This window comes from Phoenix dactylifera, chromosome 16 (genome assembly GCF_009389715.1).
Source record: "Phoenix dactylifera cultivar Barhee BC4 chromosome 16, palm_55x_up_171113_PBpolish2nd_filt_p, whole genome shotgun sequence".
NCBI lineage: Eukaryota > Viridiplantae > Streptophyta > Magnoliopsida > Arecales > Arecaceae > Phoenix > Phoenix dactylifera.
Window position 1 is genome coordinate 2,267,783 of NC_052407.1, and position 63,696 is coordinate 2,331,478.

General features: G+C 37.2%; 2 protein-coding genes and 1 pseudogene across 4 annotated transcripts; 2 read left to right on the forward strand and 1 right to left on the reverse strand.

The window, feature by feature from the left end:
• Positions 1-1,103: 1,103 nt before the first annotated feature.
• Positions 1,104-7,507, forward strand: LOC103710168 (probable ubiquitin-conjugating enzyme E2 16). The gene is made up of 6 exons (XM_008795787.4): positions 1,104-1,216; positions 1,362-1,465; positions 1,578-1,680; positions 1,761-1,824; positions 6,995-7,083; positions 7,165-7,507. The coding sequence occupies exons 1-6, from the start codon at positions 1,187-1,189 to the stop codon at positions 7,258-7,260; spliced, it is 486 nt and encodes a 161-aa protein (XP_008794009.1). The 5' UTR covers positions 1,104-1,186; the 3' UTR covers positions 7,261-7,507.
• A 108-nt stretch (positions 7,508-7,615) lies between these two features.
• Positions 7,616-10,764, forward strand: LOC120104122 (annotated as a pseudogene).
• A 2,464-nt stretch (positions 10,765-13,228) lies between these two features.
• Positions 13,229-54,076, reverse strand: LOC103710169 (protein SABRE). 3 transcript variants are annotated; one of them, XM_008795789.4, is made up of 23 exons: positions 53,623-54,076; positions 48,298-48,409; positions 45,504-45,764; positions 42,558-42,823; positions 41,645-41,867; positions 40,258-40,431; positions 40,087-40,164; positions 35,235-35,486; positions 29,813-31,930; positions 26,195-28,103; positions 25,746-25,846; positions 24,413-24,769; positions 24,145-24,263; positions 21,998-22,253; positions 21,384-21,608; positions 19,962-20,101; positions 17,878-17,950; positions 16,419-16,520; positions 16,119-16,307; positions 15,400-15,750; positions 15,142-15,309; positions 14,374-14,758; positions 13,229-13,814 (listed from the first exon to the last, which is right to left on the reverse strand). In XM_008795789.4, exons 1-23 carry the CDS (start codon positions 53,691-53,693, stop codon positions 13,711-13,713), a joined length of 8,034 nt encoding a protein of 2,677 aa, XP_008794011.2. In that variant the 5' UTR covers positions 53,694-54,076; the 3' UTR covers positions 13,229-13,710. The 3 variants fall into 3 exon arrangements, with proteins under 3 accessions (XP_008794011.2, XP_008794010.2, XP_008794012.2); XM_008795788.4 differs by having other exon boundaries at positions 25,746-25,849; XM_008795790.3 differs by lacking the exons at positions 45,504-45,764; positions 48,298-48,409; positions 53,623-54,076 and having other exon boundaries at positions 25,746-25,849; positions 40,258-40,426; positions 42,558-42,697.
• Positions 54,077-63,696: the final 9,620 nt, after the last annotated feature.

Sequence of the window (63,696 nt, forward strand, 5' to 3'; positions counted from 1 at the left end):
GTAGTATTTTTGTTGGCAAAGGTGCTATACATGTTTGGGTTGATTTTTGCTATTTCATGAAAATGATCCTAGTACTGAAGAGCAACATTTTCCCCTAGAAAACCTTGATTAGTACCACCATTGCCAATCATAAATATAATTATTGTCTGACAAGTAGTTCCAACAAGATAAAAGGGAGAAATACAAATAGACCATTAAAAGTTGACAAAAAGTGTCTGCTACAGGACTATGTGATTTGGATAGAGAGCATTTTTATTTTTGATTACATCAATAGGCAATCTTATTAGCATAGACTTTACTTTTTTAATTTGACATGTATGTCACTAAACTTCATAAGGAAAACTTTTTTTTTTTTTAATGTAAAATCAACATAAGTCATGTTCATACAATGATATACATCAATCTCACATGCATTCTTCAACAAAAACATACATCTGACATATTAGACTGCTAAAAATTGAGAAAAAGTTTCCACTATAGGATTGAATAAAATCCACATAGAGCATTTTTCACTTTTAATTACACCAATGGGTGATTCTATTGGCACCATGCTTCAACACATTTTTTGTTTGACACATACTTTGCGTAAATTTTCATGCATGAAAAATCTTTTCAATCCCTCTCGTGTTCATATGCATCAACTTCACATGCACTTTCTCTCTAAAAAGAACATGAATCAACCAAATGCTAGACCCACTAAACTTTGATAAAAAGTTTCCACGTAGGACCGAGTGATTTGCGGTAGGTATTTTTTACTTTTTGATTGCACATAGTCTTACAAGCTTAATGTGTATTGCATTGGACCATGCAACAAAAACTCCTCTTTTTATCTGTGTATTTGACTTAATCTTTTGCTCACATGCATCAACTCCTATTAGTGGTTGAAACTTATCAAACAATCAATAAACTATTAACTAGATTAAAAATAAAGTAAAATTTCTCTTTCCGTCCATTATAAAGTGAAGTATTTTTTTTTCAACAAATCAACTGGTCGATAATTTCAAAATTGTTTAGGTGCTTATTGCAAAAAAAAAAAAAAAAACTCTATGAAAGGAAAGGGCAAATTCGTCCATGAAAAAGCATCACTCCACCAGGAACTGAAAACTATATTAGAAGCCAAAGGCCGACCCTTTCTTCTCGCCTCCGTCCCATCTCCTATCCCTCCGTGGCTGCTCGCCTCCAGAGAATGACCAGCTCCTCCGCCGCCTCGCGCAAGGTCTTCCCCTTTCCCGTTTTCCCTTTCCTTCCAATCTCCTCTCGATCTTTCCTTCTTCCCGTGCTCCAATTCCCCTTTTTTCTTCTCCTTCTTCCGGCCTTCCCGTGTCTCCAAGAATTTCCTAATATTGTCCGGTTCATCGCAGGGTCTCAGCAAGATCGCGTGTAGCAGGCTTCAGAAAGAGCTTGTGGAATGGGAAGTCAACCCCCCAACCGGCTTCAAGCACAAGGTCTCCGATAATCTCCAAAGGTTGGGGCTAGGGTTTTGTCTCTCTCTTTCCGCTTCTTTCGATCCGATTATTGGTTCTTTTTTGTGATTTTTTCCGTGTATTTACTTGATTATCTGTTCTTTTGATTGGAAGATGGATTATCGAAGTGGTCGGGGCACCGGGGACGCTCTATGAGAGCGAGAAGTACCAGCTTCAGGTCGATTTCCCCGAGCATTACCCAATGGAAGCTCCGCAGGTGATGAATTCTTGATTTTTTCCATGAAGTTTGAATCTTGGGTTTGGGAGGAGAGTTCTGATTTATAGGATTTTGATCAGGTCATTTTTCTACACCCTGCACCTCTTCATCCGCACGTTTACAGCAACGGGCATATCTGTTTAGGTAATTTTATTTTCTTAAAAAGGATAAAGGGATTTTGATCTATTCAACATTCAAAATTAGAATTCTTGTATCTTATATTGTCAGAAAGTTCCTCGCTTGATTAAACACTTTTCAGCTTTATTCATTCCGATGTCATGGTTTTAGTTTGATTTTAATCATATATATATATGCATAAGAAGGAAGTTATCTTGATATTGGTGTCGCTGCCATAGATATTTGAGGACATGAAAACATTGCTGCGTTGAGAATCATGACATGTGATGGGCGTCTGTGCATACGTCTTTTCTGTTAGATTATTTGTTTGTATTGCATTCCTTTGTGTATTTTGAATGCTTTTAAGGGCTCAGATAGGGAATATCAGGTCAAAGTATGAGTTTTGTTAATTTAATGATAACAAAAATTGTTTGTTTTCCTTTTTGTGTACCTACCTTAATTTTATTACTGAAATTATTTGACAACAGGCGTGGATATGACAGTTTGGATTGCAATAAGTATTAGTTCTTTGATATGGATTCAGTAGAAAAGGTGCCAACAAGAAATAAGATTTCAGCATATAAATTACTAAAAAAATCTGTTTTGGTTTAGGTAGACTAGCCGGTTGATTGTGATATCAAGAGCATTCAGAGTACTTCTCTGTAAAAAAATCTGTTTTGTTTTACAAATTCCACCAACTATTTTGGAATTAAGCCGTCGTACTTTATGTAATGCCAGACCATGGATACATTGTGGCTACTATCTGGCTGAGTGGGTGGCACGTCAAAGCCTGCATACTACAGCTTATTATGATTTTCATGCAATGAACACAAGTGTTAAGTGACAGTTGCTCTCTGATGATCAACGTGATTGTATTCTTGGAAGCTTAACCTTGAATTGACACATACATAAGCATGCATGCATATGTTTATATGTATGTGCATGACAGTGTTGTCGTGAAGTGTGTGGCAAAATTGTTGAACTTATGAAATTTTTTTAGCCAAAAGTGTGCCCCAAAGTCAGAGTACAAAGATTTGATATTGCAATGGTCAAGGAAAAGTTGCATATTTTTACAAATCCACATTGTTTTTAATATCAGAACCAATATAATCCTCGATATGAACCACAATATTTCTGGAATGGTTTGATCCATTTTTCTATGCTGATAAGATAGTGACTTGAAACGAGGGGACCTAAGAAGTTTAGTTCTTTCTGTGGGGTTTTCTTACCTGGGAACTTTGTGCTTAGATTAAGAAGCTTGAAAGCAATCTACCTAGAATGATATGAAACCTATTCTTGGAACCTTGTCTTTGGAAAGATTGTTGTGATTAAGTTTCTGAGAGAGTAATAGATTTTAACTATGACTTCTTGTAGACAAGACGATGGAATGTGTCTTCTATTGTGTTTTACTCATGAAACTTTTCTTTTGGTCTTGTATACTTGAAATGGTACAAGATAAGTTTTGATGCAACATATTCCCATTTGTCATATGATGGGAACAAGAAAAAGCCAAATGAAAAGATTTTTGAAAGAAAAAATTTTGGAAGAAACAGTATATTCAGTATTTGATTTCATGTGAAGGGGCCATGTTGTCAATTAGAACTTGTTTCTTTTAAGGCCTTTTCCACATTCTTACTTTTCATCCATATTCTCACTTGAGTCTTCCTTTACCTTTGTCCTTATGCTAGGGATTTTGGAGCATGCTTTGTTATTGCTCTTCCTCTCCATTTAATTCTGACATTGCAATTGGTGCAGAAAAGAAAAGAGACCGGTAGAATTATTGGGTTGTTGAAGTGGGAGCACACTTTTGGAGTGTTTTTTACCTACTAAACACATCTGAGGCTAAGGGAAAAGTTGAGACATTTAACAAGCAGTAATACAGACTATAGTTAAAAGGCTTAATTTGATGCTTGGCTTGCCTTGCACCTCCTCTCTTAGGAGATGCATTGAGAATCATAGGTGGGGCTATGCAAAGTAAGAACATGCATCCCATAGAAAACTTATTTGGAAATATGCATCTTGTGCCTTATTTTTGCCTTTTAAGGGAGGCATCTATTACTTGGTTTTCTTATCATTGCTATTGCTGATTAAGGGAGTGTGTTTTGTTTATTATTGGATGATGTTGTCAGTAAACTTAAATGCAACACCTGGTATGGCCAGATAGGCACTGCAGAATGCTATTGAACCAAGGCATGCTATCTGCTTAATGTTTGTATGTGGCTGCAGTATGAACGATATATCCATGCTAGCCAAAGTTTGAGAAAATTATAATGTCCAGTCCCCATACTTACGTTCGCTCATTTTTCTTTTTCACATGGTTTCTCATAATTTCTAAATTTTTCTATAGAAAAAATTTCAAAAAAGCATCATGCTTAAACCTTATGTCTTGTGCTTCCACCTTTTATAGGGATGGGAAAAATACCAATGGTAGCCAAAAGTATATGGGAACATATAAATTCAATTAGAAGGATTTTAGCTTATATCCCGTCATTGCATGTACATCATGCATCAAATGCTCATAAATGGATGGTGCTAGGTTAAAATACATCCATGGTGGTCCATATATATGGGGAACCATATCGTGATCATGATATAGTATCTATACATCTTTGCACAGAGGCCAAACTTCAAGGTCTAGCTGGATAGAATATTTCTGAACTACATATCATCAGAAAATATCTGTTAAACAATGCCCGTTCTATGTCCGCTCAATGCATTGCAGATGTTTTAAAGTAACCCAAAAACCTCGTAACAAAAGGTTACAAAACTAACATATATCCTTCTGATTGATCAGATGGCTGACTTCCTGTACTTCGCACTGTAGTTGTGTCCGTGGATGGTCCAATTAGAAAGCTACATCATTTGCAATAAGGGTTGCTTAATTTTAAAACTTTCTTTTTGTTTATGTTCCTTACCTGGCATTAAAATGCTGGTATGTGAGACATTGTCTTTTTCCGGACCATGTCTTGGCGGTTGCTTTGAAAAGAATGGGCATTTATCTTATTGTTTCCTATGACGATTTCTGCTGATCATGCTTTTATGATTCTCTTAACAATGCGATGATAAGATAGAGGGGCACAGGAAGACTTTGGTAGATGTGAGCATTGCAATACTGAGGAGGCTTATTAAGAGGAAGAATGTGGATTTGTAGTTTTGTATGCGAACTGGTATGGAGACGTAACACGTGAAGGCTGGTCTCAAATAGAAATGCCTATGCTTATGCATTGAAGAAAGAAATGGTTGGTTATTAATAATGATTGCAAGAAGCATTGCCGTTAACCCCAAAAAATGAGTAATAAATAGAAATGTAAGAAGAGATAAATAAGAAAATCCCAAGGCCAACACTCATTAATGGGTTCAACTTTTGAGCAACATAGATAATCCAAGCACCAAGGACAAGTGTTGTAGGGATGCAGCAAGGTTGATTTTTGATAGAACTAAAAGGAATGGAGTGCATGAGAGGAAGTTAGAGAATTAATTGATGGATAACTATGGATATTTGGAAAAGATTTGATTGGGCCCGACCAAGATGCCTTGATTTGTATCATGGTCAAGAAGGAAGATGGTAAAACTCCCTGAAAAAAGGATACGTATTTTACAAGCCTGTCTTGGTAGAAGATGTAGCCCCTCATAAGAAGACTGTTTCAATGATTCCTGAAGTAATTCTACACTGTTGATAGAAGGATTATTGTTTATCGATGGATCTCATAATGCGTCCGCTCCAAGGCTATTTTCAAAGTTTATGAGTAAAGTTTCTCATCCATAAATTCACTTTTATTTTGGTAGCTAGTTACTCTCTGACAGATGGCTGTTCACAATGGTTCCTGCATATGTAACTCTTGTGTTGGGTATAAATTTATTACTTTATATCTTATATATTATGTCTAAGTTGATATTCTTCTTATTACTCATAGTTTTCTGATACTAATCAAACTTTCTAGTTTCCCTAGTGTTGCATATACTACCATTTGTTGTTGTCCATATAGTCTATATCCGCGCTGCATACCTGGTGTAGTAAAACTAAAAAAGAGTTATTAGCTGATGTGGAGTCAACATTTTCAATAGTGAAACAAGCTATGTTACTTGGACACTCACGTTCTACCCCAAAAATTCATGTCGGGTACATACCGATCCGGATACGTGGCAAACACTTGGACACTTGAGAAGTTCTATAGTTGCCTCTTTTAAAGATTGGTAGGGAGCCGAACTTTTCTAGCAATGAGTTTAACCTTCCATTTTTGAGTATTCTTTCTTTCTAGTAATTGGTCAAGGATGTAGGTTTTGGATTAACTTTGGAAAATGTTATTTCTTTTTTATATTCTTAAGTTGATCGAAAAGTTTGAATGAGAAATATATTTATAGAAAGACCTTGAAACAATATCTTCTTAATTTTTAATTTTAATGTTTAAACAAAGAATATTAAATACAATTCAATTAAAATTATAATTTATCCTCCATATTCGTGTATCTTTTTTTCCTTCTTGCCGAATTAGACACTTGGATTCGCATCCGAATGTGATTCTCGTATCTGTGTCTGTGCAATATTGAAAACAAGTTGGTTAACTTTTCTTCTTGATAACAGCTGTACAATATAAAACTTGAAGATAACTAGATCTATTCAAAATATAAATTATGCAGGAACTATGCATCAAGCATTTAACTAGAATTTAAAGACATACATTGTGCTAACTTAAAAATCAAAGTTTCCTATGTAGTGGTATGCTGCAAAGAGATGTTCTCGATTCATCTTGTTAGATCAATTTTATAATTGCCTGAGACTTGGTACGATTGAAGCCCTTGCTCCTCCCAATGTAATGGACATGACCACATTAATTCTAGCATGTGTGAATGGAACTATATTTGTTCTGGATGACTTGAAGGACGATCATGTAGTATCTACTGTATTGCTGGATCAGCCAGCCTTAAATGTTTCAATGTTGTAGGTGGAATACAGAATTATGAGAAGAAATAGTATTTAATATGTGTCCAACCTTCTATTTTTCTCCTGTTTTGCTTTAGGCAAGAATGCGATTTGATACTGCAGATAATGATGTTTCATCTCAATGTGGTGACTTTGGCTTTGGGGGAGCTTTAGAAGTGCCTAGTATGAAGTTAAATGCAATGTTCTAGAATTGAGGGCATGCTTAAGATTACTTTTTTCGAAGTTGTGCCTCACATTTTATTGTTGGCTCTGCAGATATATTATATGATTCCTGGTCACCAGCAATGACCGTTAGTTCTGTCTGTATTAGCATTTTATCCATGTTGTCAAGCTCAACTGCAAAGGTTTCTGTGCCTTTCTCCTCATTAGTGCCATCGCTCATGCTATGTATCGTGGTCATTATGAGAATCTTTTTGTGGTTGCAGCAACGCCCTGCTGATAATGACCGCTATGTGAAGAACTGCAGGAATGGTAGGTCTCCGAAGGAGACAAGATGGTGGTTCCATGATGACAAAGTTTGATTCTGATGGTGGTGCTTCTGTGGTAGAGTAGTTACCACCGATCCAATTCCCATGTAACACAGGAGTGTTAGGTGATTCAAATCAATGAACTACTGCAAGTTTGCATGCTTAAATATTTGTGAAGCAATGAATGGCTGTATGAACTTGAAAATATATTAAGGACCTATAAGGCCACAAAGAACTCGGTCGGAGAGAAACTCCTCAGCCTTGTCAATGAAAAGCTTGTGAAGCTCAGTTTAATCTCCAACTGTGATAATTTCCTCTGCTTCTTTCTTTTTCCAAAAAGAATTAATTATAACCTTTTATTCTGAAAACCAGTTCATGGAGGTTTCTACCAGCCCGAAAAGGTGCTTGCGTGGCTAGCATTTGTGATCTCATGTGTGGGACCTGCCATCAAGTTAGAAAAATCCAGGAGACAGGTGATACAGTTACTCTAAGAGTTGCCAGTGCACCAGCGACATTTGATTACTAAATGCGCAGCCTGCTAAAACCGCGAATCCATAGTATGGATGTGATGATTTTTCGATCTGTATCCTGTCATAGGTTTGAATCTGAATCTTTTTGAGGCGCTCTGGGAATAATGGCTGGAGAGGCAGGATTATGTGGCAACTGACGAACACTGTCATGGAGAAAAGTGGAATTTTAGTTTCTTAAAACTTGAGGTGCCTGGATCTGTGGCGGTCAGAATCTTGGTTGAAGCTTTTCAGAGATCCTACTCTCACTTTAACTGGAAAGCACTAATTTTTTGTTTTTTTTCTCAACACCTCTCCTTTGGTTGTGATTTTTTTGAGATGTTGATTTTTGATAATTCAAGGAAGCTATTTAGCTGCCTATAATTTTTTTCTAAATAGATCATTATGAAATCCTATTTTTTATAAACTGGTTTTTTTATGAAAAATAAAATAAGATTTATAATTTTAGCAAAACAATTATCTAAGACAGATTTATTCTAAGTTTTTCATGAATCTGTTGTCGTAAAATTTGTCAACAATACGGTTCAAAAGAATCTTGAGACGCCTGCCGGTTGAATTGATAAAATCTCTAATGCGAGTACGGAAGAACTTAGGATGGATCCCAACCTTAGCATCGATTGTTAAATTTTACAAATAAGATATAGGAGAGTCTAATTTTAAAAGCCATGCCGATAGGGAGGGCAAGAAGATGGAGAAGGAGATGGCGGCGGAGGGCAAGGTTCGGCACTGGGGAGCGAACGGCAACGGCATATGGATGCACGTGGTGGAGCAGGGCAGCCCCGCCGGCGCTCCTCCTCCACGGCTTCTCGGAGGGGCGCCACCAGATGGCCGACCTTGCGCGCCCGCGGCTTCCGCTCCCTGGCCCTCGACCTCCGCGGCTGCGGCGACTCCGACGCTCCCCCCAAACCCCACTCCCACGCCATCTTACACCTCGTCGGCGATATCATCGCCCTCCTCGACCACCTGCAGCTACCTAAGAACCACACTAGTCCCCTCCGCCCTCTCTCTCTCTCTGGAATTCGAGACTCGAATGATGTTTATTCGAATGCACGGCAGGTGTTTGTGGTGGGGCGTAGGTGGCGTGGCATCTCTGCCTCTTCCGGCCGGACCGAGTGAGGGCCCTCGTCAGCTTGGGCGTCCCATTCTACCCCCGGTCACCGGCTATCAGACCCAGCGACGCCTTTAGAAACTACGGTGAAGGCTTCTATGTTATTCAGTTCCTGGTGCTTCTGGCTTGCCATCATCTCTCATCCTTCAATTCTCTGCTCTTCTTTCTTTTCTTTCTTTCCTTCCTTCCTGTATTAGACTAAATCAGAATGATTGAAATACTGAGTATTCCACCATCTTTAGCAAACTCGTCCTTGTAAAACAAAATCACTTTTCCATGGTGCAGTGTTTTATTCTCTCTTTCTTTTTATTTTTCGTTGGTGCTGTACGTGTGTATGATTCAGGTTTAGATTCCAAATTCAATTTTTTTAATCTATAATGGATTCTGGCACAAAGACTGGGCCGATGTTAAGAAGCCACATGCATAATTTCAAAGCGAAATTGTTTTATTTTCGTTTATCTTGATTTATAAGTGTTGAAGATAGCTCACAAGGTCAGATTCAGGTTTTACATAGGAATTTGTTACTCCTATGGAGGAAAATTGCTGCAGTTTGGTTTAATTTTTGAAGTTTGATTGGAAGTGAAGGAACCTGGACAGTTATGAAGAAGTTTTGTCAATTACATTGCAAGATCTTCTTATTGCTCCTTCGGGAATGGAAATCATAGATTCTCTGGATACCCAATCTTCAGTGCCTCCATGGATTAATGAAGAAGAACTAAAATATTTTGGCGGCAAGTTTGAAAAATCTGGCTTCATTGGACCCTTGAACTATTATTGCGTGATGGATATGTAAGTTTTCTTGCTTGCTTTCAAATTCTTAAAACCATTGCACAATGATTTAGCGTGGCTATGTTTTATGCTTTTGAATTCCTATTCTCTCATTTTTTTGTCACTTAACTAGATTGGGGTTAGTAAAGGATTACATAGTTCTAATTGATGTGGATGAGAAATTGCAATGTTAAGTAATTATTAACTCCACTTATACAGTGTTCCCCAACATGGATCTTAAATGTATGCCTAGAATATGAAGCAAAAACATACATATTCATTATCAGTTAACCAATTTTGAAGTTAGTTCATGGCGTTGCAATTTCAGCTTTCTTATATGATGTTGTTACAGTTTGCTCGAGTTGATGTTAGTTGTAAATTGTGGGAAGTATGTATTGAGAAGATGCAATCAACAGTCCATTTAGATGATTTAATTTCATTACTAACAATTATCAATATGTGCAGAAGAAAATGACAAAACCACCTTAGCTTCAATAATTGTAAACTATGCCACCCTTCTGAAATATTTTAGCTTCATTATAGTTTTCTCATTGGTGATGCTTATTATACTTTTATTACATTATTCTGTGCTGTTTCTTTTCCTTTATTCTCTCTCTCTCTCTCTCTCTCTCTCTCTCTCTCTCTCTCTCACACACACACACAAACACAGTTGATTTTGTTGAATACAGGAATTGTAATCTACTTGCACCTAGGCGAGGATGAAGAATTTTTGTTCCAACAAAACTTATAATTGGTGACACTGACATCAGATTTCAATCCTTTGGAACGAAGGACTATATCACAGGAGGAAATTTTAAATGTTATGTTCCAAACCTTGAAGTTGCTGTCATTGATGGGCATCATTTTATCCAACAAGAGAAAGCTGAAGATATGACTGCAGAAATATTGTCCTACTTTTGTAATCTGGTTAAAGAGTCAGCATGGTAGCATTGCTAGTTACTGTATTTTGTAATTTAGAAGAAAAAATCGCGGGGCCCTTGTAGTTTCGGTCAACCATTCAACTACGTGATTGTGGTAATATTGTTGTTATTATTTATATTATCATGATTCTATAAACCTGACATAAAATTCCTTGGATATTTCGTTGATATTCTTTTACATGAGAATGAAATATTGATTTTACATTCAATTCCAGCAACCAGCTCCTGTTTGGAAATTTAGAGTGAAGAGTCAAGTAGTTCAGTTATAGTATAAACTATAAACAGTCATGTGAGTAAGTTGCAGGTGTGTAATGTAACAGTGGCAGTTCTGAAATTTTGTTAGGATGTTAAATGGATGAAACCTTAAGCCATTAATATTGCAAGGAGAGATTGTCATGTACCAAGCTTGGAAACTTTTATGAGAAAGAATGAAGAAGGTACAAGGTTGCCTAAACATGATTAGTACCACTAAAAGTTATTTTTCATTTCACTTACAAATTACAACTCCATTAACTTGAAGTTTAATATCATTTGTTTAGGTAGTATCAAATATGCATCCATGTGTGTATGTTGGGGGGTGGGGGTGGGGATAGATTATTCTCTTAAGAGGAGAGGCTATCTATTTCTTTCGAGTCCAAAATCAATAATGAAATATCTCCACGAAAGATTCATACTATCGATCATGATCTATATTACTAAAAATATTTTAAAAGTAATTATTATTATATTTTAGTGGTTTATAATCTATATATCATGTAGACACAAAATAAACAATTTCTATTTCTATTATACTAGTTTGTTAAAATATATGACAAATTGTTTAAATTAAGAATTTATCTTATTGATCATGTTTTACACATATTCAAATATATCTTGATTAAAAATAATAGAAATATTTAGATCATAGCAAAACATGGTCTCACATCATTTTTAACTATTTAATTTTATATCACTTGATATATGTCTTAGAGACTGTCAAAAGACAATTTTTATTTGTAAGCATTTTTTGTGGTATGGATCGTTAACTTGGATGCCTTGTTATTGATTTTGGATTCAAGAGGAGTAAATACTTCTCCTTTCGAGTGGAGCAAAGTACATATGTATAGAGAAAGGCTAGGATATAAACTTGTTTGGCCTTGGATTCTTCTTAATGAAAATCAATGATACATCTTTCATGGTAAAATAAATGATGTGTAAAATATCTAAAAAATAAAAATCAAAGTCTCTTGCCTATGCATTAATTGAGTACAAAATCAACAATAATAATATAGCTAATAAGCTAAAGTATGCTATACACTGTAATTTACAAATTTAAATCATTGATCTTGATCTAAATACTTTAAAATATATTCAAACCAAATTTTAATTAATTTAAATGCTTCTACATTATAGATCAAATAAAGATGTGGATCATATTATTAGGATTGTTCATTTTACATTGGTTTGATACATGGGTAAAAGATCTCGAAACTACGTAATTTTTTTATTTTTAGGTATTTTGTGTACCATAGATCAAGGTATTGATTTTCATTTTGAAAGATCCGTATTCCACTATAATGTATTTGAAGCAAAATGCACTCGAGTGCATCCTAATCTCTAAATATATACATACATGTATGTGTAAATACGCATGCAAACACCTATAGCATGTGGAACCGAGCATGTAAAAAGAGGAATTTGTGCCTGTTATGGAATTTAATAGTTTAAGTTGTAAAATGAAAATTAAAACTATTAGATATAATTTAGAAGACTTAACACACACACACACACACACACACACATCAAGCATCAAGCTAGCTGAGTCAACATATTGTACAGTGCCATTAGAAATAAACATTTAGGAGCATCCGATGCATAAACGAGATGTTTTCAAATATATAATTTTTTATGTAACTATTTTAGTTAAGCATTTGGCTAATCTGTAATATCTGAGTGCAGTGAGTTGCTGCAAGAATTGGTAGGCTGGCTGCCTCATACAATGCTTGCCCAAGATGTATCACCTAATTGAAAACAGCAATACGTTTTGGTAATACCCTATGATCTGTGTCGTACTTTAGGTTTATACATATAAAATGTCTGATTGATCGCCAAAAATAATTAAAATTCTTGCCCAACATGGCCCATACCATGCCAAACCATACTCAAATTGCATCTGGCCTGCCACCTGCCCTGGATCGTGTTAAAACAACTGTAAACAGTGAAAAATGAGCTGAACTTTGCTCACTTCCATCTAAACATGCTATAATGTCCCTCTTATAAGACTGAAGAGGGGCCATAACCTATGCCATTCATTCCTGCATTAGATCTTGGGAGCCCTGCCTGATTTGAACATGGCACTTCACACCACAGGCTGGGGGGCCACTGAGGTTACTGAACTGTTGATGTGGAGAAACGACTTCAAATTCAAGTAAAAAGTGAAAAGTGACGAACAAGTTCACTGTGAACTTTTATCTGTGATGCCTGGAGACCACCATGCAAGGTATCAACCTGGAGTTCGATTCACCTCTAGTTATATACTAGTCCATGACCTCAACAGGTACAGCAAAAAGAATCACCAAAATAAGTACTTGCATCCAGCCTCCTGTAAAGAAGCCAGTAAATAATACTGACAAATAAATTTCTTCGTAGGGCTAAGCATGTTCAGTTCCAAAAGATTGACCAAGTTGGATGACTTGGGATATTTTTGAGAAAACATGAATTTGAAGACCTAAATTTATTAATTACTCGATGCAAATGTACTTACAAAAATAGGAACCCGTTTAATCTTGTATATCCATCTTAACAAGAGGGGTTCAAATGTGCTTGGAATGCATGAATCTACATAGATACAAACAAATGCTACTCCATACATGTGATATATACATACAAGATGAAGCTTGCCGAATCTGCATCTGGTCTTCGGCGAAGCAGAAATACCGATCCTCATTACTACATGCAGATCACTTCCGTGGCTTTTTGCACAGGAAGCCTGTATGGTTATTCGAGTGCTGGGTGACATCTTGCTTCTACCATCAATCACTGATGCCAGCTTAAAATAATGACAACCATGTTAACCTTGTCAGCCTTGCAGCCCCTGGGCTCTTAGCTAGTGGTGAAGCAACACCCCGCAAACTGTTTGTGCCCGATGGACAAGAGGCCCAGTTAGCAACGGAGCCTCTCTCTAATCATGGAAATCCTCATAAGAAGATGGACCAGAGGAATCACTTTGAAACGGTGTGGACTCTCTTGGAGTTGATGGAAATGAATCTCGTTGCAGCGTCAACCCTGAACAGGAAAAAGGAGAGCACGATAAAGAGGGAAAAATATGTAACATAAGATGGCACAGCATTTAATGTGTCTCCCTGATAAAAACAGCACATGTTACAAGTAAGGTTGATGAACATAATGGCAGCAGATTAGTCATTAAAATTGTCACTGATGCCAACTAAACCAAACATTGCATAACCAGACAAGTGTCAGATTGATGAGTTGTTTAGTATGACAAGTCTGTTGGATACAGTTCTATTTGTTTTCGGTTATGATACAAACAGGTGCAAAGACGAACTACTTAAGGGAGAAACCAAGCTTATGCTTCAGTAAAATGATGATGAAGTTTTTTTTTTAAGGTAACAAGCACATAATACTCCCTCCTTGTCAACAATTATTTAAAAAGGGTACCAAGATAATGCTTAAAAAATAGTACTTTTTTGGTTGAATATCAAGCACATAATATTCCCCTCGTTAAAATTATTTTTTTGAAAAAAATTCTAGCACACCTTTATTATATCGTAAACAATCATTTCTGGAATCAAAATAATTTCAGTAATCTTGAGATTAAAATCACCTGAACTCTTATGCCCTCTTGGGCGAAACTTCTTAGCGTGCCGTATAAGCTTCTTAGCTTTTGTTATAGTCAGTTGTCGGGCAAAGGGTGAGAACTCAACATCACTGTCACTCGACTCACCATGGAATTCACTGTCTGCATCACCTCTCATAGTTCGCAGTACAAATGCCTTGGCTCTGCGGCGCTGCGAATTGAAAAGTCCCCTAATTGATGTGACAAATCCATCACCAGCCCCATCGCGAGGCCGCCTAAGCAAAGATATAGGAAACTGATCAGATTTTCCAGGTTGACCTCCATCGCTATCACTGAAGTTAAGATCACTTTCAGGAACAGCACTCCCGTTGGCCTCCCTTTGGCTTAGGGCTTTATCCTTGAATTTCTTACCCTGCATTGTGGAAATAAAATTAAAAGATCAATTCAGTTTCCTAAACCACGTCAACTTTGCGGATATTGATCATCTGTAAATGAAAGCTAAATATTTCGATATCCTCAGGGGGTTTGAGAGCACTAGTTTGATCACAAGATCAAGCGAGAGTTATCTGCAGCTAAACATGAACAGGATATGAAGGTATATTTTTGTTTGGAAATGAACTGAATATGTTACTCTGTAGAACAGCCTCACTTCCAAAAGAAGGCTCATATAGTAACTCAGCTGTTAACTGACACTTACGTACAAAAGTAGAATATTATTTAGTATATCAGTAATGCTTTGGGATGCATGTTACAGGTATGAAATGTAATATACCATGCATTATAGGTGGTACTTGCCTGCATGCCAGTTACTGACTTCAAAACTCCCCAGATGATATGCTTCTTAACTCGTGAGAAAAGCCTCCTCCATGTGCCAGTAAAATCAACACGGTGAAAAGAATCCATTAGCAACCTCAGATCATTGACTGCAAATCTTGATCCTTCATAAGTAAGAAGCAACTCAACCTATGATAACAATACCACATGATGAAGAGGGTCAATTCACACAATCCTGTACTATAAACAATAACAGGCCATATACTGAAATGCACTAACCTGGCTAATTTTGATATTATGGAATTCCATCATCTTGCGAGTCCTAGCTCTTTTCTCATCCTGAGATTTCCCTACTTTCTTTTCTTCATGAGACAAGCGGCCGGATCTTACCGACTTGGATTCTTTTGGTTTATTTTTGGATGTCTCGTTAACTGCATGTTGGTTTTCTGGTGTTGGATTAAGGGGGCCACTTTTTGAAGCAGTATTTGAAGAATGGGCTTGCAACACGAGTTCATTGGCTGCTGACTCGCCCACATTTTCTTCCCAAGTTCTGTCAGATGAAGATGTTCGCCATAGCTCCGGATTTGAACCACATACAATATTTGCTTTTAGGCTTTGCAACTTGGATACCTGCACAAGATCCCCTTTTTAAGGAACATGATAGCATCATGTGATTTACACTCAGAATTTTCTTGAGATTTTTTTCCCAATATAGATCTTAAAACACACTGCATGCACAAAAAGGTCCTTTAATACAGTAGAATGACAGCAAGAAGCTCAATTTTTAGATTAGTGATAGGTAAGTCTATTCATGGGAAAAAAAGGTATTTCTAGATTACAGAAAACAGTGAACTGACAGAGAGTTCAGCAAATTTGAACCGAGTTGTCCCTTTGTTTTTCTTTGCAATAAACATACAAAAACACAACCCATGCTTAGAGTTTAGTGTTTGAGAAAAAACAACTGATCTTCTAAAGTATCAAGACTCTTAGTAACTTACTTGGGAAGCATCACCATGATTAGAAGCTTGGTTGATGCTAGCATTAGTTGAAGCTGCTGTAGTTGCGCTTGATCTTCCAGGAACCTCAGATTCTCTGGTAGATTGGCTGCTTGAAGCAGCTGCTTCAGGGCCAGCAAAATTTTTCCTTAGCCGTCTTGATCCAGCAGTGGTCGAAACTTTCCAAACCTCCTATTTTTTTTTTTTTGATTTTCAGGATGAGAGTAAAAAGTTAAAAGCACAAAATGAAGTATAAGTAAGATGAGCAAATCAAGACATCAATTATCAAAACATTCATCCAACCTGCCGTCTTTGTGAATCTTGTTCTTCTTCTGGGAAAAAATAATCCCACATCATTCTGTACATAGTTTCAGTCAAATATATCTTCAAGGGATAGATCTCCACCTACAATGATTGGGAAAAGAATAAAAACATTGCACAAGACACATCACTCAACATACTCCACTGAAATGAAAAACTTTTCTATATGAAACATGTGGAAAGCCATACTGATATTTAATGATAACTACAAACACAAAACCTTCATGAAGAAAGCAAATAAATAATAATATGATGCTCAAACTTTCTTTGCATCAAGCATTTCTACTTAAAGGAAAAAAAAGAAGTAAAGAACATATACATCGTGAACAAAAAGAAGCAGAATACACAACTGAAGCAGCTGGATGGATCAAAATGATAGAACAAAAGGCTTTTACATTTAGCTGAAAGCTCTAGATAGAGCTAAAGTAAGTCCATTTTAAACTAATATATGCAGGATCTGGATAAGATTTTTTATGATTATAAAAGTAGTTTGCCAGCGTAATTTCATGACTATTTGTGTTTGCAGTATCTTGTCGCATGCATTTCTGATATGCGAGAAACATTCTCCTCCAAAAACTGATCCACAGTTACAAAATACTCCATTTTATCCTGATTTTATGACTTATAAATATTCTCTTATTTTAGCCTTTTCAGTTTTGTTAATTTCAGAGCAAAACTTATCAATTCATTTTAATCCATCTCATTGACCGGAGTAGCAACAAAAAATATTCTCAAAACCTTGATAAGTCAATAAAAGAATAATATTACATTGATGAATATTCCCAAATCCTCGTATATCTTATAATCAAAAAAATAACAAAAGTATGCTGATAAAATTATAGTTGACTGATATTTATGTATTTGATGACGTTGTGCTGTGGAATTGTAGAATTGTTTACACAACAGTGTGGTCAATAAAAAGAGACCGGGAGTTGTCCAGTATACATCAACATAATAAGTATCTACATTCAACTAATTCACATGATGTTATACACAAGTATATGGGCATATGCATTGCACATTGTTTAAGAGATTAAATCATGAGAATGGATACAAATAATTCAGGTCATTTCGGGCCTTGAAGAGATGAGAATTAGGAGAGAGTAGCAGGTTGATGGGATCCTCAGTAAGAGAGTGAGATAGAAAGGAACTAGATGAGAGATAGAAGATAGAAAAGAGAGAACAAACAGATGTAATTACACGAGAAACTATTGATATACATGTACCATATTATCAATGCAAAACTTATTTGTACAATAAAGTTTACTGACAATAATTCTTTTTCTCTGAACAAAAACTTATAGTCAGGATATCTTACTCATATTTTATGTCACATATTACAATGATGTTCTATACCACCTAAATTATAGCAATATATAATATTTTGCAGGAATTAAACAATAGCAACAGAATACAGTTGAAAATAGAAGACCAAGGTGACCTGGAAAAGCTCAAGAGGTGAATTTCCATCCTTTGGAGCACCCTGTTTGGCATCAACACGAAGCATTACATTTCTGCAGCCATAGGTTAGCAATGCAGAGCTCAGTCAACAATGTAAGAGGCTGTACATTATTAAAAAAATGCAAGAAAATAGATAACTACCAATTACTAGTAAAAGAGACTCAAAATCAAATTGAAGAAATTAAACCATCACGTAACTATAACTGCACTTGTTAAGCTGTACTACTTATGAAATACAAAAGGAAAACATCTCAATAATATTTGTTGAAATGCAGCCAGCTGCGGAAAAATGACGATATAAAGCTATATATTGTGCTTCTGGTCAGCCCAGAAACAAGCATATCCTAGTGTATTAGCCACGTATTCACATGTAAAAGCATGAGGAGATACAATGACAACTAAGATACAGAATGAAACACTTAAAGTGATGCTTTTATGAGGTTATCATTGTCAAAGCATATTAGAGAAAAATGCTTTTACTTTTAGTCAATTTAATCAACCATTGATCTCATACAATCTATGTTCCTCATGTTGACCAAAACATACAATCACCAAAACAAAAACTTGGGAACATTGTATATGACCCCTTATAATTTTGTAATTTATCAATAAACCCCCATATTTTACTTTGTTCCAAAAAATCCTGATGATTAGATTACCTATTTATCTCCCTTCCCCCCTTCATGCAGTCGACATATCCTAACCTTTATCGGAATGCATCTAATTGCAGCAGTTGTATCTTGAAAAACATTGCCCCTGGTCAACTCTTTTCTATTGTCTTCTTTGACAATATGTGTTCATAGGTGTTCTTCAGAAGACAGCAGAAACAGATAGAAAACAAATGGGTTTGACAAGGAAGCAAAGGCTTGCTATTTTTTAGCCTGATCCACCTCGGCACACAAGATATTTTTTAGCCTAAATTTGTATACAAGAAAATGGTATATATTGACAAAAATTAAAATTATAAATAATAAAAAAGATGGGAGAGAAACCCTGAGACTCCCCCTCCCATCTGAAGGATGCCGCGTCCCTTTCCTCCGCCTCCACCTCTCACTCCCATCAACGCACCCTAGGACCAGCTGACACACCCGCTCTCATCCTCCTCCCTCCAGCGCACATGCGGACCAGTTATGGTTGCCGATCTGCCTCCTCTCTCTCTTACCAACATGCCTCAGGACCAGCTATTGCTCCCAACCTGCCTCATCCTCCTCACCCTCCCCCCTGGAGCACCACTAGCACACCACATCCTCTCCGTCCCCACCACCAATAGTTGTTGCCAATCTCCCCCTCCCCCACTCCTAGCCAACATGGGATGGACATGCCCTAGATTGGGCTGAGTCAGGCCAAGCCCAGGCCTATATCTTAAAATAGTGGACAAAGTTCAGGCTTTAAGTTTTAAGCCCAAGATCAGGGTCGGGTTGGGCTACGGCCTAGTTTTGAGCCATCGATATTATGTTTAGGCCCGACCTAAACTCGGCCTCGCCCATCGATTCTGAAGTCTAGTGGTATCCATGCTTATGACAGCCATTGTTTGACACTTCAATGAAAAAGAACAGATAATAGCACCAAAAGAAAGGACTTGCCCACACAAAAAAAGATCACTGTCCAACAATATTTTTTCCTAAATTATATCTCAATTTGAACTTAAAAATATTATTATATTACATTAAGACTTTAATAGTTAATTAATAGCCATCATAAGTGTCAATATGATGCTGGTATAAGTTTATAACGATTATAAAGTATATACACACCAGCAGTTATAACATATGTTCATTACCAACAAAAAAAATTATAACAGCCATTACAATGTGGCAATAGTTTTATTTAAAGCCATGCTTGTAGGTTGTCAATTTGAATCTTTGTATATCAAGCAATACATGATTGTACAGATAGATGTTAAATAATGCAGCCAATATAAAAAAAATTTAACTCAAACAAATCAGCTGCAAGATACCATGCAGGCGAATGCAGAAACTCGCATATAATATTTCAAGGTATAATATGTACAAATGGCATGAGATATCAACTATGCAGGAGCTAAAGGTATTCTAGCTGTCGTACTTTCCCCATTCAGGAGGTGCATTCCAGGCAGATAACAGCATATCCGACTTGGCATTAGGCAGACAATTTCTCACGACAAAGGACTTTGTTGTGAACTGAGAAACACCAATATCTTTGTAGTCTCGGTCAAAATCACATATCTGTCAGAACAATTGTCAGGATAATTATTTTTGAAAAACAAAAGGTTCTTACGAAACCATCCACAAAAAATAATTCACTGTGTGAAGTGTGAACAGAACAGAAGAAATGTAGAATCATGAGAAGAAGGTATCATAAGCTCTGCACAATGAGATAGATGACCTTTATAATGCAGTCAAGAATGATGATAAACCGGATTGCACAAGGTTAGAAAGATTTAGCTGACTATAGACAGCAAAGTAATTCACATCGACTGAAGGACAAAAGTTGTAAGGAAAAAAACCTGTATACATGAGACAGGTAAGAATTATTTACTTTAGAATTTAGATAGTGTTCAAGCCCATAAAAATCAGGACAACAAGAAGGATTTCTACATCCAAAGGAGGAGTCAAGTTCCAAGTTTTGCCTCATAACCAAAGTCATGTTCCCCAACAAAATAGATTGTTTCACAATGGACTTCCATCTACATTGATTTAATCAGCACAGTAGAAGAGACAACTTGGATTAAATCAACAAGTTGAAACCAAAAGCATGTCTGGAGCAAAAAAGTCTTTTTTATAAGAGTATTAAGCAATAAAATAAAATTTGTATTCAGGAAGACAGAAGATATTTTTCCAATAGAATTTTCTCTAGAGCATGAGTGGAAAGGAGGAAACAATGACTAACCTCGCTTTTAGCTCTCATACCAGTCTATAGATTTAAGATCTCATACATAACATACGAAAATGTGAATGATCCCAGAAAACATAAGATCTAGCAAGTCACAGAAAACAGTATCATTTATTAAAATCAAGTGAAACACATCAACCTGATACCAGAGGAAATATATCATTTAATCAATCTAAACATATAACCTTTGACAGGAAGGATTGACCCATTAAATTTGGTAGCTTTAAGAATCTATTAGACAATACATTTCTACTCAGGGACGACATCCTTGGTCAACCTAAGCCCTTTTTCACAGATTACATCTTCATGCTCAGGTCTATCTCTCTTTAAGTTTTAAAACAAACATGAATTTCTTTTGGCATGCCATTAAATAGATACTGGTAAACTCTCAAAATTAAACTGCAAATAACAAAAACAACACAAAGATGACCTCTAAAATACTTTCTGATTTTAGAGGGTTATTTTGTGAAAAAAATTATTCAATGACTAATCCTTAAGTACCATTACTTTTCCATTAATAAAGAAATGATGACAGAAAAAGAAAGTCCATAGTATGTACAAGTAGTGCAATCCTTTTCAAACGAGGCTCCCTGTTAGAATTTTGCATGCACGTACCATGTCACTTATCTCAGCTTCAGCAAAAGATTTTCCATCTGCAAGCATATTCCAAACCACCTTGTTGATTCTCATAGAAATTCGCATGGCATAAGAAGGGCTTCTGTTCTTTTCTTTCTCCATCAGATGCAGCTGTGCAGCTTTTTGCAAAGCCATTCTTAATGCAGAAGATGCAGCCTTTCTAGACTTTTGTATGTTAACTAACTCTTTCTTCAGTCCTTGCACCTAAGCATGATAGACAAATTGTAAGTTGCAACGACATTTCAATGTCAAAAGTAGTAAGAGAAATAGATACTTGTTTAAAGTTCAAATTCTATAATTATGTGGACGGAATATCATTGATCCTGTCAATATTTTGAAAGTTTGAATAAAGGAGGATGTATTATTAACAAAGAAGATGATAGGTAGAGCAAGGTCCGTCGAACCACTCCTGAGTAATAAAGATTACCAAAGAATGAGTTTGATCTAATAATAATTGCCAATTATATGAATGAACACATGCCAATTCTTAAACATAAATTCTCTGATTGCTAGAAAAATTTATTCCAAAAGAATAATCAGATTTATCTGAATATAATATGAATTTCCAATACTTTGTATAGTTTCAATCCTACCAGGACTGGTTTTCCACTAGTAATCATCCATAAATCACCATCCTTCTCTGGAAATTGACAGAGGTCTGCAGGAACATCACTAGCTTCTGATAGGGTCCTTATGTCATCAAGCAGTAACTTCCTCTCCCTTTCTTTCTGTTCGAGGTTGATCTTTGCAAGTTCTACCTCTTCAACACCATCAGGAACCACCTCATCAGCCTCTTCTTCAATATCCTCATCATCTTCGGATGGATACAAAAGGCTACTTTTACGAGGCCTAGAAAAATGGAAGTAACACAAAAGACATCAACCAGTAATTCAGTAAGAGATTTCCTATGATCTTAGCTTCTGCTACTGAAAACAATATTAACATTTATTATATATTAACTAGCACAATATTCTTACTATCAACCTAAGTAATATCTGACTGAGAAATAATTTAATGGATACAAGCAATGACAAACAAATTCCTTGTTTGGAGCTTGGGTAACTATTGGAAAACAAGTCAAATTAAAAATATTAACTTGCTAAGCCATTAACACCTCAAGCTGAAAAATCATCAATCATCTCGATGGGGCAGCATTGTAGATAATATCAGCAACAAATATAGGCACTCCAAACTAAAGTAAAAGGACTAATCTGTAATTTCTTCCATGGCCCCTAGAATATTAGCATGGATCATACGGAATCTATCTCAGTATTCAAACAACTAGTCACAGTTCCTAGAGCTCCTTGCAAGGCTTGTTGAAAAACTTGTTGTCAGACCTGATTAACTGCTCTTAGTCATTGAAAATGAAACCCAATAGGGTCCATACTATCAATACAAAATATAGCCAAAATCTTAATAAAAGATATAACACATACTCCAATAATTGTCAAAGAATAAATTGATAGAATTTATAGCCCAAGGTCCTATAAGATAATGAAAGTTCCAACTTCAAAGCATATTATCTTTTGTAATTGCAAACAAGAGCAATGAGATCTGAAACATTCAAGTCAAGGAAAAAAAAGCATATGAAAATAAAGCATCATTACAATATAAAAGAGCAGGAAGCATACTGAGGATCAGTCATCTGAAACAGTTAATCACATAATTGTAAATTAACTAATATTGGTAGGTACCACCTATCGAGAGCCAGGCTGTTATGATACTAGGAAAAGCACATGGCAATATCATTAGAATTGATAAAAAATCTTTAGGACAAGTAGGTTAGACTCATCCGATCAAGACCAATTTGCACAGGTAGCTGTTGAAAATTGATTGGCTTTGTACATGTAAGTCTACTAAAGTTCTTTGGCTTAAAACTGTTCAGATGTCTTCTCCACATGTCTTCATTAGTTTGTTTCATCTCAAAGCCCTCAAAATGGAATGCAGTTGTTTTCTTTAGGTCATCCAACCAGGGCCTCAGAAGCAGCAATAGCTAAATATGCTGACCATTCTGGACTATGCCCTATGCTCTCACTGCCTTCCTGGCTACCAATCTCATGAATACTTGACTTTTTAAACCGAGCAACATAAAACTCATCTCATAACCATATTCAATCCAATTCTTGCTCTTGGGTTCTAGGAATAGGACAATCATGCCAAAAAAACTTTGGAGTTTGCTGAAAATTTTCATTGTTTCTTTCACCAAATCATGCACATTAAAAACTAAAAAGGATATGCTCATACCACCACTAGGTCAGCATTTCAATTTGCTACATTTAGTACAGAGGAAAACTTCTTTCTTAATTGGATCTATATACAAGCTATCCTGACAATTTTTAACCATCCAACCAGGGTTTCAAATACCGGTGCAGGACCTTGCACCTTTTTTTTTTTTTGCCAGAATGGCACAGTACTGGGTACCAACACAAGATACAGGACATCCTGTACTGAAACATTGTCTATTGGTGACTGAAACCTGCTGGAATGATACAGTACCGTTCATACTGTCCCATTCAGCCAATATTTGAAACCTTGTGTCCAGCATTCAGTTTTGAATACAAATTTAGTGATCAACATGATCAGCTATTATTCCATCTTTTACAAGAAAGTATAGCCAAACATATCGTTTAAAGAAAACTATAAAAAAAAACAGGTTTTGAACCTAAGAACAATAGAGAAAAAAAGAGACTAATATGAAATACTATAGAGTTTGCAATATGATGCAAAAGTAAAGTCTCACTTGGGAAGCCTGGCAAAGAGAAGATTGCTCAGTACATCCAGCATGACCTGAAACTGGCGTGAAGTCATTGTTGCAGTAATATTAGGAGAATTGAAAGAGAGCTCTTTTAGTGGTTTCACCTGGATGTCCATAATAAGCAGTCAAAACAGAGTCGCATAGTACATACTTAAGACCCACTAATATTATTTTATATATTATATATAAATGATGTACACACATGCACACACTGAATTTCAGAGAGGACATTCTCAACAAGTTTACATCCTACCTTCAGACCTACAGTTCCACCTTTGTGCCTTGTGTAGCGGAAGTACATTTGACAAGGCATAAACACCCTTTCGAGTAAAGCACCAGTACGTTTTACTTTCGGTGAACTCCTAAGAATCTTAGGGAGCCACTGGAGTCCAGCACCTGGGTCAACATCAGTTGGTGCAACATGAGCTTGAACATGCTCCAGCATCACAGAGAATTCCGCTCGTTTCCATGTCATTTCAGGTTCTGACTCAGGAATCTGCATATTGCTGGTACCTAGCGCTTGCTCAATCATCTCATATCCAACATGAAGAACTGAGTGGAATGAACGAGCTAAGACACGGCCACTGGCTGCAGCAAGCAGAAATCTACCCTGTGTACATATACATACAAGGTCAGCTTCTACACAATAATGGTGAACAGCATTTAACATAATTTTACCTTGATAAACAGTGGATAAAGTAAATACGAAACCATTCATTACTCAAGGCAGACTCATCTAGACTATGAATACATGCTGGTGATGTTACATACCAACGATCCATCAGATCTTTCCAGAATCTAAACAATGTCCACTTATGTGAATTTGTGATGCACAACTGTTTTCCAGACCTAGTGGTGGACAACATTTAACATAATTTTACCTTGACCAACAGTGGATAAAGTACATATGAAACCATTCATTGCTCACAAGGCAGACTTATCTGGATATATTTCTACAAATACATGCTGGTGATGTTACAAACTAACAATCCATTGGAGCTTTTTCATGATTTAAACAATCTTCACTTATGTGTGCGTGATGCACAACATTGTCTCAGACCTAGCGCTGAGGTATTGTACCAGCAAACGACATACATCACTTAGAAGGTTGCATTGCCACCTTGCAACAAATAACTACCGGAAAAATTCCGAATAGTCTGGTGTTTTGATAAGAGTTGACCAAACATTTTGAGAGCAACTGAAATTTCCTACAACACAATTATAATTCAGTATTCTGCAGACAGCTTCATGGAATTGCACATCATACAACAACTATATCTCAGTGCTCATAGCAAGTCAGATGCACCTTGACTTCGAGGTGCTAGGATGCATATTGCTCAGGGATACACAGTATAGTAGGATTGAAGATCTTGATTTGTTGTGTTCAGAGTGTCAAGTAAAAGCAAGAGCTCCTGGCAGTTAAAGACCAAGAATATATGCTAAAAAAAATTAAGCAAAAGGAAAGTTTAATACCAATAATATTAAATGATTACTCCACATTCCAAGCTTTGATGATTCAAATCCTAAAGATGAAAAAGAACAAATATTGCTCAGTACATGGAATGCAAGGAACATAGTTCACTTACATTAGCTTCTTCTGAATGCAGATTGAATTGAGGTTGAATAACATTCACCATGAAGTGGCGTGTCCCCTCTTCCTCTGAATCATCAAGGTATCCATGCTTCACTGCTAGATGAGCACTGGGACTTAATATATAAATACTAAATATATCTATGAAAGAAGCACAAGCTTACATGGAAGCAAATTGTTAAAGCAAAGCAACGCTGACAATTAAAAGACTCCTCATTTGTGTTGTTAAGCTCTAAAGCTAGAGGTGGCACCAAATAATCCATATCAAAAGAAGAATAATTTTCCCATATCCTACAATGAAGGGAAATGTGCAATACGTCCCGATTAAAACCAAGAGAAATAATAAAGCAAAGCCAAAACTATAAAATTTTAGTTTTCCCTAATTTTAAAGTAAAACCCCACACAGCAAACAATATGAGAAAGATGCTTTCTTAATGAACTCACCAACTATATCAGAGGACGAGCATTCCATTTTAGTTGAAGGAGATGGAGATGAAACTGAACCCACAGTCTCAACTTGTCGAGAAGGAGAATTGACGCTATGGGATGTAGGAGACACAAGGTTATCATCACGAGGCATTTTAGACCCATCATGTATCTGCTGTTCCTCAATCATCTTTCTTTGTGCATACTGCCTAGATGGAGAAGGTTTTGGAAGTTCAAATGCTTTGGATATTCCACCAACCCAGGACCAAACAGCATCTCTGTTTTCTATTGTCCACAAGAGCTTAAGGCCATAAACAAATACACGTTGGCAATTATCAGCTATTACAACATTGAATCCATCATCATCACTAGGATCAGAGCGTGTATGGTCACTTTCGCTACCATTCTCGAACTCAGACCTCACATATGTCATCTCAAGATTCTTTCTACCAGATTCTTGCCATGCCAATAGCCTTGCAGGATCAGCCTTTGGAGCTTGCCTTCGTATTGTGAAATAATCAGAATACAAAAGAAATCCATCATCTCGATTTTTCTCTGTACAATTACTAAAATTATTGTATTTCATACTGCCGACTTTACCCGACAGCACAGTTTGTGAACCTCTCTTTGTTGTTGGAATATCCTGAACTGCAGATGAGTTATTATCCCTATTCAAATATGCTTTCAGCATGTGGAGGTCAAGACCCTGGTAAACAAGATCAAGGTGATCGCGCTTGCAATCAAATGTATACCGCTGCTTACCACGACTATAACAGAGTTCGTACTTCAATTTTGACATTTTAAATGTTAGACCACTAGCAGGATCATCATCTCCTAAAGGCATATGTTCAATGCAAGTAGGTGTAGCATCAACACGAAGAAAAAACTCGGTCATAACTTTGTCCAAGGACAAGTTGCCAGATCTTGCAGCTCTTGGAATTCCAAAGCGTGGCCATTTAGAGAACGTTCTCAGTTTATGAGGAGGATTATAATTTATGTTCCACCATTTGAATATCCATGCAAGGTCATGAGCTCCCAGGTTCATTGTTGGGGAGTCGGTGTTCTCCAACTTTTGTGAAGTATCATAAAAGGCGCCATCTAGTAGCATACTGTCTCCAAAACCCGAAGATGTAGCATGCTTGTCACGTGGCAGCAGAGAAGGTCTGAGAGAAAAATTCCATCTTAGAGAGAGAGAAGTTGAACGAAACGGATCATAAACTTTCTTTCGAGGCTCCCCTTCAGAAGGAAGTGCATGCAAATAATGATTTAGGGGATTACCAGAATCACATTGCCAGTCCATGACCACTTCAAGAGAGAAAGCAGGGGAATATAGAAATGGTCTAGAGATACCACATGGAAGTTTTAAACTGGAGTTTTTTGTCAAACTCTCTAGACTGCTTAGATAAATCTTAAATTCCTTTGCAGAAACAACAACACGACCATCTGTTTGCTGGATATCCATGTAATTAGAAATGATTTGAAGTCTGTCTAGCTTCTCATAAGGATTAATTGTCGCATGCAGGTTCCATTTGGTCTCATTGAAATACAAGACAATCTTCCCATGGATATAGTACCTCATGTCATCCCACCATGGCAAGCTGCGCTCCTTTTTAGATGGTTGACTCTGTGAAATATTGACATTTACAGCCTGTGAAGTGCCCACAACATTTTGACCCTTCAAATCAGAATTCTGAATCCTAGTGCTAAGATTAGCCCGGCGCAGGGCTACTGTGAATGCATAACTTACATCTGCAAAAGCTGGCTCATATCCAACTCCAAAAGAAACTTCCCCTTTATGAAAATATATAGGTAAGTCAGAGTACATTTTCATTGGTGGAGTTGTACCACTAGCTGAACGCAGCATCCGTACTCTCCTCCATCTCCCAATGTATACATCCTGATGTATTTGGGGTTGGAAACATGTTGCCTGCAACCAAAGATGGGTTTCGTGAGAAGACAGACATAATGCCAAGACAGTGTGAAAAAGCAAAGAAAATGGCCATGTTTGTCTAGATTCAGAATCAAAGGAAATGATATACAGCATGAATAACGATTGTCTTCTGCAACCTTCATGAAAAAATTAACATGATATATAAACAGTTTTTTTTAAAAAAAATGTCACGTCTTATATCACATGTTTGGTGTTAGTAGACTTTTTTCCTGGAGGGAGGCAGTGCACGAGGCTCCTGCAATTGAGGGGTTTGGGGAGGGTCAGAAGCACACAGCCTTACCCTTGTGTGTGTGTGGAGAGGTTGTTTTCACGTTTCAAACTTATGACTTCTAGATCAAAATGGAGCAACTTTACCATCGCGCCAAGGTTCACCCTCTCAATATAGTCAAATTGAACATATCAATTATAATCTGAATATCAACCTTTTAACAGCCTAGTCATATGTGAAAGAGGCTGGTAAACAGTGATAACCTTTTTCAAATAAATAAAATAACACATCCCAGCATGTAGAAGCATAAGTTATGAAGCACCATTCTATTCATGGAGGGTGGCCTAGTGCACCAGGATCCCGCCATTACAGGGTCCAAGGAGGGTTAGATGCACGCCGCCTTTCTTAGTGTGGTGAGGCTATTTTTGTATTTCAAACCCATGACCTCTAAGTCACAATGGAGCAACCTTACCTTGCCCCAAGGCTCACCCTCATGAAGCACCATTGTAATGTAAATGTGAAAAGTTGAGCAATTTGATTCTGAATTTTTATGGAAGCAAACCATTATTTTGGCCTGGCATTACAAGGAATAAATTCATAATGTACACTATAAATCTGTGTAAGAATATATCCAATAAACAAAATTACTTTTGATCTAACAGTGATTACGTAGTTAATATATCAAAAATTACATATGGCTATGCATGCTTCTCTAGGCATCAACCGTGCAGGGTATAAAGACTTCATCAATGTAAACTAGATGAACTCAAGTACATGAGATGCATCATGCAAGTAAAACAGAAAGCAGGAAAATCAATTAGGATATTGGATGTCAGCTTCAGTCACACTGCTTATGACAAAATAGAGCACAAAATTGACAATTTCTGCTTTTAATAGAATTATCTGATTCACACTCCCTATCATATCATAAATTTCCATATTTGGACTTTTCCTTTTGACAATGGAACACCTCCTAATAACTCTCAACTCTCAAATTTTAATTTTTTTAACAATTAAAGTATATAACCATGAATTTCAAATTAAACATCCAATGTTGCCTTTGATGGACTAACCTAGTATAAAAGATTCGCTAACTTGCCTGGAAAAAAAACCCCACTCATTCACAAATAATTCTCTAACAATTTTATAATTTAACTAACAATAATCATAAAAAGATTCTTTATTCAGCTAGCTAACAAGGAACATATAATACATCGAGAAAAAAACGAAAGGAAGAATGACATTAGTTTGAGTTAAAATATATTTAGTCTTTTATGGTGGTACCAATTAAATTCTCCAACCTTGAAGAAACTAGATAGGGTCCCTCATTGCTGGATGGAAGGTATTCAACTATGATCGGTCATGTATAAGATACTTTTGAAGATTACTACCACAAAACAAACCAACGAAGCAGAAAACATGATGAATTAAATATAAGATGGCATGACAAACCAAAACAAGGAACATTGAACCTGACCTGTTGAGCAAGCACAATACGACCTTGACATTTCCCAGCAGTTGCAGAAAACAATGGAAAAGTGTAATTTCTTAGTTGGAGAACTAAAGAACCTGTATGTAAATGAATATCTCTTCCATACAACCGGGAGAATGGTATATCATTTTCTAAGCAGACAGGATCAAGTTTCTTTATAAATTCAACCATTCCAGAAGAACCTCCTTCAATTTTGGTTAAACTTACATCCAGATCTGTTGCACAGAGTGAGAGAAGGGAAGCTCTATGAGTACTGGGTTTGAAACCAGATTGAAAACCTCTTGAACATGCACCTGATCCTTCTGCAATTACCATTTTTTGACATGCCTGATAATAAGAACGAAATGTCTGCTTATGAATTTCTTCTTGCAATCTCTGAACAGCTAATTTATCATGCACATCAATCTCGATTCCATTATAATGAGTCTTCCTTTCTGAGCACAAGTTATTTGGATCAGCACTTCCTGAAATCATACTGCCAGCAGAGATACTCTCATCAAGTAACTTCAATCGAACAGCTAATTCACAAACTTCATTCTTCATCAAATGGTAATGTTCATCAAGCCAGCCCTGTATGGGCTCTTCCTCAATATCTGCTGTCAGTTTACGTATGACAAATCTAACAGATCCAAATTTTGTTGTTCTGGGCTTTGTTTTTTTCGAGTTTTCCTTCCTAGAAGGAAATATTAGACTGGTTTTAGCAGCAGTAATAAGCTTCAAGCCCCGCAACATGTCCTCAACAGCATCCTCTATGGCACGTAAGTGCAACCTGTAAGGCATGCAGATATGTATGTCAAGCCCTCGAATAACCCAATCTCTTGTTATTGCAGAGTGTGCCCTTGCATCAAGAATGCTACTTGTTGAAACAGGAATACAGGAAATCTGCATGCGGCTACTTTTAAAAACCCTGGCTTCATTAAAACTAAGCATAAGCCCTTCAAGTAGTACACCTATCCTGGCATTCTCAGAAAAGATAGACTGCACATTGATCACTGTTTCAACACCGTCTGCAAGTTCACCAGACACTCTTAACATTTCCACATCAACAGCAAAAATTGACTCCCTTTTTCCATATGGCATCTCAGGTCGCACTTGGTCCAACCTGGTAACATTTTCCTCTGGTTCCATATCTTTCATATCATGGGATTGTACCCTTATTTCATTGCCATAACCTTGGAGCTTCTTATTATGTATCAAAAACCTCAAGCGGGTAAAAAATTCATGTAGTGCCAAATGTGCATCAGGCTCCCATCTGACAGATATATCAGTTGCGCTGAATAGAGAACACACAGCAATATCAGTAAGCCCACCAGTACGGCGCACAAATTTCGCGTTCTGCATATCAACAAGAGTCACTTTAGCACCAGGTTTGTGCTCTTCAGAGTATTCCTGGTAGACCGATCTTGCCCTCTCAACTTCCATCTGTGTTGACTTCTTTTCCCTGTTCACACACAAACTAAGATGGAAGATGTCAAGAGATGTTGAAAATTTCAGATTCTTGCAATCACCAGGAAGGGTTGAAATAATGCTTGCTCTGCGTGGTGTGCCATCAGCGGAGACACTAATTATAACTTCCCCACCTTGTGAACCAAAATTCACACGCTTCGGATCTGCAATAACTGTATCTTGGATGCTCATATCACCACAATAACTTACAGAACATTTTTCAAGATTTAGTTTCAAAATTTGTGTCCCTTTTGCCGACTTCTTGCTTATGTGCCCCACCCTGTTCTCTGAAGCTCTTTTAACAGAAGATAAACTTTTAAATAGTGATTTGAAAGACATCAAGGTAGATATAAAAGACTCAACATGCTGAAAGCCAAAGTGTACTGCCATACCACTTATATCAACAGAAAATACCAATGCCCACCTAATGGGATCATGCTTTTCTTGCAATTCCATCTCCCTGTGTCCCCAATCTAGACTTAACCGTGCAATGTGCATTAAGGAACCTGAATTAGTTTCTACACCGAATAAATTTTCCTTCATGCACTCCTGGTATTCATCTTCCATCTGCAAATGTAGTTCACCAAGTTCTGTATGCACTTGAATCCCCCTGCTAGCTATATTATTTGCAAACAAATGGGACGACTGTGAGCACCCCTGCATCATGACGGGATGTAATAATGTGATACCCCAAATAAAAATATCGAAGGAAAAAACAGAAGCATCAACAATCATTTTTTTCCTGTGCTTTCCTGGATTTGGGAAAAGGATGGCTTTTGCAAAAGATCCTATATGTTTTCTTTCACAATTATCTATAAGTTTCATGAGTAAATTGATATTGCAAGCAAAGGATCCCAATGTTTAAAAATGATGGAAAAAATAAACAGTATATATGACATGGGATATATAAATCTAATAAAATAAGTAGCTAGTTTTTCCCACTTCCCAAGAGCATTAGGCTAGATTGCATGAAGATGTATAGTGTGCTATCCATTCTATGGATATTGTAGAAAGAGAAGATCAAAACTCAATCTTTGGTATCTCACATGGAAATTATCGCTGCGGCATATATAGCAACAGTATAAATATCATAGGCATCATTCCTGCTTCTTACCATTCCAATAAGAGAAAACTGCTACATAGTTTGCTGATGGTACTCATCAAATAGTTTAGAAAGGTATCAAAAGATAATTATTTATTTGTGATGTTATCGAGATGTCCAACATTGTACTTGTCGTATTGCAGTTGCTTCTATAGAGAGTGCTCCTTTGTGAACATTTGAGCAGTCACGTCCACTCAACCTTATAGAGGATAGATAGATACACTATGATTTGCGATATGTGGTTGCACATCTCTCTTAAAAACAGTATCTAGAGATAAGGATTGAAGTAATGTGTGTTGTGCCTATGCTGGTCACAAGCAAGCAGGACACATACTGTGACATTTTGTATCGTGCCATGCTGATCACATGCCAAGATTTGTGGCAACCAAATATATCTATACCAGCTAGTATTAGACCATCTCAGTCTGATGGACCAGTACAAGCCAATATGGCTGACGGGTAAGTGTCAGTCATGCTCATCAGAGCACCAGCATGCAGCACTTAAAACCTCGCATACCTTGATTATGCCACTACCTTATCAGCAAAGTACGTACCATACAATATAAACCAGCACAGTATGGTATGTCAATCCATGCCAGAAAGTAGCAAAGGTTCTGTGCACAATAAAGAACTATATTATGAGGATACTTTCAAAATGATCCGACAATTATTCTAAATTTAAATATTTACTAATTGCATAGCTTTAAAACCAGTGGTCAGAGTTTTACCCAATTCAGAGACCAGACTTTATCTACCAAAGCATCATCATATTTATAGTCATCAACAATTCAACATTGGACAAATTGATGTCATGTCTTGTCAGCTCCAAAAAGATGACAGAATTCAAATGGCAAAATTGTCACAGCTTAAGCTCCCATTAGAAGGTATATTTTTTAAGCAATTATTCTACGAATTTATGTACGTAGTCCATAACGTTTGGCTAAAGGTTGTTCATGTGAAGAATGCTGCCACCTGTAATCCAAGGTTTCCAAAATTGATAAGGAATATGGAGACATAATAAAGTCCTCTCTAGCTAAAATATTCGTCAAATTTATAGACCATGATCACCAATTGAAAATTGCGACGTGATAATCCACCTTATTGTTAAGAAAGACAGGACTCAAAATGACGATATGTCCAATTTACTTTGACCAAGAATAGAACTAGAAATGGGAGACAAAGTAACTGCTAAATCTAAGCCTAATGTAACAGGTCAGCATCCATTCAGTACATTAGCACACTAAACAAGACCCATCTTGACTTTTAAATAGGATAGATTCTTGGCGAAATGTACAACCAAGTCTTGGTCGAGATGGGTCGAGATGACCCTACAACTAGGCCTGTCTGACCACTTGCACTTTGAGTCTTGTGTGATAGTTCACAATTTGTTCTTAGTGTCTATTCAAATGAAAATTGAAGTGATAATAAAAATAAAACAAGGTTAAAATCATGCTGAAAATTTACAAGGGAAAAATAAAAGCTTTGAAATATATGTCTACAAATGACCCAAGTAATGGCTCATGCTAGTCTGTGCTGGGTAAGTACCTGGTTGTCACCTGTGTTCTCACTAGGTATTGGGCATGCAACCTTAATCAACCCCCAGCAACATTCATCCTCATTTGATATGGCCCAATACCACTCATCACTGAGTCAAAGGTCCTTCTTTTTTGTTCTCGCATTGCATAACACTTTCATATGAAAAAATAGGGTACGCCTGTGCCAGCAGGACTTAAATTTATGATGCCAGCACAAGTACAAATCTAGGTTTGAGAGTGGAGATTGCATAATTATATGGAGTAGGTCAGAGGACCTATGAAGCATCAAGCATTTGTATAAGCTAAAGGTTTATTTGTAAGTTAGGTTTACCAACTATATATTCAAAGATGTATGAGATTATGAAAAAGGTGGTGTATAACAAAAAAAAGATGATATGATCTGGAAGTGAGAGTCCGCCAAAAATCACTTTGACATGTAAGCAATGATTCGAAACCCAGAGGGCTAGCAGGCAACCCACCCATCCCAACATGTTCCTTTGAGAAATTGGGACCTAGGTTGGGGTGGGACCTCGATGCTTGCCAACGTGGGATGCCCTGCCCACTCCATATTCGTCCAACCTGGGAAACACCGAAATTGGGGGAGAAACACCCACAATCCCCTTGCTGCCGCCCATCATACCTTTGGTTTTAAAAAAAATAAAAACAAAGGTGGGACCAGGCCCCACTATATCCTATCCATCATGGCTGCTTTTGATGAGTCACAAGCATCGGCCTAGCCTTAAACCAAGAGAAAAAGAGGAGAGAAAGAGAGGAAGGGAGAGTTGGCGATAACCCAGGCCTTCTTCAACTCTTCTGGTGTCTACGAGAGACAAGGATGAGATCTCCTGCAGGATGTCAATAAGCCATGAACACTCCTCCGACGGTCTACCTTAACCCTTTCTTCTAGCTTGTGCCCCAATCCCACTCCCTCCAGTGTCCTCTTATAGATCTTGGCATGCCTACAGGTGGATGTGGTCCAACTAAAGGACGACATGTGGACCGAGACATGCCATTGTTGTGAGAGTTGGACATTGCAGGACGCGGCGCATCCCATTCCATGGAAATCCTAGGACGGCCCTTTTCCACAGTCTATGAATCATTCGATCTAAAAAGGTAAGGGAGAAAATATACAAAACTATGAGGAAATAGTTAAAGTTACTCAGATGTTTTAAAAAAAAAACATTGATGTCTCTCAATAAAATTGGCAAACATGTAATGCATATATCCACATTCTGTTACCATATTCTTGCTAATAACTTAATAAAATGAACGACCATCCAACAAGAAAAAACTTAGAATTCTGATTTGTGATCAGATAACTTACATGGTATAACGGCAGCCCATTAAGGTCGTAAAGCACAATAGTCATCTCTGGTGCTGAGACAGTACATGTCCACATGATGGCTTTCACATCGCTTGGTTGAGACCTTTCTTTCCGAGAATTTTCTTTACCAAGCGTCATTCTTTTCTTTTTAGACAAGTGAAGGTGTAACCATGGCTTTAGTCTGCTCATGATGAGGTTGCACTGGGTACCACCAAGCTTGACATCAACTTCAGCTCTAATAGGTAGAAGCGGCTGAGAGCAAAAGGTAGATCCATTAAGTATTTATTAATACTTTATAGTGAATTAAGTTTGTAGTGCAACACCACCCAGTCAAATGCATGCACAGACACTCAAACACAAAAATACTATATATTGTATCTCCAAAAAAAAAAGCAAGTTAAGTCTATCAGTATACTTTTTTTCACTGTAATTGCCTTTAGCTTTTAAATAAAAACTTTATTCATGGGATTAGAGATTTAGTCAACGAAAAATATTATGATGGTGCATTAATGTAAACATCAGAAAATTATGTCCAGCAGCGTAACTACCTTTGCCATTTCTCTTTCTAAACTTGATCGCTATGTTATTTATTCAGAGTTCAGATAAATATCAAATCTTGTTTTTCCTAACATGCATTTGCACATGATCATATACCAGTGGATACAACTAGTAGATACATATACACATCCATATGCATGTATGTGGTGTATAAGATAATGTATTGTAGTTTAATATAATAGCTGAGAAATGTTTTAGATTATAATTCTATTGTTAGCATATGAAACTAAAAGAACGAACAAGAGTGAAAGAACCACAAATTTCATAACTTCGCAAAAACATCATATTCATAGCACCAAGATGTTTATAGAAAAAAATAAAAAAAAGCATGTGATTTTTTGTATTACCAAACTAGAGTGCTTCAGTATAATCCAGAGAAAAAGAGCAAATTTACTTGGAAAAAATTCAAATATTGTTTAGACAAAAAATCATCAAATGAGAACTATTAGAAAGATCTAAGAAAATTGAAAAAATAAGTGCAGAAAGGATAAAGCAGAGAATAAAATAGTTGGAACTCATCCATCCCGATTACTTATAAAATGGTGCATATTTCCTGTCTTGTTAACTTAATAATAGGCAGAACTGTGTTCAGGGATACCATGATATCCTTCAAGTTGTTAGAGACATGATGTAACACTGGTGTACATCGCACTAAGACAGAAAACCTAATCTGAAACAAATATAATAAGAAGATGATGAAAGAATTAGAAACCATTCATAACTACAGACATGTGGTCTCATTTTGTACAACACATGCAATATGTGCACAAATTAATTGAAAAACAATGTCATACTTTCTGCTTTTCAAACTCCAGTTTGAACTCAGACCACGAATTTTGACAATTCATGAAAGTTTTGAGAAGTATGATGTTTTGAAATTGACGGTAATCTGAAATGTGATGAATGCCACACAACATTACTACACTATCAAGGCAACAATCTAAATGTAGTGCATAAATCACATGTAACAATTTGTCAGAAGATCACAAGGGATAGACCTAGATAGATCATATCAGCGGTCCATCTCAGTACCATAGCAGAATACCCTGCCCTTTGCTGCTTCATATTAAAGTCAGCACCTAGAATAAAAGTACTTCAAAGTAAAAGTACTATAGAGTTAGACTTTTGTTTAATATCATCATAAAAGTACTTCAAAACCAATGTGAAAGTGAAAAGGCAAAGTAAAATAATACAGCAACACGGATAAAAGATGGTGTGATTGCCTGATGATCATCAAAAGGGATGACAGAATGAGCAAGAAAAGTCAGATTGGGTTAAAAGAGGTCGCAACAAAGAAGAAAACTAACCTTATTTATGTTTATTTGGTATCAGGGGTCTCCATGCCTAAAAAACATTTATCAGATGAGTAATATAGAAAATAGAGATGAAAGGCAAGTTCCCTCTCCTTTACCTTCAACTTCCACCATCAGACAAATGAATTGGCATAAATGTAGCTAAAGCTAACTGTGATACAAGAATTTAAGAACATGATGGTTCCATGGAAAGGTGAAATTACTATCTCGCAGATGAATGTTGACTTTGATTTATGCGGTCCTTTCACAAATTCCAAGTATCATTTTATAATCTTCATTACACCATCATGGGATGAAGGTCTGAACTCTGAAGCAATGAGGAATCTGAGTTGAAGCACACACCTGGTGAAGTGGGAAGTTCTATGCAGATTAAAAGCAGATTGAGGCTTAGATCTGGGTTTCATCAAAAGGCTAATCAAACTTCTGTCTAAACATTTGTGGTTCCGGATAAAAGAGGATGGTCAGCTGAGAGCACATCATTCATTTGTAGAATAATGGTTCTAAGAAGAATAGGATATCCACCTACTCCTTGACTAGGCCTTGGAGCAACCGTCAAGATAAACTTATTAGAATCACTTTCAACATTTAACGCATTTCCAAAGAAAACTTCATAGCAGAAATTGAAATCCATGCTTGTCATATGAAGTTCATATGATAGAAGAGACCTGACATCAAGGTACGCCGAACCGGTACCGGTCGGTGTACCATTGGGGACCGGTACCATACCGGCAAACCATAGAAGGGGAAAAAAAACAAAGTGCGCGTCCGCGTTAAAGCCACAGAGTGGCATTAAATGGCCCACGCAGGCTACCCTGCATGGGCTCGCTGCCCCGCTTGAGAAACCATGCGCGGGCGCGGTTCCCTGCGCGTGGAATCGCGCGCGAGCACGAGCTGGGCGCGCGATTCCCCGTTCGTGCCCGCATGAGTGCTCTTTTTTTTTTCCCTTCTCTTCTTCCTTCTTCCCAAATGTTCTCTCCTCCTTTCTTCCCGTCTCTCCTCTCTTCTCCTCTCTTTACCCCTTCTCCCGCGAGCAAAGGGGGTGATCCTCGTCGGGGTGCTCGAGAGGGGGTCGGCCTGAGGCCCGGTGTGAACCGGTACTCTTCTTCTTCCACTTCTTTCTTCCTCTTCTTTCCTTTTCTTCGTCTTCTTCTTCCCTACCCGTGCGAACCATTTTCAAAGGTTGTACCGTACCGGTCCCGGGAGGTATCGGTACGGTACGGGCTGAACCGGCCTGTATCTTCTTTCCTCTTCTTCCTCTTCTTCTTTCCTACCCGTGCGAACCGTTTTCAAAGGCTATACCATACCGGTCCCGGGTGGTACCAGTACGGTACAGGCTGAACCAGCCCGTACACCCAAATTTGTAAGCAGAGGAGTCAGTTATAGATCCAATCAGAAGCAGGTTAGGCCAACAATCTGTCAACATGAATCTAACCATTTAATTGAACAAATAAACCAACCTAACCACAATGGGATGAATCAAGTTAAACGGATTAAACTGGATAAGAATTGCCACCCCTAGCCCTGCCATGGCATAAACATATAAGGGAAGGAGCTCTAAAAAGGTTATTCCAATATTAATAGGAGAGGGAGGCTATGTTAACTCGATTCCTTCCTATATATAACTTATCTAACCCAAAAGTTAGTTTGTAGTTAAACTTCAGCAAACAACAAGATTTGGCAAATAGAAGTGCCGCATGCCCCATAAGTGTAACTACAACCCTGGAGAGAAAGAGTTCCACACTTGATATTTCCTACATGAGCTTTCTACTTTTTCTTGGAAATCATTCATTTATCATACTGAATCAATTATCATTCCTTGGGATGACATTGATGATGCATACACAATATGAAGCATGGCTGTTAGGATGTGAGGTCGGATAACGTAATCAAGGGTAAGTCCACAAATAGAGAACTATGCGAGAATCTTTATATTAAAATTTTAATATAAAAATATATTTATTCATGAAAATCTATGTACTTATTTTACCATAAATTTAATTCTTAATCAAGTCCCACTAAAAAAAGAAATAAATTCCTATGATGGATTCTTTTGGGAACCACCTACCTCCACTTACCCAACAACATAATGTACTCAATCTATTGTTCTTTTAACATTGTGGCGAGCCATCAAGTAGCCAAGACTGAAAAATACTCGATTAGTCATTTCTTTCAACCCAAGAACCAAATGCAACATATGCATAAAGACTTTACACCCATGGTATACTGAACCGGCCCATACCAGCTGGTTCAGCACATACTGTACCGGTACCAAAGCCAACCGATATGGTTCAACCATGGAAAACGGTTTCAGTACAAGGTGGTACCCGTGCGAACCGGACCGGTTCGCACCGGTATGTGCGGGGCAGCACGCCCGTGCGTAGGGAAGAAGAACAGGAAGAAAGAGAAAGATAGAACAGGAAGAAAAAGAGAAAGAGGAGAAGAAGAAGAGAAGAAGAAGACTTACCGGTACCGAGCCTCGTCGAGGTGATCCTTGTCGGGGTGCTGCTCACCCTTCCTTGCTCGCGGGAGAAGGGGGGAAAGAGAGGAGAAGAGAGGAGAAGGATCGAAAAAAAAGGAAGAAGAGAAGGATAAGAAAAAAGTAAAAAAGAAAACAAATAGAAAAAGACGTGTCCCGCGCGGGGAAACGCGTCCCGTGCACGCAGCCTCGCCCATAAAAACATGGGGAAATGCCGGAAAATTGGGTAAAACACCAAAAAATGCGGGAAAACGCTTTCCGCGCATGCTCCTGCGGCGAACCGGGTCGACTCGGTCCGGGTCGCCACCGGTACCGGTTCGGCATACCTTGTTTACACCTTAGACCCTTTTTCTCTGGTGAATTTTCAGTCCTGATCATTTAATCTAATAGTTCATACTTGGCCAAATAGATACCAATATTTTATTTTTTAAAAAAAAAGAGCGGTTAAACAAAGTGAATAATAATAAGACTAGATCAAGATCTTAAAACTAAATCAAGAGCTTACCTCCATTGGGATATCTACTGAAGCGACAGCAGCAACTTTCAGAATTTCCAAGATAGAAGTTGTGTCTTCTCGGAGTAACTGCAAAGGTGACATAAATGTCAGTGGAAACACCTATAGCTTCAAGATGAAAGAGATGCATAAAAAGAAAGTCTTGTCAAACCAGTAAGGTACATGAATTTCACTTAAGTCCATCTGAACATCAAAATGTGATGTAGTCTCCCCAGAGTCCTCATATGATATTGATTTGCTACTACCAAGATGGATGCCCATAATATTGTTCTCAACAATAAGGTCTTCACCCCGGTGCATGAACTTCAGATCAAGTTTTGGCATACTGAAGCTAACCTTCCAACGAACAAATATATTTTGTTAATTGATATTCATAAATTATTTCATTACTAATTACCAATACAAAGAGCCAGATTGAGAGTCAATGTAACACCAAAACATCATCGAGTACAATTTATACACATTTAAATTTAATAATGCATTTTGTAAACAAAACAAGCCATATATAAAAGGATAAACTCAATACACTAAAAAGTTGTCCCAGTTGCTTATTGGTTAGTCAATAATTTAGACAGGCTAGTCTAACTTCTGAAAGCAGCATTTGCCTTTTAAGAAAACAAATTCATCCAATTAGACACTACAGTTATCGCCAAAAGTCATATCTTATTGTACATGAGTTCTGCTTCATGGTTTTCCTACGAGCATAAATTCCCATCTAAAACTAGGTAGACCATAGACGCATATTCCGCATGCAAGAATCAGCTAACCAATTGGAAGGACTAAATCACCGATGAGACGGGTAGTTACAATAAAAAAAATGAAGCACAGAACACCATGAACTTCCATTCTGTATTTGCAAATATTAAGCATTTTCATATTCACCCAATATGTGCATCCTTAACTAAAATTTCACCATCAACTGATTTGCAATAAAATGGAAATTAAGGTGCCCAATGCGATAATCCTCACATACAACCAAGGAAAACCAAATTATACCTCATAATGACAAATTTTGTGCTTGCATTGGATCTAAGTAACCTTTATATAAAAAGGAAGGTCAGTATAGAAGATTATTAAACGTAAATGGATCCTGCTTGATCATCCAAAGTCTAAATGTTACTCATTGCATTTTGTAAAACCTTGCCTTAGGTTCACATCGGATTAAGTACATTGATTGTCGTCCATTAACTCAATAAAAAGAGCAAGCAATATGCTTTCATTACAGCATAATTTTACCATATTGCTAATCATGTTGCTAAATGTAGTTGTCACCTTTATAAGTTATACCACTTCCACATAAGATACAATGAGCTTTGACTAAATGGAATATCAATGAGCAGAAAAGTTAACTGGAGTTCCAAAAATTTTCTAAACTGGTTTCTTTTGTGCATCGAATAGAAAGACAATTATTTTAAAAAACCTTAAAAAAAGTCATAAAGAGAAGAAATTAACAGAAAAAGCATGGATGAAGCAAATGAAATTTCAGCATTAGTTACATCACAGGTGCACGGTAGGAATGAAAAGATGTCCCGCTTTAATGATTACAAACCTTTTCTGGAAACAGAAAAATATGCTTCTTTATCGATAGGAAAGAGGGTTTGTTTTCCTGAGGTTTTTTAGTAGCTGTAACTGGCAGAGTAGCCCCTCCAATCGCATTATTGTCACTACCGATGTCCTTCTTAGTATTAGCATTGAGAAAAAGATCTTCATTCAGGCAAACCATGACATCTCCACATATCATATCCAGATTAATGATTTTGACACCTTTTTCCCTGCGGCAAACATGTAGAGTAGCCGTTAATTTCACAAGAAACATAATCACGGAATTCCAAGAGGAATTGTCAAGCATTACACCTCGTAAACAAAAAAAAAAGAAATAGAAATGAGTGGCATCTCAAGCTAATTGATAATTCTTGAAAATATTGCATAATTATTCTACAATCTATGTCATTATCTGGCAAAATATGTATATTTCAAACCAATGCAGTCAATACAATATTTAGTGCATATAAGCTGGTGATGTATTGAGCCTCATATAAAGTATTTTCCTTTGTCGGTCAAATGCTTTACAAAACAAAAGACCAGGTCAGTCATTTTAATTAAGATTGTGATACAAGCTAAATATTAAATTAGCATCCTTTTAAGGTGGTTGACTGTGAATGCTGGCAACTATGGGCATCCGCTTTCCCAAACTGATTTCAGACCCACCCAAGAAAAAAAGAAACAAACAAACAAACAAAAGTCACTTCAGCATTTTTTGGGAACTGAAGACTTAATTTGACAGTTTTGGTCTCCAAATTCTACTGAACCAAATACAAGGAAGTGGCGACCCAACTTCTGCCACAACCTAATTCTCCTCCAACTTTTGCAAACCAAACATCCCCTCAAGTGCAATATTGATTCACGATCTCAAGCAATTTGAACTTCAATGTCATCAATCTTTTGTTAAGGCAAAAGCTCACCAATCATGACCAAGATCACACACAACTGATAAATCCTCGCTGACGAAAGGCACAGAGTTCTTTTCCATAATAGCTGGATAAGCTTGTCCAGTATGCAAGCTGTCCCTTTGATTGCCATTAAGCATCTGATCAAAACTGAACCGTGAATCCCCTAACTGAACAAGAAAAGGTTTAAGGTGCGACTTCACTCTGAGAATTTGATTGCATCCAGCAATTTTGGATATGTCCACCCTCAGATCTTTCACTTCGACAACAGATTTTGGTACCTACACATATGGCAAAACAATGACATGAAGCAGCATAAAGCATGAGATTTTGATAGAAAAAAATTTAAGGCCGCTGATAATAGCTCAACCAATAAGCAAGTTTATATTCAAGAGAGGATAAGTTCCTTTGATTTCTTCCAGCTTCAAACACCAAATTGTGAAAATGACTTGCAGCATCCCTAGTATGAAGGTCATCCACTTTCTTAAACAAGTCAAGACCAGTTATCATTTCAAGGCAAAAATGAAGCTAGCAACACATCAATTATCATGAGTCAAACATAATTGAACAGTTTAGCAAGCCAATATAGATTATGTGTTAAAGAAAGTGGAAAGTAAATTTTGAGGAAAATCAACAGTACATTCATGTTGTATATAGCACACTAGTAAAACTGGATGGCATCATCCATCAACAGTCACAAGCTTAAACATTAAACACGAGAAAAGACTAGGTAAGTAACTTTGAGAACTTAAAGTTAGAACTTAGAATAAACCAGTAAGAGTTTTTGATACTTCCTCTTAGAGATCTTTTTTGTTTTTCAAAAATAAAGCAAGCTTTAGAAGAGCCAACTTCACGAATAAGCACACCAATGGAGTCATGCTGCTGGAGTTCTATATTTCTGAAAATTACAGACTTTCCCTTATGCGTTTGGTAAGGCAGAATGCTGGAATATTTCTAAAAATTCTTATATATAATTTTCCTTTATTTCATTAAGATTTGGGAAAATACAAATTGAAAGGAATAGTATTAACAAATGGAATGGCATAGATAAAAATTCTTGTATTAACACTCAGATGCCTTTGTTTTGAGGGATGCAGCTCATGGCATTTATTTGGCACCATAAAATAGTGTGAGTTATCAGAAGTCCCTTCACAATTTTACAATTAAAAAAACTCAAAAAAAAAATATGTTTAATGAATAATACATCTGTTATGAACAGTCTACGCAATATTTCTCCATATCAATATTATAAGTGTATATATATTTTTCCATGATATGTCTTTTCAGCTTCGTACAACTTAATCATGTAATTTGCTATTTGACCATTCTTAAAATCTGGTGGTATGAAAGAGAATAGAAGAAAGAGAACTCTGGCCAGAAGTTGTATAAGCTTAAACCTCCCAAGTTAAAGGAACATTAGGTACTTCTATTGTTATCTTTAATTGACATGACATATAACTAATAAGACAGTTTTGCATATAACTAGGTTATTTGCTTTCAGATTCCATGACGATATAGATTATAGACCTTAATGAATTTCTTACGAGTACATAACATGGACATTGTTACATGCAAGAGGGCTTTCGAATGTTTGAAATATCACCAGGAGAATATTGTTCAGTTTTGGAGTAAATATACAATATTTTTTTGATATAAAATATGCAAGAAGAGACCATTTTTCAATATACATTTATATGGACATGAAGACATGCATACATATATGCATATATACACATATGTACATGCATATATATACATATCTAGAGAGAGAGAGAGAGGCTAGGATGCACTCAAGTCATTTGGCTCTAAATGCTTCCTGGTGGAAATCAATGATGCACATCTCAAAATAAAAATCGATACCATTGATCATGACATGTGGTGTATAAAATACCTGGAGACTAAAAATCATTTATTTTAGAGATATCTTGCCTATCCATCAAGCACAAACGATAACAATACAGCTAGTGAGCTAGAGTAATATTATGCACTATCTAATTTCACATTTAAATAGTTCATCTTGATGTAAATACTCAAACATATATATAGTTAATTTGAATGCTTCTGCCTTCTAGACTATAGATCAAATGAAGGCATGGCATCATACTATTAAAACTGTTCCTTTTCATGGATTCGATGCATGGGTAAAAGATTACAAAACTGTCTGATTTTTTTGTTCCTATGCAATTTGTGTACCATAGATAATATTCAATGGTGTCGATTTCCATTTTGAAAGGTCCATCATCGATTTCCATTTCCACTAGGAAGCATTTAGGGTCAAATATACTCAAGCGCATCCTAGCCTAATATATACATATACATAGAGAGATAGTGAGAGAGAGAGAGAGAGACAGAGTAAAGAAAGAGATAGAGTAGTATTCAGTCAAGTAGATTTCTAGTCAAATCCGGTTGTGTCATAATCGGACGAAGGGGATCGAACATCGATGATCCAAGCCATTAGATGTAATCTACTACCTCTAAACTATTTATACATCAAAAATCATGTGATTTGGAGATCCCGCGCCTACACATCAAGTGGTTGAAATTAGACAACTAATACGAAATAATACATGTATTTCGTCTACTTGATGCATATGCTAGAAGTATCCACATCACATGATTTTTTATGCATAAGCAATTTTGAGGTAGTAGATCACATTCAACGGCTTGGATCATTGATATTGTACCCCATCATCCAATCATGATCTAACCAGATCTGAGTGGAAATCCACTTGACCAGATCCTAGCCTACCAATACACAAACACACATTATCATAGATGCTGATGTTAATCTGCAATTCTTTTACACCTTTATAGTTAGTTCCTACCATGGAAACTTAATTTTATTTAGGCAACTCTGTCATGCATGTTATTGTAGCATGTAAATTGATACCGAGCAGCCAATCCAATCTCACATAACATATTAACAATAAATTAGACATTGTTCTGCCAGCAAGTAGATACCTTCACAACTAAATCTGTGACAGAAACTGATATTAGTCTTGCCACATTAGTTAAGACCATCCACTTCCCCTTTCCTGCAGAACGAGATTTCTTTGACTTACTTGTCTTGTTGCTTTGCTTAGAAGATCGTATTACAACTTCGATGTCACAAATCAACAATTGTAACTTTGGATCCCTAGAGATAAAACTAAACCCCAACTTGACCAGTGACTTGCGCAGGCTGAGTTTGATTTCGCCAATAGATATAGATTCAATAGCACCCTGAGAAACACACAAAAAAACACTGTCAAAATTTGCATATGAACAAGCTAGAGATAGAGAAAAATTACAAAAGGAAAAAAGTAAAAGACAAGAAGATAAGAAATAACACAAGTCATAACACTCAAATGGCTGTTAATACTAATGCACAAAATTATTCTCTAAATGGATGTCATGTAGACAATTATTCATAGCGATGTTAGTACAGGATCTCAACTGTTACCACCTAAAAGCGATTTCTACAGCTCTTCACCTTGGCCAAAATTCCTAGTCCTCTGTTCATAAGTCATGTCAACATTGGTTCGTCGCCCAAACTTGATTGGACAATATTAATAAATAGCCTAACCAACAAGCATTGTCCCATCTACTTCAAGTTATAAACAATAAAAACATACATTTGTCCCTCTCGGCCAACCTTACATATATGCAAGCCAAACAGCAAGCAGTCAGGACAGAAATGGCATCAAACCATGATTTGGACAATTTTACGCATTATGACTTTTTCATGCGTACCTTGATTGTGAGTATAAAAGATTTTGTACAAAACAAAAGATTAGATCTAGACTAAAATAACAGTTGTTTATGGTAATGTGAGGATCCATGCGGGCGTATGTTTAGTTCCACATCAGCTATGTACTGGATAGCTCTTGGATACTTAGACAGGGCCAAAAAACCCAAATAATACCTTCCGGCTACCTTTTTTAGGTAAAATTCTAGATTGTGATAAATGGTATCAGAGCAGATCCAGCCCATAGCCTATGTGGATTTAGGAATACTACAACACTAGCCTATTAGAGCTGACCACAGGCCGATCGTCGTACTTGTGACTAGATTTGAATGGATTTGAATCCTTAGCCTAGCGCTTAAATTGGGGGGGGGGGGGGGGTATGCAAGGATACGTGCGGGCGTATTTAGTCTCACATCAGCTATGCGCTGAATAGATCTTGGGTACTTATACAGGGACAAGGAACCCAAATAATACCTTCAAGCTAACTTTTTTGGGTGAAGTCCTGGGTTGTGATAGGTAAAGACATAAAGAATACACCATTGCATAGGATGCATGGGTAATGATTTTCTGGTTTAAATCTTGAATGTGACAGTACGAGAAATCACATTAGTAAAATAAAAGCATTCCCTACATGACCAGCACGTATTGTGACATGGGAGTGATAAGCATGATACAAGGGTACCTGCTGCAGCACCATGCCCACATCTTGCTGGCAGCGTACATACTATATGGCAGGGACTAGTACATACTTTAATCCACAATGCAACTTAAACAGGTGTGTGATCAAATGGTCATAAGAATTGAGATTGTATTTTTTTTAGTTGAACCATTTATGCTTTCTTGGTTCATATTATACAAAAGGATAGGGAAACATATAAGGTGAAAGCCAGTTCTTTACATGAATATTGATGACATAGTAGATGAACTCAACTATGTTCTGTGGATTAAAATGTTAAATAGCAAATAAGCATAAAAAGGTGGGTGTAATAGATGGGATGACGAAGTACATATGCAGTAAAATCACAATATGATTGAGCTGGTAATAAGTCCTTACACTAAGCTTAGGAGTATAATAATAAATGAAGTGCAAGAAAACAGTCTGAGATAGCTTGGCTTGAGCAATATAGGAAAAGTCTAAATTGCCAAAGAATCACTGGTATCAAGGATCGCCAAACCGGTACCGATAAGCGTACCAGTCGATCACCGGACCGGTACGGTACCAGTTCAGGCCGATACGAACCGGTACGGTACCAGTTGAGGCCGATACGAACCGGTACCACTGGTTCGGCCTGGTTCACGCATCCAAAAGCCCAAAAAAATTTGGAACCGGTATCCGGTTCGGTACGGGCTGAACCGACCGGTACGGGCCAGTTCAGCATTCCGTGCCCGGTATAGCTCAAGAAGGTCAGAGAAGAGGGAAAGACTAATGAAAACTTGGATGGTAGTAAGGATAGAGGAGGGCTTTGGAAACACATTTCCAAGGATTTTGGATTTGCCATGGATGAGAAATAATTGAAAAATAAGATCTGTGGTGCAAACAAAACATCCAAGTTATATATTTATGGAGAGTCTTCAATGCAAAGACAATGTGATCAGAATGTTACAGCACCAAAGTACGTACTCCCCGCTTTTGCTACCAAGGGACAATTCCAGTGTTCTAATTTATGATGTTTAAGTAAATTCTGTATGAATTGTACTTAGAATTGAAAGGCTATGACAATGTAAATGAAATAGGATGGAGACAATCTGATAATTTATATAGTTTCAGCCAACTTTGAGATGTGATCACGCTCACTGTATCGATAGATCTCATGCTTAGTTGCTAACCCTGCCCCACAACTTCAACTTTCCAGCCACAAAATGCCGAACCCTTCATAAAATGACAGAAGTAAAGATTTAAAGAAGCAATTAAAGGCAAGAAATTTAGAATCACCAAACCCTAAAACATATAAAAAGAGATGAAACACAGTAACATCATATGTAATGTTGCCTAAACCATAAATTGGGGTGTCTGGTACAATAGAAAACCTTTTTGAACTTTACAGCTACATCTCTTAAGCAATTGCATCCAGCGACCCGAAATCCAACAGATGCTCCCATTGTCCGGCTCAAAAACCAAGCCAACAACCTGGAAGAAATTCTGCCAACAAGATACACCATAAGAATTAGTTTGAATTAGCTGATGACAAAGACACGTAAGCAACAATAATCAACAATCAGAAACAATCTTGCCAAACATAGGAATTGATGACTACAGTGATAGTATATGGCTCTGATTGGGTAGATAACTGAGAGGAAAACAGATTTCGTCACAAAGGATTCATCGAGCATATGCCATGGTAGCCCTTCCCTATCAGAATAGATAGGAAGATGTAAAAGTGGATAACAGGATACTGTTACATGCCTGTACACTATGACGACAGTTGACATAATCATAAAACATTCATAAAAATTTTGACTCTATGCTCATCTGAACTTGTTGCAACCAAAAACAAGTGAATCTAAGATCAAGACATCATACCTACATACACATGTATGAGGATTTGGTGGAAAAACATAATCATTGTTAGAGGACTACAGAGAGTTTTTGTTTAAAAAATAAGCACAAAGAGATACAGTATTGATCTCACCCATCAATTACTGCACTCTGCAATATAGGCTTCATAGGGCCATAAAGCTTTCGTATCAAAAAGATGGAACAGATCAACTCATTTATATGAAACTTAAATAATTAAGGAGAGAACCAGCAAATCTGAAGAATGTTCGGTCTAGCAGGATTTGCGCTTTGGATCAAGTCCAGAGTCCTTGGGAGAAATAATGTAGCCAACCATTCTAAAGATCTCAGCAATAGTAAAGGATTTTTCAGGAAAAAGATAAAGAATATGACATTCTTTTAATAAAATACCGAATAGTACAACAATAGCCAGTCTTCTTTTAAAAGCCTCAATGGGTTCTGTCACCTTTCTATGTTCTATCCAACAAAAAGGAAAGAATCCATGCTATGGCCAGATAATGAGGAAACCTGCACAGCGGCGGAGGTGGGGCTTGTATAGGTTCAGTACAGGTGCATTCAAAAGGTAGAGGGAGGAAGTGGGAAGCCTTGCCTGCCCCTAAAAATCTACACTGCAGCATGTGTATTGGGGGAAGGGGGCTGCATGTCCAATTGGTGCTGGCATGTTACATCAGTGGGGACCTTATTGCTTCTTTTCTTTCTTTTCTCCCCTAATAGGTATTGTTGGCCTTAATCCATTTAACCCCTTAACTTAGATTTATATTTGAATTATTACTTGGCTATTGAATATATATATATATATATATATATATATATATATATATATATATATATATGTAACTGCTTAAGAAGCATCCTGAAGAGGCAATGCTGAACACAACTTGACATGTCATTGCACTCAAAAAACATCAGATCATTCGAATCCACAACCTGGATTGGTTGACATTAGAATGAGGATATTTAGGGAGTAAATTGGCCATTGAAATTGGTATTAGTTGTTCAACAGCTGTACTTAAGTTAAAGCTCTAATTCCCTTGGAACCTCAAAAATATTATTTCAAGTAGAATTTTAATTATCTCTGCTTTATCCTGATATGATACATTCAAGGGAAAACAAGTATCTTTTCAACCCCTATGCGTCAATGATTGAGAAGTCAATGTGCACAAGCATGTTCACACCTTGTACACCTACACCTTCTAGAATGCATGTATATCTAATTCATGATTCAAACAGGATGGTGTGCATTTGTGACTATTTCCTAAAACACATACATTCCACCTGCAACGCCAGTGGCCATAGTTCATGCATTATCCACCCATCATATTTTTAAAACTCAAAATATTACATTGATATTGTTAGCCTTAACAACAATGTCAGAGGTTTCATATAAACGCTTAAAAGGCTCTAAACTCATAAAGAAGTCCTTCAGTTCTTGCAATTATTTGTTGACAATCAAAATTGATTGACCCACAACCACCTATATAGAAATAATTTCCATTAGCTAGAGATCTTTAGTCATTGAGCTTGACTCCAGTAAAAGTGCAAGTGTTACACATGACGTATGACTATGTATTTTTTTTGTGTATACATCAATAAAACATAAAAACATAAAAACTAGAAGAAGAGGAAAGTGAGCAATATAAGGATGAGATACATGTTGAGATTCATTGCCAGGTCCTAATTCTATTAGGATTTTTGTTTAGTTGGTCATTAGTTTTAATGACTTTAGGATTCTATTCCTAGTTTTATTCTTAGTTATTTCTTCTAGAATAGTTATCTTTATCCTTTAGTAGTGATCAAGTCTTATCTTTTAGTGGATGTTGGTTTTCAAATTTGAGTAGGAATCAAACATCCCACCCATATGAACTCTATTTAAAGAGATTTTTAGTGTCTCCTTTAGTGTGGTGTGAGAAAAGAGAGCCTTTTTGTGTGGCTCAATGTTTTATAATAAAATATTTTTTTCTAATTATTTTTCTTCCACTCTTTTCTATTTTTTGTTTGGTGTTTGTTTTAGATCTTGGGTTGGCACGGTCAATCTACTCCATGCAGTGTGCTGTTCTACATGGTCAGCGTGGTTGAAGAGATTCCAATAATTCATTGTGCGGCAGTGTAAGGGTGTGGACTCTTGTTTGGTGATTCAAGAGGTAAATCATCATGGCTGAAGCTACTACCATCTCTAGCATTGGGATCAAAAAATTGAACACCACCAATTACGCATATTAGAAGGCCTACATCAAATCTTATTTGATCGGACAAGATTTATGATAGATTGTAAACAGGATAGATACGATGAAGCAACCAGAAACTCCTGACAATATAGATGCAAAAAAAGTGGGAAATCAAAGCTGGAAATGCTATGTATATTCTCGGGACTAATATGGATGAAGAAAATCATTGGCATATTTAAGATATAAAGGAGTCCAAAATAGCATAGAATATTCTTACTGCTCTCCACTCGAAGTCTAATGAGGCTCGGCTTCAATTTTTAAAGAATGAGATTGGTGTTCTCAAACAAGATAATCTTACAATCTCTCAATATTTTCTTAAAGAAAAAAAATTGTTTGATGAGCTTGGTATGCTTGATCCAAACTCTCGTTATGATGAAAATAAACGGTGTAGTCTTCTAGTTTATGGTTTGAATAAGGAGTATAAGCTTATATGCTTGCTATTTCTAGATGGGCTCAACAAACTAAATTAGCAGAGTTAGAAAATATACTTGTTAATCAAAAAACACTTAAAAAGAAGAGGTCCTATTTTCTGAGAGTAAAATAAAAATAAGAAGTGGAATAACAAATTTAAAAATTCAGAAAAAAAATACCAGTTGGAGAATTTGAGAAGGATAAAACTTCTAATCAAAAGAAAAATTACAAATTCAAGGAGAATTGTCATAGGTGTGAAAAATTTAGCCACAAAATTCAAGATTGTAAGGCAAAGCTCAAACAATCTAATGTTGCATCCTCCACTTCAGAATATGAGGAAGAGAAGAAAATTGGTTTGGGCTCTCGCTACTAGTATAGTTGATTTCAGTTATCTTGATAGCCAACATGCTAGATTGGCTCATATGAATCATAACAGACTTTAAGATTTGAATTAGGAAAAGCTTGATCAGTTAGATACTGGTTCATGGTTGGAAGATTCAGAGCATGGCAAAATTGATCGACACAAAATTCAACCAAATCAAGAAGAAAATCTAGAGTAAAAAGAGCTTGATCAAGTGGATATTGTATCAAGTTTAAAAGAGATTATGATTGAAGAATCAATTATTTCTGAAATTGCTCAAAAAGAGTCAAAAGATGCTACAGTTGATCCGTTCATACAGATCTGTACTGAGGAATCAAATAATGCAGAAGAGTCTTATATCAAAGCTATCCAAGATATGGATTTTATGAAGATTTAGTCAGCCATGAGGTTGAAAAGCTGACTAATCTTGAAATAGTTTCAAAGACCAAGCAAGAAGAAAATACGCTTGGTGGAGATGATTCATCTTATGCCTTAGTACTCGACAAGATTTTTAGTATACCAATTGATTTTGAAGCTACTCCAATATTCGAGCTATTAGAGGACTCCATGCATGAGGTTTTGATTTCATATTTAAAAGCCAATTGTATGCAGATACTTAAAGCTGCTCAAGTGGAGGTGATAATCGATGCTCACGTTGGTTGCAACTGGCAACTTGATGTTCACATTCTATGAAATCCGACATCATGACCGTAGAGTCAATGCTGAAGAGAAGTGTTAAAGGACATCATTGATTTTGACATATGCATCGAAAAGGACGAGTCAGCAAAGAAGTTATCGCACGAGCCAATGAAGAAGTTCTACTATTCAGTTATCGGTTCGACAAGTTATTATTTGTTACTGCAGCAATATTGGCAATAGCCGTTGTGGCATTTCGTAACATCGACAAGTTCCATGTTGTTGGCATAGACTTCGCAATGAGGGAGAGTGTTGAGATTCATTGCCAAGTCCTAATTCTATTAGGATTTCTATTTAGTTGGTAATGACTTTAGAATTCTATTCCTAGTTTTATTCGACTTAGTTATTCCTTCTAGAATAGTTATCCTTATCTTTTAGTAGCGATCAAGTCTCATCTTTTAATAGGTGTTGGTTTTTGAATTTGAGTAGGAATCAAACATCCCACCCTTTAGTGTGGCGTGAGAAAAAAGAGAGAGAGTTGTTCTTCTTGGTGAGGAGTGAGAGAGAGCCTTTTGGTGTGGCTTTTCTATTTTTTTGTTTGGTGTTTGTTTTAGATCTTGGATTGGCACGGTCGATCTACCCTGCGTAGCGTGCCGTTCTATAATACAGTGATTATTCGATTTAATCAGGAAGGATTTGATGTCACCTCACAAAGGAAGGATCTGGGTCATGGACAAAAATCAACAACAATCAATACTCCCAAAAATTGCAGACATGTTTGAAACAAAAGATCTGAAGTACTAATATGTACATAACTGACTCCTAAATTTAGACTTTCAAACCAGTGAATGTTTGATCATAACTCTAAGGTCAAAGCTCTATGAGAATTTATCCTTTTTGATTTTTTTTATTATTTTGAAGATTAGTCAAGATTTGCATTACTTCTAGAACTGCAATTCATGATAATGATATGAACTATGGTAATATCTCCAATAAATTGCAGCTGGATCCAAGTGTAACTTCCAGATTTTCCTCATTCTAGGTACAAAATAAATACTCAAGAAACCAAATCCAAAGCTCCGTACCATCGAGTCTTAAAGATTGACGGCATAACCGAATAAGACCCGCAAGATCGACCAAGATAGAAATTTGACAAGAAAAACATTGTTCTGAAGCAAGGAACTAAAAGTTTGTGAAGATCTTACACGAAAAGGATCCATCCGATGACGGAAACGACCAGAAGAATGGAGAAGAACTTGACCGGCGAAGAGGCCATCTTCGCAGTAGAATCCACCGAATCCCTCAAATCGCGAAGCCTCGTCACAGATCGAAGCACCCCATCTCCGAGAAGCAAACCGCATGCCTTCGCATCGGCGAGTCAAATCCCTTTCCGCGGATCAAAGATCCCACCTTTCCGAGCGGCATCGAAGAGGAAGCCGCAAAGAGGGCAGGAGGCGAGTCGATCGACTGCAGGGATCGAGGAGGGGAGGGGTAGGGCACGGATCTAAGGCGGCTTGGGACGGATTTCTTGGGGTGGAAGTCGGTGGTGGGTGGTGGGAATCCGGGAATCGGTCGGAAAAGAGCGGAAAGCGGGGGGAGAGAGGGAAAAGGGAGGACAGACCAAAGAAGACTGGATCGGGCGCTGAAGCACTCCCCACTTTCAGAGTCCAACGAGTTTGCCGGCACGCAGTCTTGGCGTGAAGCCAACACGGACTGGGCTGGCAGCTAAGCCCAGTTTATTTACGGGCCGTCCTGAGACCCCTAAATATTTGGACTTTCCATTTTTCCCAAAAAAATTTGACTCTATTTTCTTTTTCCCAGTAAGGCAATATGACTCAGCAATTTTTCCTTTCTTCATTTTTTTCATTTTATAGGCGAGAAAATTCATGCCATGCATATTACAAGAAGATTGAATAATAGGTAGAATTTTGAAGAAGGGTTTGAAGCTTTTTGATGGTAAGAGAAAACTATACAGCCGGGTCTAGGATATGACCCAACTACAAGCATCAGCATTAATATAGATATACAAATAGTAGTCTATGTAGACCGTGAACAAATGTGGGCACATCTACATACATACATACATACATACATACATACATATGTGTGTGTGTATTTATATATGCACATATATTTGAATCCTTTTGTTCTTTCTCATAGTGGGGATCTACTTCTGTTTGATATTCACCAACAATCAGCTCTTTTTCACTCTTACTCAGTTGAAAATTTAAAGATAGTTAATGTATAGGCAACAACAAAACAGAATATGTAACATTTTTGTCACGGCCTGACATGAGATCGTGAGCTAGAGATCCTAGCAACCGTCACATACTCATAAAGAACTCTCTCCACAAACATGCAAAGCATCTCATCATGATATCAATTAATCAGTCTAGTAAACAATGAACACTTTAACCAGATTAATCTAATAATAAATTAAATAATTATCTATAGAAAGTAAGCATATAGAATTTATTAATTCAAAATAAAATTTCAGTATGCAGCATTTTTAAAATATTACGCATACCAATTTCAATCTTTCTCAAAATCAAATCTGTTTATAAGTCAAAATTATTTCAATCTTGTCAACCATAGCTATGACCACATTTTCTATGGCAGGGACATAATACTGCATATTTTCTTACGATGTGCCGCATATTATCTTGCAGCGATGTCCTTTAATATTACATATCTGTTTGAGGTATGTCACGCATTTTCTTGCAACATAATTTTTTCAAGACAAATCTAAGTGCCAATGTTTTAGTTTCTATTGGTGGGGTTCTTAACATTGTCAGACTCAGAGTTCAAAACAATCGTTTTGGTTCAACAAAAATATAAAAAATCATGCGATATCGAAATCAATAGAATGAATTTAATATTTCAAACTATGCATCATAGTATTCCAAAATAAAGCATGTTCTATAATAAAATACCATGCAAATTCATGCATCACGAATAGTATGATTCAAATTTATTAATATAATAATATTATTTTGCCAATAAATCTAGTAAAATGGTCGTATTACTTATTTTGGGAGCAAAACCAAACTACGCATTCAAATAATTTTGAAAAAGAGAAGAGGTCAGGGCGGTTAGGGAGTATGTGGAACTTAGCAGGGCCGAGGTTATTCAATACAATTCCTCTTAGAACCTAAGACTCCAGCAAATACTCAACTAAAATCTCTGGTAAACACTGTGAGCCAAGGCCGTTTAACGCCAAGAAGAAACAAAAAAGGAACTGGTGGTGGTTTAGCGGCAGCAATCGACAAAACATGTCAACATGAGGTGAAAGGGTGTGTGGGAATCTTTTAAATAGGATCCAATCTTGTAGAAAATTAGGATGGAGGAGGAGTCTGTCTCTTGCTTCAAGTCGAATAGGACTCTATCATTTTTTTTTGTTTTTTACTCCAACTTGAATAGGGCTCTATTCAAATTTTTTTCATCTCCTATTCCAACTCTTACATCCGGACTAGTCAAATAGATTAGGACCAATTTTTATTAGTTGAGCTAGGTGTTATAAATTTATTAAAATCAATCAAAAATCTAAAGGTTCATTGAGAAAAAAAATATAAGTTTATTTTTTTTAATATTTATTTTTTTTAAAAAAGGTGACGTCCAATCTTTAGAACAAGCAAGAGATGTACAATGACAAAATGGGAATGCATTATTCAATTCATAATTTCTTCTCAATGAAAATAATTCACCAATAATTTTAGGGGACGGATGCTAGAACCTTTACACTAACTCGTGCAGTAAAAAGCCAAATTATTTAAATAATTTCGAGTCACCTTAAGATAAACTTCGATGGTAGTGTGCTAGGTGAAGGAGACAAAGGAGGGACGAAATTTATGATCCCGAATCACAATTTCCAGACTGATTACTGCAGGAGGGCGACACATCGGCGGCACGACAGTTATAGGAGCAGAGCTCAGGGCGGCATGGGAGGGCATCACTTATGCGAGGAGCGTCCTAGGGACTGGTGAGATTATCCTGGGAGGAGATTCTGCTATGGTGATCGATTGGATTCAACACACTGAGCGACATGTAGATGACCATCTTCTTCTTAGCGATATACGACGGATGGTGAGAGATTGTGGCTCGTTTCAGGTTGCTCATCCGTACTAGAAGACAAATAGGACGGCTAATTGAGTTGCTTCCTTTGCTGCCCATCATTCCAGAAAGGTCTCATGGACATAGTCTGAGATTATATCCCTATCTTTATGCCACGTATTGTATCGTGACTATGTTGGTTTCACGCACGCTAGATTAACGTGAACGACTATTTTACCAAAAAAAAAATGCCAAAAGTTTAGAAGGATCCTAGCCATCCATCCATATCAAATGTATCGCTCCAATCTCACAAACCACGGCATGATAAGACCATAACCATTAACCATCCGTCTAATATTTTTGAATTGCTCAAGCTGAACGGCTTGAACTCTCCTTTTGAAGTGCAATTATTCATCCTCCGTAGGTTCAGATATCCTCGCAGATTTATACTTCAAAAATTTATTAGTCATATTCACCCCTCTGTGCAAAATAAGAAGTCTTAAGACTTCACATGTACCCAGAAAATGGCGGTCCATGTATTGCGGGACGGCCCGTGATGCACTGGGCCCGTGCTATACATGGTACAGCGTCCCGCGATACACGGCACCGATGCATCACGGCGTGACGGTGGAACCCGAACGGATTTGACACACCCTAAAAATAACAAGGTGTGAACGAAATCTACGTGGAAAATTCTAGGCCACTTTCAACGTATCTCCCCCGCAGCAGGCTGTATTCAGGGGAGGCCTTAACCACTCCCCACCTACTGGGCCTCTAGAAAGCTAATAGCTAGATTTTTTTTAAAAAAAAAAACAATTTACATACTTTTGAGCAATGAAAATTTATGGTAAGATTTTTTTTAATTGAAGATAATAGTTATTTTATACAATTTTCTTAAAACAATATATATTCAACTAAATATACTCTATCTTAAAATATGCCAATTTTTTAGAGACCAATCAGATATTTCAAAACTATTTTTTATACATTATATTTTTAAAAATTATTTTTCCCAAACAAGTTATTTGAGTCAGAATTTTGTTTTTTCACAAACCGAACGGCCTAAACGTAAACCGTAGGGTGGAGAATTAGGGATTAGGGTCTCTCCCAAAAACCGAACTCCATTAGAAAAAGACCGAGATAGCCCAGGAGCGGCGCTATAAATAGGGCGACCCCCCCTATTCCTCTTCCCCTCAATCCAAAGATCTCTCGTTCATGGGCTCCGTTTGGGAGGTTTTCTGAGAGAGTTTTTCTCCTCTCTCTTCTGTATTTCTTCTCACTCCGTTTCTAGCTTTTATTTTAGTTTTAGCGTTTTAGAGAGAGAGAGGGGAGGATGGGGAAGTACGTGGAGATTTTGGACATGGGGGCGAGAATAGCGGCGCGGTTCCACTCGCACTGCCCGCAGACGGCGCGGATGTACTACAAGCCGCCGTCGAAGGAGGAAGGCGACGGGAGCGACTCTACACCGGGCGGTGACGGGAGCCATCGTGGGCTGATGACAGGCTGGATGGCGTTTTCTTCTTCGTCGTCGTCGGCGGGAGGGGCGTGCCGCGGGAACGCCGTCCGTCCGGCCTTCGACACCGCCGACATCATTCTTTATACTGTTTGAGTCCAAAAAAAAAGTGGAAAAATATTTTTTTTAGTTATTTGATTGGTTTGTGAGGGATTGTTTTTAATGTCATGCAGTCTGTTTTCTCTCTTCACATCAATGACATGGAGGAATTCTGAGAAAGAAATTATTTATTTTACTTGTTTGCTTTTTTACTTATTCGTTCGCTGTTGCCATTGAGATTTCGTTGCATTGGAATTGGACTCTCCGAAGGAGGAAAGGAGGAAAAGTTCAAGGGAAGTGATGGGATCACAACTCTCAGGTGTCTAGTCTCCTCCGACCGGGGAAATGTCAGCTCGTAGCTAAATTCTGGGATTTTGCGACCTCACGGCTGGGGGAAAAAAAAATCTAAAAAGAGATTCAACTATTTGTGCATATGAAGGATTTAAGGAAAGTTTAATGAGCAATCTATTTCTTGTTCATATCTATCTTCCTCCTAACTTTCGCAAGTTTGATTTAAGGAAACTCTCTCTCTCTCTCTCTATCTTTTCTTATCGAAAACGTACGTTCTTCACAATTTATTTTTTAAAAAAACCCATCACAACTCAAATTAGGGAAAAAAATTATTTTTGTAAATTAAAACTCCAATATCTTCTTCATAACTTATGAATCAAATTTTATTAAACTTATGTTTTGGTTCTCAAATTATTGGGTTAGCCTTTGATGAAGTTCGCGTAGGTGCACAAGGGAATCCAAAGGCTACAAAGAAGGGAGGTCAGCATGTCAGATGGTCAGAAAGGAGGTCGATACCAGGTGTTTGATTTAATGTTGTGGAGTTGTTTGCGAGGAAAAGCCAAAGAGCGTGAGGCTGTGAATCAGTTGTCGGCCGATCCTTCCAAGCAACACCGGGCGGAGGAGGCCGTCCGGTAGCGAACGCGGAGCACACGACTTCTTTGACCGCACATGCTCTCGAATATTGTATTGCTGTATCATAACCCAAAGTTCTTGCCTTTGTTGTTGGGGATTATTTTAATTTTAAACTAATGCTATTTCCCAAAACAATTCTACTTAAATTTTCTTTTGCCACAATACTCGTTAGAAAAATATTAAAAAAAATTATTAGTTAAATTATATCCATTGAAGGCCAATTCAACCCTTATTTTTTTAATGTATAATATGTGAATTTATTAGTGATTCATGATGGATCTGGTCCATCTAATAATTTCTTGTCTTCTAGACCTTGCTTCACGCAAGCCTAACACCTTATTGGGAAGGTAGGGTTGGAATATAATGTTCCTTGACTTACCGGGGGGGCATGGTAAGTCATATTTTCCACACTTTTGGGGCCCTCCACATTAATTCACATAGGAAATTAAATGAGAAGAGGTATAGCTCGTGTTTCCTGTCTATAGTGCTTGGTTTTAGCTTTTCCATCCACATGTTTGCTGGAACAAAGAGTGTTTGATAGTATGCATCAGAAAAGATCACCTTAAATTGTGGACTTTTGTGTAGGAAAACAATGCATTGACCCGGTTATGTTTCAGCCATTTTTCAAAGTTGTGAGGGGCCGAGGGCTACTTTCTGGGCATTTCCAAAGGTCTACACAAACGCACAACAGCGACCGAATTCCTTTACTGCCATTTCCAAAGCTGAACTGAGAAGTGGGGGTATGAGGCGTCGACAGTGTTTGCTTTGCAAAAAGGATATGTATATATATAAAGCAAAGGCGAAATCTTAAAGGTAAGAAATACTGTTCCATTTGTCAACTTGCGACAAAAAATGGTGATAGCTTAAAGATAGTGAGCACCTAAAAGATTCCAGACCTTAGAACAAAAAAGAATGGCTGGGAAGAAGTTAGGCTTACGAACGGCAGGTATTATGTGCAGAACATCAGGAAGTGGTCATACCCCTACAACTAAATTAGGGGCTGGGCCGAGCAGTTTGGTGGCGTAGAGAGGGATACTTGGAGGCAATGAATATTATTAAGCTTGTACAAGTAAATCTGGATCAACACAACTTCAAAACCAAAAGAAAATCCTTCCAATAATTAGTGTAGTCAATTGATTTACTGGGAAGGGGTTGGTGTCTTAGGCTATTGATTCAGTCATGATTAACGAAACGAATGGCAATCTCCACCAACTATTTATATATATATATATATATATATATATATATATATATATATATATATGAATGTGAGAGAGAGAGAGAGAGAGAGAGAGAGATGATGGCTAAAACACACATTTTAATTTTTTTTATTTTTGGAAGAGAAGGATGCCTGCCGGTGCAATTGATGAAGTCAAATGACAGTACCGGTTCTTTACTTTATTCAAAGATCTTCCATTGATCTTAGCTCTTAAAAAAAATAAAAAACTTTTGGCAACATTTTTTTAAGATCATGTTTTGGAATGCTTCTAGTTTTTATTTTCATAAAAATCAAAATTATTTTTTAAAAAAAATGAAATCCGGACTTGTTTAACTGTCACTTGGATAATATTTGGTGATGACGATAGTAGTGGGGATAAAAATGGCTAGTAGTTGCAGTGACTAAGGTGGTGCTAATTGTTAGTGGAAGAGGCAGCGGTGGTGCCAGTGATCAGTAGTAAAAATGGGGATGGAGATTATTTAAAAGAAGCCAACTGCTAAAAGATAGCAAAGTTTGATAGTTATGGTGGCAGTAGTGGTGATAAAAATGATACAACTTTGGTTTTAATTTTTTTTAAAAAAATTAGATTTTTATTTACTATAAATTTTAAAACTAAGAGAAAATTTTTCATAAAATTGAAAATGAAAGCAGAAAATGATGCCAAATAAAATCTAAGTAGAACCTTTCTTTTCTAAATTTAGAACCGGCAAGAACATATGGCATTTCTCATCTCTCTTTATATAAATAATAAAAGATAAATTATTAGGAGCAAAGTCCACAAATCTCTATCCTTTATTGTTTTTATCTCTTTCTTTTCATGTAATTACATATATTGCATCTGCTAAATACATGTAGAAAAAGGGGATTAGAGAGGATGAGATCATTACCCTATTCAAATTGAAATCCGGGCTCTTCGTGCTTGCTGAGATACACTGGTTTACGTTCAATGTACCTCTTTTTGCCTGTTAAATCATTGACCAATGGTCCTACCAGCTGTCACCATTTCGATCAATGTACACCGGTTCACGTTCAATGTACCTTGTAGCCGGGATGGCCGAGTCCCCTTTGGGCGGTGCTCCTAGTCCAATGCGTGTCCTATATATACATCGTTATGCGGCAAAAGCCGCAAAACAAACGCGGGCGTGAATTTTAGCTTCAGCTTTTGGGTTTGCGAGAAGAAAGCAGTCTTGCTTCCAGCCAACTGCATCCGAGGTCTTGTTTTTGTTCTTTTTGTTGGAGTTTTAACAAAATAATAATAATAATTTTAAAAAATAAATATACCAATTTTATTCTTTAAAATTTAGATATTTAAAAATTTTACAATTTTTATCTTTTTTTCGGATGTTCTAAAAAAAATGTTGGTTCTAGAAATGTTATGTTTCCAGAAATGTTGCATCGTATCGATTATCGGATAAAGTCTGTAAATAGGCTCTCAGTCTAGTATTTAGGATAACTTAATCAATATTACTACTTGCTTCTTGAGGCAGAATTCTTTTTTTTCTTTTTTTTTTCTCTCTTCTTACAAACTTTTTTCAAGTTTTTCTTTTCATCTGGATATCTGAAGGAGTCGGTCAGGTCAACCCTCTCCAGTGATCGTGCTCGTTAGAGGAGAATCGAGCTGTGCCAGATTGTTGTACCTTTGGGATGAAACCGTTGCAAACCTATACGTAGGGGATGAATCACGTTCTTAGGGCAGTGTATATCACATGTCTCGATTCAGACAAGTTTTTTTTTCAATATTCTGATTTTATTTTAGTAAATTATTTATTTATAATACTTCTATAAAATAAAGACATAGTAGTTTCTAGTCAAAATTTTTTCAGCACCTTTTTCATTCTAATTTTTAATTTTATGGAGAGAGAATTTTGTAGAAAACTACAAAGATATAAACTGTGAGTGACCTCTCCCAAGCAATAGAGTTGGAGACCTATGAGTTGAGGGATGGGGTTGTATACTTCATGCGAAAAATGATTCACCTCCTCGCACTGATCCACCACTGGATCACCCACAACACATTTCTCAAAGCGCTCCAAACTCAATCATTCATCTACATGCATGAATCTCAAAGTAATTAGCGGTTGATCCAACAGTGGCTTCATATGAAGGTTATTCTTTTACAAGGAAGATGCAACCCCACCCCATGAGTTGAGGTCATGCGGTGGTGAGTGAAAAACAACTTGTTCTCGTTCGTGTGAAAAAATGCTTTATTTTTCGCAATGTCGACCATTAGAGCATTTCCTGCATGAATCTAAAAGCACACTGAACTCTTCCATGCTTAACAATGATTCGCCTGATGGGAAATGAATCCCTTTTTGGCGCAAAAGATATAACTTCTGTACCTATTCTCTCATTGCATGTATGCAAGAATATTACAGCATAAGTATTTGTTGTACCTTTTTCTTTGTTTCCCCTGCCCATCAAATAATCTTGTTTGCCAAGATAAAAGGACCCACCCTGCTATTTATAAAATAATATATTATTATTTAATATTTTCTCTATTCATCGTTGCAAAATAATTTTTTGATTCAATTTTTATATAAAACAATTTTTTTATTTATAAATAGTGATTTGAGCAAATGAGCCTTCTTCCAAGTACTTTTAACCTGCAAATTCTGAAGGAGGCGGGGTTTGATTCAAGATTTTACCTGTTATTTATGCAAGTCAAAGATTTTTCCGACCGGATAAGCACACAACATCAACTTCTTTTACTTTTTTTTTTTTTAACTAATGCGGATGGATCATGCCCAACGGGTACGGATACACCCAATAAAGTCAAAAAATAGAATACCTCGGAGTGCCAAAGGCAGCTCCCCATCTACAGTCCACAAAGTGCCTTCGAAATGACTAGCTACATACGCATCCACCCAATCTGCCGCACTATTGGCTTCACGGTAAATATGCTTGACCTGAAAGGCCCCTCCATCTCTCACCATAGCCCAAATGTCCCGGAGCAAGGGATGGTCGCTACCGCCACCCCTAGGTCTCCCCTGGATCCAACTAATAACGGTAGCAGAATCACCCTCCAGGATGATAGACCTAGCCTGTAACACACACCGGGCGTGGCAAAGGCCCGCCCAGACAGCTCTCAGCTCCGCACTCGGTACCGAGGTGTCAAATAACTGACTACCCCCGGCAGCCACAACCCTAGCAGACGGGTCCCGAATAATGAAACCTGCGCCTCCCCTAGTGCCACCGTCCAAGACTGACCCATCATAGTTGACCTTGAGGAAACTCGAGGATGAGGGCTCCCAGGTGAAAAACACCGTGCGGGAAGCTGCCGAAGCAGAGTGGGAGCTCCAGACCCGAGCTATCAAGGTCCCTCCAACGGGGGTGATGTGATACAGCTCTGCCGCCTGACAGCGGGCACTCTCGACCACAAATCTCGGCGACATATGTCGCTCGCCGAATGTACAAGCGTTCCTAGCCAACCAGATCTGGTAGGCAGTACAGCTCGCTCGAACCACCACCTGACTAAGCGTCGGGGACTCCGAGCCCTGACGCATGGACTGTAAGAACTGGTCCCTATAGCTCCAA

Excerpts from the sequence above, each read along its gene's own strand:
- LOC103710168 (XM_008795787.4), top strand. The coding sequence starts at position 1,187 with ATGACCAGCTCCTCCGCCGCCTCGCGCAAG. Across the intron at positions 1,681-1,760 it reads ACCCAATGGAAGCTCCGCAG|GTCATTTTTCTACACCCTGC; the intron begins GTGATGAATTCT and ends GATTTTGATCAG. Across the intron at positions 7,084-7,164 it reads TGTCAAGCTCAACTGCAAAG|CAACGCCCTGCTGATAATGA; the intron begins GTTTCTGTGCCT and ends TTGTGGTTGCAG.
- LOC103710169 (XM_008795788.4), bottom strand. The coding sequence starts at position 53,693 with ATGGCCTCTTCGCCGGTCAAGTTCTTCTCCATTCTTCTGGTCGTTTCC. Across the intron at positions 40,432-41,644 it reads TTTTTCTGTTTCCAGAAAAG|GTTAGCTTCAGTATGCCAAA; the intron begins GTTTGTAATCAT and ends GTTCGTTGGAAG. Across the intron at positions 22,254-24,144 it reads CTCTTTGCCAGGCTTCCCAA|GCCTCGTAAAAGTAGCCTTT; the intron begins GTGAGACTTTAC and ends CCATTTTTCTAG.